The sequence below is a fragment of the Procambarus clarkii genome, chromosome 44 (assembly GCF_040958095.1).
Source record: "Procambarus clarkii isolate CNS0578487 chromosome 44, FALCON_Pclarkii_2.0, whole genome shotgun sequence".
In the NCBI taxonomy this organism is placed as follows: domain Eukaryota; kingdom Metazoa; phylum Arthropoda; class Malacostraca; order Decapoda; family Cambaridae; genus Procambarus; species Procambarus clarkii.
Genome location: NC_091193.1, coordinates 35,645,409 through 35,717,497, shown reverse-complemented (window position 1 = coordinate 35,717,497; position 72,089 = coordinate 35,645,409).

Below are 72,089 nucleotides of genomic sequence, written 5' to 3'. Positions count from 1 at the left end.
GCCACCCACAGGGAAGCAGCCAAATCCCGTAAGTATAGAGAACTGGATCACCACTACAATTTTGTCCCCATTGCTTCTGAGACACTCGGCGCCTGGGGTAAAAGTGCTACCAGTTTTTTTAAGGAACTGGGTTCTAGGCTCATTGAAACAACAAGGGACCCTAGAGCTGCCAGCTTTCTTTCTCAGCGTGGCGATACAGAGGGGAAATGCGCACTGCATCCAGGGTTCCTGCCCGCCATCTGAGGAGCTGGAGGAACTCGACAACCTATGATAACCATCTTTGTAACCTATATGTAACTCCTTTTTTGTAACAATAAGATGAACACTAATATTATAATAAGATAATATTAGTGTTCAGTGAGAAACCACAAGGTCTCTTCTGAATACTTTTTATTTTCTTCTCCGAGGCTATGGGTCCCCACATTGGCACCAGAGGTGGCACCCTCATAAATTTATATATATATATATATATATATATATATATATATATATATATATAGATAGATAGATAGATAGATAGATAAGAGTATGTAGGATATGTAGAGGAGGGAGGGGGACCCCCCCCCCTTCTCCTGAGAGGGTAGGAAACCAGGCTCTTAAGATGGGTATGGGCTGAGAAGGAGGGGAAAGGGGGGAGGAGAGCAGGCGGTAGCTTTTCTCTGATAGTGGAGGGAGCCATTATTTTTCTTAAAGAATGTCTGTTTTGTGTAGGAAAAAAAACGTTTAACTTTCTCACCCAATTCTGTTTGTGTCGCTGGTGTTCAATGACGGTGATTAGGTAGACGTCAGACAGGCTTGTGTTCGGGGTAGAGCATCTCAGCAGCAAATGGCGTGTGTCAATGACCTATATCTGGTTTTCCGTAAACAGTGTGGGTTTCTCTCCCCCCCTCACTCCCACACGTAGCTTGCTTTCAGAGTGGAGCATACTCAACAGCATATAATGTCCATATAGACCTAAGGTTCTCACCAGCGCATAGTGGCAGCAGCAGGTTGCATAGGAGCGGTGTGAGGTCTTTGACAGCTCGCGCACCCCCCTCACTTCCTCCCTCCCTCACCTCGCTTCGCGTGTGTAGTCTTTGACGTCCCAAGATCGAGTGACCCGTGTTAGCATTAAGGTTGGTGGGGTCGTATGTGGCACTTCCCCCCTTCCCATGCAGGTGACAGTCAACAATTACTTGACAGTTCCACACACTTCACATTTCCTCAGGCCGCGGGTCTGGAGGAAGGCTTTGGGGTGTCGGGTAGCCTCTTGAGAGTTTGACATAACTGTACTGAACTGAATGAGGTGTTACCACACACCATACCCAGAAGGTGGTGCACCAGCCTCGACACCTGGCACTCAGGTCTGTTTACATCTTACATGCATGTCTCTACGTAAACTCTTACTGAATTTTCTTCTATCTACCAAACTACTGCCTGCCTTTTTGCTGAATGTGGGAACCATAACTTCTAGAGTCAGCAGCAGCAACACTGGGAGATTTGCAGGTGTTTTTCCTACTACTGAATAAATACATGTAATTTTAGATCTAACCCTGGGAGCTTCACCATTACACACACACACACATCTGGTCTAGAGGTTTGAGGTGTACTGAGATGTGGGGGAGGTATTGGGGAGGATCTTACCCTCACCCACCCCCATCCCCTCCACAACCCTTACCAGCTTGAATTGAAGGAAGGTTATGGGTCTGACCTCTGCTCTACCTCAAACGCTTCACTCATTCATTCTCTCTCTCTCTCTCTCTCCCCCTTAGATGCACCATGTTCCCCACATACAAATTCCAAGCATGCGTTGTTGGCAGAGTAAACATATATATAATACTAATATGGAAAATCTTAGTCTTGATATTATTATTATTATTATTATTGTTACGGCCCTCTCGGGACGCAACGGGGTTCATACTCTGATGTTGTTAGAGGAAGTTATATCCGACCCCAAGCCAGCAGTGGCTTTCAAGGAATGAGATCCGTGACGCAATTAACTTAAAGGGGGAAGGGAAAGAAAGTTAAGAACTTAATATAATATAATGTCCGCCACCAATAAATAATATATAAAAAGGTTACACAGGGGGAGGGGTATTAACACTATACAAGGGGATTATCCACAATCGTTGTCTTCTGCTGAAGACTCTGGTGCCAAAACTCTCGGTGCTGAGTCCTCGGTGCTTCTTCGTGGCCTCACAACGAATCCTTCTGAGAAGCTGAGTCTACCCTGGCCACAGGTCAGCCAAAACACAGGTCCACTGGGGGCACCGCCGTGGAGGCCGTCAACCACACGTCCAGCTGGTCTGCTGGCAGGTTCCGGAACAGCAAGGCTGGTCAGGCCACTCCACGAACGATATAAGGGGAACGCCCTGGACAGGAGCCTCGTGTGACACCACAAATCACTCTCCCGTCCTCAATACCCCAGTGGACGATCGTCTCCAACAGTCAGTCCCGGGTAAACCTTTTACTACCACTCCACTGGCAGGCTAACACACCACAGTGTTCTTCCGGGGGGACGACTTCGCAACTGCTGCAGCAAAACTCAAGGTTTGGAGACGGCTGCCTCGGGTAGACTGACTCCACTTCCATCACAGCAGTCCCAGGTCGGCTCTGTAAGCAGACACGTCATCAATAACTGGGACACTAAAACACCTCACTTACGGGCTCGGGCACAAACACCTGACGTATCCAGTCCATAGATGGCGCTGTCGTCGGAGCACCACCTCACCAGAGGTCAGGAGCGGCTGTGTTGTGAGTTGCACAGGACTGGAAACTGGCCCTTGTGGCTGGAACACCTTGTTCTCACCAGGTGTCGTCGTCCGTTTGGCGGGGGTTTCGGGAGCTGACCCACAGATGGCGTGGTCGTTACTGCTCCGTGTTCTGACGCTGGATCCGGGTTCGTAACAATTATTATTATTATTATTATTATTATTATTATTATTATTATTATTATATTTTTAAAATCATCACTCAGTAAGTCAAACAGCAACAGTGGACTAAAGACTCTAATATGCTATGGGGATAGACAGCTTCTCTCTCGGGCTGAGCCATTAGTGAAATACCCGGCTTCAATTGCTAGGACATAGGATCTACAGTTTCGTCAGGTTGACGTTAGGCCATTAGCACTATATGGCGCTGACCCCCCCTTAGCGAGATGACTGTGCGCAACAGTAGCTCAGCGAAAACATACTTTTTTAATATCATAGCAAGACTATGACACAAAATGTTCAGCACTCTTATACTAAATGAGGGAAACATTTCACATCTTAAAAGGTCTCTCAAGTAAATGAGGGAGCGAGTCACTACCACACAGTTGGGGAGACCGAGCATTCGAGCGGTACACCTCTTGAAGTGTGACAAGTGGCTGGGAAGCTGTGGTCGATGCACGCCTGCTCGCATCTCAGCTAACATACCCTCTCGTCCATCATACATCATTTCCTTTTCCCTATAGTCTGTCTACATTCTCCTAGCTTCTACCATCACTCAGTAAGTCAAACAGCAACAGTGTACTGAAGACACTAATATGCTATGGGGATAGAAAGCTTCTCTCTCGGGCTGAGCTATTAGTGAAATACCCAGCTTCAATTTGCTGGGTATTCTACTGTTTCTACTGTTTTATTCTACTGGGATCTACTGTTTCGACAGGTTGCCCTTATGCCATTAGCACTGTATGGCACTGACCCACCTTAGCGAGATTACTGCGTACAACAGTAGCCCGGCGAAAACATAGACTTTTTTAATATCATAGCAAGACAATGACACAGAATGTTCAGCACTCTAAATATTTTTTTATTCAAGCACTGATAACATAGCATCATGTAAGATTTTTTCACATTTCATATCGCGTGTGTAGATTTAGTTTAAAACAAAAGTGAAACACGAGAACGTGAACTAATAAGGTTGAGATAGGAGGAAAGGCTTTGCGGAGACATGTTCGCTACCTACACATGACTGCGGGAGCGAGCATTCAAGCGGTGTACCTCTTGATGTCTGTCTATCTTGTGACTGGGTTAATGACCACAATATCTCTCACCATACCTGCTCCTGCATACCCCCTACACTTTGTAATGTAACGTGGAAATCAACTTTCTGTCTGATGTCCAAATAACATTATTGAAAATGTGAACCATGTTTAGCCATAGCTCCATTATAGCCATAGCTCCATTACATTACATCCAAACACAAATAAAATATTACCGCATGCCTGTTTAGTTCTTGTAAATATCATTTTTGAAAATGTGAAGCATGTTTTATGGAGCGTTAGCACTGCCCGTCATTCTGTCTTGTTAGAGGTCAGTCGTGTCTCTCCTTATCGCTGAGTTATCACTCAGCACCAGCATTCTCTCTTCCCCCTATTAGTGCTCGATCCAGCAGGTGTCTAATCCGGGGAAACGTGATCACTACCTACAAATTCTAATATTTTTTTTTAACTGTGTGATCACATCATATACCTCATGGTCATGCCTCTCATGGAGTTCTCTTCTGGAGTTCATGGTCATGGAGTTCTGCCTCTCACAAGTCAATAAACACAATCAGCAAAAAAAAAAAAAAAACAGAGACTGGTGCTATCATAGAGGGATGAAAATAGAATATCCAACTCTCTCTTAATACTTTTATTCAATAACTGCTAGACAATAACATAACATAATGTAGGCACATATTTTATTCACCATCCAAACGTATCATATCTACTTCATGCTCTTCATTTGTTTTTCTTTTTTTCAACTATTACGAGTTGTTTTCTATGTTTTTTTTAACACCTGGGCTAAGTGAGCCAGAGCTGGGTAATAGTTGATCTCCCATACAAGCTTTTCATCTTGATTCAAGCCATTACTACAGGTCATTCCAAGCCCCATAAGGAATTTTGATGCGCTTGGTTGAATTATGACGCTTAGTCAAGCTTAAAATTTGATTAATACATGATTAAAAGCTCAATCGTCTTTTGATCTTAGTATCATTGCAGAGTCCCTCCATTACACAATCTGCATCATCCTCTCTACACTGTTCTAATAGATTTTGTTTTGTTATCAGCATTATTTTCTATTGGTGGACCTGCGCTATACTGTCACAATAGCTATAACATGTGGTTCTCTTTCTGGTGCGGGAGAATGAGAAAGGACAGCTCGTACTTCTTTGATGCGATCACCAACCATCACGTAGTTACCTAATGGTTGAATCGCTCACTGTAAGCGTGTATAAGGATACCTTTGCCAGATCTCTCACGATATTCCTCCTAAATGAGCTTGAATTGAAGGAATGTCATACACTATACAAACTCCAGGACGGAACTCCGCCGGTGTCAGATAATCACCTTCTACTTTACAGTCTTTAAGACAGGATAGCTTATGAAGCATATACCTAGAACACATCTTATCAGTTATTAAACGTGAGTTTGTTGATGTAGAGAATATATACAGTTTAGAGATAGAGTTACCATTTACCCTTTTCCAGCCTCTATTACCTCTGTAAATAGTAAATGCAGTCATCCTTAGTTTTTTTTTTAAAGTGAAAAGATAAACACAGAGTATATATATATATATATATATATATATATATATATATATATATATATATATATATATATATATATATATATATATATATATATATATATATATATATTAATATTTTATATTTATTAATTGCAAGCGAGGGAAAAATGATGCAAAATAATAATAATAATAATAATAAAATTATTAATGTAAATCGTATATATATATATTCATCCACATTTCTACTCTGCTGTTAAATCAATGAGTTCGATATCCCCTATGAGATCTATTGTGGGTATGGGTCTGCAAGGGGGGTGTTGCAATTTCTCCTTCTGCTTCGACCACATCCGCATTCATGTTTTTCTTCTTCATCCGACGACAGGCGGAGGCTACTCCGTCACTTAACTTATGTGTCAGCACACCGTATATAGGCAACGTCGCAGGGATCACATTGCGGAGTCAACCATCACAAATTTTACCCCGCGTCGGTGGTAATGTTGCTCCAACTTCATCATTATGGATAGATATTTCAGTCTGAACACTTCACGAACATAACTCTTCCAATATTGACCACACCCCATCCCAAGTCCAAAAAAGGAATATTATGCGATTAATTTTATATTCTTCTTCTCTTGTTAAGATGACTGCAAAGGCCTTACGCAGAGATTTTGTAAACCAGTAGCGTCGCATTTCCTCTGTACCCAACTGTAGTCCGCTGTAGTAGTGTGGGTCGGCAGCATATAATGTCTTGATTTTCTTCATCGACTTGTTTAGTGGTTTAGAAGATTTCCCTCAAGCATGATGCGTTATTAATCCGATGAGATGAGGGTCATCACCAATTCGATTGTTGAATTGAGGGGGTTCTCCATAGACAATCTCTCCAGGCACGCCAAGATCTCTTCTCTCTGCACGATTTTTGTAGGGTAGCTTGCTCCAATGAATACGAGCATAGGGATATCGAGTCCATAATTCTTCAACCACCCCACTCATCATCATGCTAGTGGCGTCCATATCGTAGACGATGCAGTCGGATAAGGAGTACTCCGAAAAAGATGAAAGGCTGCCGGCTACAGTCAACATCATCTTAACTGATGAGTAGAGTGGAGGAATGAGTCAGAAAGTGGAGAGCGGTCGACCCTTTATACGATCGTGCGAAGGTTAGTGGGTTTTCTGTTTTGTTTTGCCCCTGTTTCCCTGGGGCAGACTAAAATCACTTTGACGTTATAAGGTTCTAAACTCCCCTGCATATTTTGAATAATGGGGAGGTGAGTACTTTCCCACTCTGCATCTTCACACCGACCCGACATATCTACACCCCAAGGGAGAATAACTTTCTTGATCTCCTCAGTATCTTCAATATACAATATGAGTTCTTCAAAAGATTTCGCAAAGTATAACAAGCGGTTTTCTGTCGTTTCCGCACGCAAACCTTTAACCATAGAGTAGTCTTTAGATTTACTAGTAATGGCTTGAGCAATATCATTCTTCTCAATAGGCTTCCCTAATCCATACTGAGTTGCCAAGGCTACTATGCTTGGTCCTTGACTGTCTCTGCTGATGTGAATGGTTCCCGGTGTTGGTCGGTCTTCTCTGATGCATCTCTTTAGATTATACAATTGTGTTCTGGCGTAAGCTGTGGCGTGAGGATACATATCTGCAATGTCCTGTGACATCTCGTAGGGGGAGCATGATATACAATTTACAGAGTAGACAATGCATCACTCTCGATTGTTAAACTCCGCATCTGTCATGTACCCATGATGAATTTCTACAGAGTTCATTTTGGCTGCAGAGTTCATTTTTTTTCTCAACGTGATATAGATGAAACGCCCAGGTGACGTTAGCAGTCAGTAATAAATTAAGCGGATCGGCTCCTTTCTTATCCCTCCCTCAGTGCATGTGCGGCGCGCGTGCTCACGGGATAGTTTCCAGTTATTGATTAACCACACTCTGAAGCTATGTTTTTATATTATTATTTATTTATTTAATAAAAATGTATATTATTTAATAAACGCAGATTATAGACCTTTCTAGCAGTAAGATAGCGTGTAATGCTATAATGTCAGCAATGCAGATTATGTCATCAATTCATCTACTGTTTATATCGACTTTGCACCATGCATCAATTTTCTAAAGTTGAGCAGAGGAGATTGGTATATTCCTTTCCATCTCGTTCACCATAGAAATTAGTCTAAGGTAGAGCTGTATATAACGTATTTATCTCCGATAAACTACACTTCCCGGCAGTGTTTAGAGTATGTAAATTTAATCCGTACTGGACAGAACTGATCAGATTTTTTTTCACAACCGTGCGAAGCTAACTAATTCATCTTTCCTACCTTTATTTCATCTCAGCTTAAAACTAGCTACAATTTACCTTTAAGCTAATACAAAGATCTCTCAATAAATATGTAGCGAAATGTGTCACCTCTTTCTCGCGGATAAATACCCGAGTAGATCTCTGATCTTTACCACAATTTCAAGTGTTCGACCATCATGGACGCCTTTCGCACCAAAACATTTTGCAGCATGGAACGATTGCGATGTAAGCAGATGAGACTAGACACATTTGGGGGTTGGTCTCTTGAATGGCTCTTGCCTAGTGAATTAGCAAGTGACGGGTTTTACTTCACTAAATCTGTAGATTTTTGCATATGTGGTTTCTGTTATGCTTTAATAGGGGGTTGGGTACATAGGGAGGACACTCCACGCAGCCGACATGTAGCTGCCGCACCACACTGTCCTTTCATCGGTGGTAAACGCACTGAAAATGTTTGCATTGCGGTAAGCAACACAGCCTACGCCTATGGAATGAATTTCACCTATTCCGTCCTACAACTCGATAGAGGGAGAAGTGCAGCTAACTGTTGTAAGTACCCAGCACAATTAAGTGTTATCTCTCAGTCGCTGTGAATAACGTTGGACGGAATGTGTATAGTCATTGTGAATAGCATGATAATATGATTTACCATATATGTGTGTGTTTTGAACACTTTAGTTATCTTTCATGTTATGTTTACAGGAATGGAGAGCATATAATATTATTATTATTATTATTATTATTATTATTATTATTATTATTATTATATTATTATTATTATTATTATTATTATTATTATTATTATTATTATATTATTATTATTATTATTATTATTATTATTATTATTATTATTATTATTATTATTATTATTATATTATTATTATTATTATTATTATTATTATTATTATATTATTATTATTATTATTATTATTATTATTATTATTATTATTATTATTATTATTATTATTATTATTATATTATTATTATTATTATTATTATTATTATTATTATTATTATTATATTATTATTATTATTATTATTATTATTATTATTATTATTATTATTATTATTATATTATTATTATTATTATTATTATTATTATTATATTATTATTATTATTATTATTATTATTATTATTATTATTATTATTATTATTATTATTATTATTATTATTATTATTATTATTATTATTATTATTATTATTATTATTATTATTATTATTATTATTATTATTATTATTATTATTATTATTATTATTATTATTATTATTATTATTATTATTATTATTATTATTATTATTATTATTATTATTATTATTATTATTATTATTATTATTATTATTATTATTATTATTATTATTATTATTATTATTATTATTATTATTATTATTATTATTATTATTATTATTATTATTATTATTATTATTATTATTATTATTATTATTATTATTATTATTATTATTATTATTATTATTATTATTATTATTATTATTATTATTATTATTATTATTATTATTATTATTATTATTATTATTATTATTATTATTATTATTATTATTATTATTATTATTATTATTATTATTATTATTATTATTATTATTATTATTATTATTATTATTATTATTATTATTATTATTATTATTATTATTATTATTATTATTATTATTATTATTATTATTATTATTATTATTATTATTATTATTATTATTATTATTATTATTATTATTATTATTATTATTATTATTATTATTATTATTATTATTATTATTATTATTATTATTATTATTATTATTATTATTATTATTATTATTATTATTATTATTATTATTATTATTATTATTATTATTATTATTATTATTATTATTATTATTAGCTGTACCTGCCACGCATTGCTGTGGCTCAGTCTGGTAAATTGGAAAATTATCAGTCTCCGTGGTGTAGTGGTAAGACACTCGCCTGGCGTTCCGCGAGCGCTTTGTCATGTGTTCGTGTCCTGGCCGGGGAGGATTTACTGGGCGCAAATCCTTAACTGTAGCCTCCTTTTAACTCAACAGTAAAATGAGTACTTGGTTGTAAAAACGATTCTTCGCGGTGAGGATCGTATTCCAAGGACCTGCCCGAAACGCTACGCGTACTAGTGGCTGTACAAGAATGTAACAACTCTTGTATATATCTAAAAAAAAAAAAGAGAAAGCGCATGTTTCTAATAGTTTAATTTCACAATACTTGTGGGTATACAATATTTTTTGTTTGCTCTGTCCATGTGAGAAGCAATCTGTGTCTAGATCTAAATACTAAATTCTAAAGATTTGCCCCAAGCTTTATTTTTGGTGATTGCAAACGCCATTCGAATTGGGAATTGCAATCTCTTAAATTGAAATATCATATCCGTCGAATCATAGGAATGTGAGGAATGAGGACATCTTCACCTTTGAAGGATCCCGTCAAGATTGTTGCTTCTACAATGTTGCTGATTAATTTTTTTACTGCAAGCCGCGTTCCGTTGCAAAACTTTGGCTGGTTAATATTTCGCAACATGATAATTGGCACGCCGATTTTCAAATGCATTATGTACGGTGATATCCCTGGCTGATCGAGTGAATTAAAAAATTCTGTTTCATAATTAACCGCTTCATCTGCTTCCACAACAGTGTCGACGGACTTGTATGTGACTGCTTCGCTTTGAATGTTAGACTGAATAATATTATTAAGGTCGTAAACGTCTTTGTTTTTGGCCGCAAGAATAGCTCGTTCTCTCAGCCAATCGTGATTCGTCTAATTGGTGTGAATATTGGGAAATAATTGTTGAATTAATTCTACTTTTGATGTCACTAATTTGTAGAAGTTATGAGGCAATGAAATTCGTCCTGAAGTCAGATCAACCGGCAGGTTTCCGTTCCCAATTTCCAGCAACTGATGTGAGAATATCTGAGCTGATGGGTCGTTTTGCAGCGGGACACGCATATTTGTAATTAATTTTAACGTCTTTGCATGGCACCAAAAAGTAGAGTATATCAGGCAGGCATTTATTTCGTCTACCGGTGTCCATCGAGGAATTACAGGCAATGTTAGACTGAAATCTCCTGCAGGCAATATTAATGCGTTCCCAGATGGTTTGATGTTTCCATGCAAATCTTGCAATGATCGATCAAGCGTCTCGAGCGATTTTTTGTGGGCCATAGTGCATTCATCCCAAACAATAAGTTTGCATTTTTGGAATACTTTTTTCCCATGCTGGATGCTTTGGAAATGTTGCACGGGGGAACTTCAATGAATTGCATGTTCAATTGCAATTTCAAAGCAGAATGATCAGTTCTTCCACCTGGTAGCAATGTTGCAGCTCTTCTGGACGACGCAAGAACTTAGGGTATGCCATTTTGGGATCGAATTGCTGCCAGAACCCATCTAATTAAGAAAGTTTTACCAGTTCCTCCTGGCGCATCTAAGAAGAAGATTTCTGCAAGCCCGTTATTGACATTTATTTGATCTTAAATTCATCAAATTCATGAATTTGATCATTTATTTGATCTTAATTTACCTTTACAGACGTGACATCTATATAATATGTATATAAAAACCTGCTCAGATGCGAATGAAACGTTGTGTGAAAATTTCAAAGAAATCGGTGAAGTACTTTCGGAGATTAGCGATTTTGAACAAAGGAACATTTCCATTTTTATTTATATAGATTATTTATATATATACAAGAAGGTACGATGGGTTTATGAGAGTATATAGCATTGCACTTTTCATATTCTTGTAAAACCACTAACACACAGAGTTTTGGGCAGGTCCTTAATCTAACAAATAATTTGAAGTAAATAAATTGTATCAATTTTTAGGAAATTGGTTATATCTGATACAAGAATGAGAAAAAGAAGAGGTGAATGGACTATACACTGCAGTACAGAGTTTTTACTGTGCTTAGACAAGTTTTATTTGATTGACTATGACTCTCAGCATTCTGTTTGACAGGAAATTAAATATTCATTGCTGTACTTTACCTGATATTCCAATTGATCTCATAATATACGGTATCACTCCATAGTTATACTAGCTAGATGCCACTGCCAAATCAGTGTATACCAGAACTGAATTTACTTTTTCTTTTAATGCTTCTATGAATTTGTCAAAGTGGTCGAGTAACTGTGAAAGGCATGATCTTCCTGGTTTAAATCCATGTTGACCTGGGTTGTGAGGATCGTTGTTCTCCGTGAAACTGGGGAACTGGGTAATCAGCCCCTGATTACCCTTTCAAAAACTTTTACTATGTGTAACGTTAGTGAGACTAGTTTGTAGTTTTGCTAGTGCTTTGCTCTTGTGTAGGGATACTATATCTGTTTATTTAAGTACTTCTGGTATCCTCCCTGTATCCAAGCATTTTCTCAACACTATACAAAGCGTTTTTGCTACTTAACCTTCACATTTCCTTATAAATACGGAAATGCATGTTTCTGGACCTATGGCTTAATTCATGGGTATGTTGTCAATTTCTCTTTCAAAGCTTCCAATGTTCATGTTCATATCAGTTATAGTATCAGGATTTATGGTGTCATTCATAAAGAAGCTCTCCAGATTAACTTTCATTTTGTTTATTCGGGTGCTAAACATTCTGATCGTTTAAGATCTCCCTAATTTCAATGTCATCCTTTGTGTATAAACCTTCTTTGTATGTATAGGTCCAATGCTGGTGGATGTTTTTGAGTATTGATTTAACATTAGTGAAGAAATATTTAAGATTTTCCTTTTATCTGTAATTTTATCTTTTATCTGTTCCAACTTTGATTCTTCAGTTTGGTAAGATTGCTTCAGTTTCTGTTCTATTATTTCTTTAATATCTGTTTAAGTGATTCTTTGTTGGGATAGTCGAGTCTGTTCAAATTCTAGAGTCTAAATCCTTATTCTGTGCTTAGTCTATAGTATCGTCTGTCCTTTCTTTCCAATATGGTCCTCTTTCTGACCTATTGATTGACTCTTTGGGGTCTTGATACCCTAAGCCAACCCAATTAACACAAGTAGCAAATATAAAAGGCTAGAGCATAAAATTGGGGCAGTACTCAGAAAAAGAAATGACGTAAAGACACATGTAATAAAAAAAATATTCAACAAAACTTACTAATACATTATGACATATGCTACATTACAACAATTAATGGAAAGACGTGTGTTATTAGGACTCCGCTTATACCAACTTACCTACGTGTTACTAAGACTCCATAAGGTAAAAAGCTTACCTACGTGTCACAAAGATATCTGTAAGGACCACAAATAACCGACGTGTACGTAAGACACCCACAGGGTAAACTTACCTACGTGTCACTAAGACACCCGTTAGGAACAAAACTTACTTACGTGTCACTAAGACATCTATAAGATACACAATATACCTAAGTGTCACCAAGACATCCGCAAGGTACACAATTACCTACGTGTCACTAAGACATCCAGAAGGTACACAACTTACCTACGTGTCACTAAGACATCCATAAGGTACGCAACTTACCTACGTGTCACTAAGACACCCATAAGGTACGCAACTTACCTACGTGTCACTAAGACATCCATAAGATGTACAACTTACCTACGTGTCACTAAGATATCCGTAGAGTACACAACTTCAGCATATCACAAAGACTCCACAAAGTTCTTATGTAAATATAATTCCCCTGTGTCACTAACACACTGTTACTGGACTAGATGGTCACAACCTAACAGAAATGTGTTACTATTAAACACACACCCAACAGTCACTGTCAATGACGTGACACTCCATGAAGTGTCAAATACTATCCTTCCTACCCGAGTTGACACCTTAACTCTTCCACAGTCACAAGTGATCCAGACACAGAGACAGCTCGTTGCCAAGTACACTCTGGTTGATCCAAAATTGGGTTCTTATTACTATTCACCTAAATATATAGTTCCAGTTTACATTATATAACAGGATCCTCTACTCACAATATATATTCTTTCATCTGCTCTCAGACATACATACACCCCGACGATGGTGGTGGCCCCAGGCAGTGTCGCCTGTGACAGACCCCAGGCAGTGCCGCCTGTGGTGACCCCAGGCAGTGCCGCCTGTGGTGACCCCAGGCAGTGCCGCCTGTGGTGACCCCAGGCAGTGTCGCCTGTGGCTGACCCCAGGCAGTGCCGCCTGTGGTGACCCCAGGCAGTGCCGCCTGTGGTGACCCCAGGCAGTGCTGCCTGTGGTGACCCCAGGCAGTGCCGCCTGTGGTGACCCCAGGCAGTGCCGCCTGTGGTGACCCCAGGCAGTGTCGCCTGTGGCTGACCCCAGGAAGTGTCGCCTGTGGCTGACCCCAGGCAGTGCCGCCTGTGGTGACCCCAGGCAGTGCCGCCTGTGGTGACCCCAGGCAGTGCCGCCTGTGGTGACCCCAGGCAGTGTCGCCTGTGGCTGACCCCAGGCAGTGCCGCCTGTGGTGACCCCAGGCAGTGCCGCCTGTGGTGACCCCAGGTAGTGTCGCCTGCGGTGACCCCAAGCAGTGCCGCCTGTGGATTACCCCAGGCAGTGTCACCTGTGGTGGCCCCAGGCAGTGTCGCCTGTGGTGACCCCAGGCAGTGCCGCCTGTGGTGACCCCAGACAGTGCCGCCTGTGGTGACCCCAGACAATGCCGCCAGTGGCTGACCCCCACGCAGTGCCGCCTGTGGCTGACCCCAGGCAGTGCCACCTGTGGTGACCCCAGGCAGTGCCGCCTGTGGCTGACCCCAGGCAGTGCGGCCTTTGGTGACTAACGGCAGTGCCGCCTGTGGTGACCCAAGGCAATGCCACCTGTGGTGACCTCAGGCATGCAACCTGTGGTTGACCCTAGGCAGTGCCGCCTGTGGTGATCCCAGGCAGTGCCGCCTGTTGTGACCCCAGGAAGTTCCGCCGCCTGTAGTGACCCCAGGCAGTGCCACCAGTTGTGACCCCAGGTAGTGCCGCCTGTGGTGACCCCAGGCAGTGCCGCCTGTTGTGACCCCAGGCAGTGCCGCCTGTGGTGACCCCAGGCAGTGCCGCCTGTTGTGACCCCAGGCAGTGCCGCCTGTGGTGACCCCAGGCAGTGCCGCTTGTGGACGACCCCAGGCAGTGCCACCTGTGGCTGACCCCAGGCAGTGCCGCCTGTGGTGACCCCAGGCAGTGCCACCAGTTGTGACCCCTGGTAGTGCCGCCAGTGGCTGACCCCCGGCAGTGCCACCAGTTGTGACCCCAGGTAGTGCCGCCTGTGGTGACCCCAGGCAGTGCCGCCTGTTGTGACCCCAGGCAGTGCCGCCTGTGGTGACCCCAGGCAGTGCCGCCTGTTGTGACCCCAGGCAGTGCCGCCTGTGGTGACCCCAGGCAGTGCCGCCTGTGGTGACCCCAGGCAGTTCCGCCTGTGGTGACCCCATGCAGTGCCACCTGTAGCTGACCCCAGGCAGAACCGCCTGTGGTGACCCTAGGCAGTGCCACCTGTGGCTAACCCCAGGCAGTGCCACCTGTGGTGACCCCAGGCAGTGTCGCCTGTGACTGACCACATGCAGTGCCGCCTCTGGTGACCCCAGGCAGTGCCGCCTGTGGTGACCCCAGGCAGTGCCGCCTGTGGTGACCCCAGACAGTTCCACCTGTGGTGACACCAGGCAGTGCCGCCGATGGTGATGACAGGCAGTGCCACCTGTGATGACTCCAGGCAGTGTCGCCTGTGGCTGACCCCAGGCAGTGCCGCCTGTGGTGACCCCAGGCAGTGCCACCTGTGGCGGACCCCATGCAGTGCCACCTGTAGCTGACTCCAAGCAGTGCCGCCTGTGGTGACCTCAGGCAGTGCCACCTGTGATGAACCCAGGCAGTGCCACCTGTAGCTGACTCCTGGCAGTGCCGCCTGTGGTGGCCCCAGGCAGTGCCACCTGTGGCGGACCCCAGGCAGTGCCACCTGTAGCTGACTCCAAGCAGTGCCGCCTGTGGTGACCTCAGGCAGTGCCACCTGTTGCTGACCCCAGATAGTGCCACCTGTGGTGACCCCTGGCAGTGTTATCTGTGGTGACCCCAGGAAGTGCCACCTGTGGTGACCCCAGGCAGTACCGCCTGTGGCTGACCCCAGGCAGAGTCACCTTTGGCTGACCCCAGGCAGTGCCACCTGTGGCAAATCCTTGGCAGTATCGCCTGTGGTGACCTCAGGCAGTGCCACCTGTGGTGACCTTTGGCAGTGTCATCTGTGGTGACCCCAGGCAGTATCGCCTGTTGTGACCCCAAGCAGTGCCACCTGTGGCTGACCCCAGGCAGGGCCGCCTGTTTTGACCCCAGGCAGTACCGCCTGTGGTGACCCCAGGCAGTGCCACCTGTGGTAACCCCAGGCAGTACCGCCTGTGGCTGACCCCAGGTCGTATCGCCTGATGTGACCCCATGCAGTACCGCCTGTGGCTGACCCCATGCAGTACCGCCTGTGGCTGACCCCAGGCAGTGTCACGTGTGGAAGACCCCAAGAATTGCCACCTGTGTTTACCCCAGGCAGTGCCGCCTGTGGTGACCCCAGGCAGTGCCGCCTGTGGCTGATCCCAGGCAGTGTCGCCTGTTGCTGTCCCCAGGCAGTGCCTCCTGTGGTGACCCCAGGCAGTGTCGCCTGTGGTGACCCCAGGCAGTGTCGCCTGTGGTGACCCCAGGCAGTGCCGCCTGTGGATGACCCCAGGCAGTGCCTCCTGTAGTGACCCCAGGCAGTGCCGCCTGTGGTGACCCCAGGCAGTGCCGCCTGTGGTGACCCCAGGCAGTGTCGCCTGTGGCTGACCCAAGGCAGTGCCGCCTGTGGTGACCCCAGACAGTGCCGCCTGTGGTGACCCCAGACAATGCCGCCAGTGGCTGACCCCCACGCAGTGCCGCCTGTGGCTGACCCCAGGCAGTGCCACCTGTGGTGACCCCAGGCAGTGCCGCCTGTGGCTGACCCCAGGCAGTGCGGCCTTTGGTGACTCCAGGCAGTGCCGCCTTTGGTGACCCAAGGCAATGCCACCTGTGGTGACCCCAGGCAATGCAACCTGTGGTTGACCCTAGACAGTGCCGCCTCTGGTGATCCCAGGCAGTGCCGCCTGTTGTGACCCCAGGAAGTTCCGCCGCCTGTAGTGACCCCAGGCAGTGCCACCTGTGGTGGCCTCAGGCAGTGCCGCCTGTGGTGACCCCAGGCAGTGCCACCAGTTGTGACCCCTGGTAGTGCCGCCTGTGGCTGACCCCAGGCAGTGCCACCAGTTGAGACCCCAGGTAGTGCCGCCTGTGGTGACCCCAGGCAGTGCCGCCTGTTGTGACACCAGGCAGTGCCGCCTGTGGTGACCCCAGGCAGTGCCGCCTGTTGTGACCCCAGGCAGTGCCGCCTGTGGTGACCCCAGGCAGTGCCGCTTGTGGACGACTCCAGGCAATGCCACCTGTGGCTGACCCCAGGCAGTGCCACCTGTGGTGACCCTAGGCATTGCCACCAGTTGTGACCCCAGGTAGTGCCGCCTGTGGTGACCCCAGGCAGTGCCGCCTGTTGTGACCCCAGGCAGTGCCGCCTGTGGTGACCCCAGGCAGTGCCGCCAGTTGTGACCCCAGGCAGTGCCGCCTGTGTGACCCCAGGCAGTGCCGCTTCTGGACGACCCCAGGCAGTGCCACCTGTGGCTGACCCCAGGCAGTGCCGCCTGTGGTGACCCCAGGCAGTGCCACCAGTTGTGACCCCTGGTAGTGCCGCCAGTGGCTGACCCCAGGCAGTGCCACCAGTTGTGACCCCAGGTAGTGCCGCCTGTGGTAACCCCATGCAGTGCCGCCTGTTGTGACCCCAGGCAGTGCCGCCTGTGGTGACCCCAGGCAGTGCCGCCTGTTGTGACCCCAGGCAGTGCCGCCTGTGGTGACCCCAGGCAGTGCCGCCTGTGGTGACCCCAGGCAGTTCCGCCTGTGGTGACCCCATGCAGTGCCACCTGTGGCTGATCCCAGGCAGAACCGCCTGTGGTGACCCCAGGCAGTGCCACCTGTAGCTAACCCCAGGCAGTGCCACCTGTGGTGACCCCAGGCAGTGTCGCCTGTGACTGACCACAGGCAGTGCCGCCTCTGGTGACCCCAGGCAGTGCCGCCTGTGGTGACCCCAGGCAGTGCCGCCTGTGGTGACCCCAGACAGTGCCACCTGTAATGACACCAGGCAGTGCCGCCGATGGTGATGACAGGCAGTGCCACCTGTGATGACTCCAGGCAGTGTCGCCTGTGGCTGACCCCAGGCAGTGCCGCCTGTGGTGACCCCAGGCAGTGCCACCTGTGGAGGACCCCAGGCAGTGCCACCTGTAGCTGACTCCAAGCAGTGCCGCCTGTGGTGACCTCAGGCAGTGCCACCTGTGATGAACCCAGGCAGTGCCACCTGTAGCTGACTCCAGGCAGTGCCGCCTGTGGTGGCCCCAGGCTGTGCCACCTGTGGCGGACCCCAGGCAGTGCCACCTGTAGCTGACTCCAAGCAGTGCCGATTGTGGTGACCTCAGGCAGTGCCACCTGTTGCTGACCCCAGATAGTGCCACCTGTGGTGACCCCTGGCAGTGTTATCTGTGGTGACCCCAGGCAGTGCCGCCTGTGGTGACCCCAGGCAGTACCGCCTGTGGTGACCCCATGCAGAGTCACCTTTGGCTGACCCCAGGCAGTGCCACCTGTGGTGACCCCAGGCAGTACCGCCTGTGGCTGACCCCAGGCAGAGTCACCTTTGGCTGACCCCAGGCAGTGCCCCCTGTGGCAGATCCTTGGCAGTATCGCCTGTGGTGACCTCAGGCAGTGCCACCTGTGGTGACCTTTGGCAGTGTCATCTGTGGTGACCCCAGGCAGTATCGCCTGTTGTGACCCCAAGCAGTGCCACCTGTGGCTGACCCCAGGCAGGGCCGCCTGTTTTGACCCCAGGCAGTACCGCCTGTGGTGACCCCAGGCAGTGCCACCTGTGGTAACCCCAGGCAGTACCGCCTGTGGCTGACCCCAGGTCGTACCGCCTGATGTGACCCCATGCAGTACCGCCTGTGGCTGACCCCATGCAGTACCGCCTGTGGCTGACCCCATGCAGTACCGCCTGTGGCTGACCCCAGGCAGTGTCACGTGTGGAAGACCCCAAGAATTGCCACCTGTGTTGACCCCAGGCAGTGTCGCCTGTGGCTGATCCCTTGGCAGTGCATCCTGTGGTGACCCCATGCAGTACAGCCTTTGGTGAACCCAGGCAGTGCCACCTGTAGCTGACCACTGGCAGTGCCGTCTGTGGTTGAGCCCAGGCAGTGCCGTCTGTGGATGACCCCAGGCAGAGCCGTCTGTGGATGACCCCAGGCAGAGCCGTCTGTGGCTGACCCCAGGCAGTGCCGCCTGGGGCTGACCCCAGGTGCCGCCTGTGGCTGACCTCCGGCAGTGTTGCCTGTGGTGACCCCAGGCAGTACAGCCTGTGGTGACCCCAGGCATTAGCGCCTGAGGCTGACCCCAGGCAGTGTCGCCTGTGGCTGATCCCAGGCAGTGCCACCTTTGGCTAACCCCAGGCAGTATCGCCTGTGGTGACCTCAGGCAGTGCCACCTGTTGCTGACCCCAGACAGTGCCACCTGTGGTGACCCCTGGCAGTGTCATCTGTGGTGACCCCAGGCAGTGATGCCTGTTTGGACCCCAGGCAGTGCCACGTGTGGCAGCGCAAACAGGTTTGAAACACTTTGAGAGATGAAGGAAGTGTGTTACTGGTTTAGTTGGTGAGGGAATGTTCGGGAATTGGTAGACGTCGGGTTCGATCCCCGACTTCCGTTCACGACGTTCACAAGCAAGCAACCGCCATGCTATGCGTTAGACTTCAAAAGTGTTGTCTTTAGGCGAGCAACCAAGGCATTTGACTTGGTGAAACTACATTTAAGAAAGTGGACAGAGGTAGCAGAGGCATATTATAACGCGCGGAACAAGGTCCAAGCAAAGGTGATCAATGAAGGTGATAGGGTATTCGTGAAGCAGATGCACGCTCAGGCGCTCAGAAGGTAAGTTGGCACCGAAGTTTGTGGGGCCATGTCGGGTAATAAGCGAAAAGAATGCAGAAGTGAAGGTTAAGGTGCTAAACACAGGGCATGTGTTCTCCTGTCACCCAGACCGCGTCTATACACTGACCGGTCAGGCATGTGAGGAGCCATACCCTACGGAGAGTGTGCCAGGGGAGAGCACACCAGCGGCTGAGAACATAGGTAGGGGTACGAGGAGTTAGCAATCAAGGGTAGATAACACAGAACAGCCTTCGCAGGACCGGGGACAAGGTCCACAGGCGACGGTGACACATCGCTATCCGACCCGCTCTCGTGGGGTCATGAACACAGAAGGAGCATAGTATGTACTGTAGAGTAGTTCATGGCCATGGTAGTTTTTGTAGAGTGTGGGGTAGTGTGTAGAGTGTGGTGTTGAGTGGTGCATGGGCATGGTAGTTTTGTAGAGTGTGGGGTAGTGTGTAGAGTGCGGTGTTGAGTGGTGCATGGGCATGGTAGTTTTGTAGAGTGTGGGGTAGTGTGTAGAGTGTGGTGTAGAGTAGCATGTGTAGTGTTGTGGCGTTTGGACGCCTGGTATGGAGTGTGGTGTTGTGGAGTGCATAGCGGCACAGGAGGCCAGGTGGTGGTGGGTACGGTGAGTATCGGTGTAATGAGGTCAGGTGCGTCAGGACGCAGAGCCTGGCTGTTGAGAGACGTGGTGTTATAATGAGGTCATCAGTGGTTGGGTTGACCAGAGGTGATAGTGTGTCGGAGTGGGTAAGTGTTATGGATAAGATTATAATGTAGAATTTCAAAATTTCAGGTGTTGGTGGTTGCAGTGGACGAGCGAAGTAGATATACTAATTTCTTATTAAGTTGTTACAGGAATCTCGCTAGAGGCGAGCCAGTGGCAGTATGATGTTTTAGTGACATAAGTGTGAAATTATTTTAAGGAGGTATTTATTGTGATAATGTATGTGTATGTATATACTGTATATTACCTCATCGGCACCATTACTGAGTGTTAGGCTTGAGAAGGTCCCCGGGATCATGTCACAGAGCTTCAGGTAGAGTAGAAGGGAAGCTATGAGGCTACACTCAGTTATTCTAGAAAAAAAAAAAAGGGGGAGGAAGTGAAGCCAACGTGACGTTATAGGTGAAATTCGCCCCCTTACATCAAAGCAGGGATAAGGGCCAGCTGCAATGGTTTTGCAGCTGCGCTCAGGCTATATACGGGGAGAGAGTAAGGAGCCGAGGGGGTTATGTAATAATGGGATCGAGCCAGGGGGCTCCGAGGGAATATTTTGCAGGTACCGCGGTCGGGAAGGTGTGAATACAGGTGGACACACTCTGGGCGGATGGGCCTAGACCAGAGAGCTGTGAGGGATCTACAGCGTTCTGGGATTGGTGCCCTGGAACGAGACGACGGCACAGACCAAAGCGAACATGACCCTGGGGTAGGAATCTCCGTTGCTCTGGAGGCCAGGATCACGTTAGCTCAGAGCAACGATGGGACATTGACAACATTCACCAGGCTGGACAGCCTGGGTTTTGTCTGGGTCATGGAGGATCTATGACCTAGCAACCATGGGACACGAAGACAAGAGAGGTGATGCTGCCAATTGTGGAGGAGGCCAGTGAAACATTGTGTGATCATTGTAAGCCTTATGTCAACAGTACAGGGCAAGATGTTAAAGTATAATTAACTTATTACTAAGGATGAAGAACCTTAGATATATATGTGTTGTGTATATATTAATGACTAGTGTCATTTCTGTTTAAGTGCCAGCATTCTGGTCAATGTAATTTTATGTTTATGTTTGTATGTAATTATATGTCAGCAGTTTAGGTATATGTGCATTGTTGGAGATGGAAAAAATTATTACAGACTATTTAACCTGTGATATGATGTGAATAAAATGTATATGTTGGAGAAGTGTTGTGAGTCATGTCGGGGAAAATTTTAATTTATTTCATCGTGTGTATGATGAACTTTTTGGATGATTTTTTAGTTGTACACATATGGTGGGTGCATCCTCCAGGTCCTTGCACTAATGGAACCATTGCAATGATGCATATGGGGACATATGCGTGTTTAAGGAGGGGAGTGGTGTTGTAATACACAAGTTAGTAGGAATTATTAGCTAGAGGATCATTTCTACAACACTTAACGAATGATGATTGGAAGTACATGTAAGTAGACAGACTATGGATCACATATCTAAGAAAGGTCAATGGATTAAGACCGAAGCTGTTTAGCCAAATTAATAATTCCTGGAAAGAGGAATTATTCTTCGTCAGGCTTCTAGGATCAAGGTTACCGCTCTAGGGATAAGGTTAATCGGATTATACCTTCCTTGAGAGGAGTGGTGAAATGTTTGAGGCCATGGTTGGCTAGAGTCAGTCTGATTGTGGGAGTTGAACTAGCAAGTCCTTTGGATCCCCGTTTGCGGCAGCAGCAAAGTGTAGCAGACAGCTATGCGAGAACCTGATGTGATCTTAGTGACGAAGTTAAGTCTGCAGTATGTGAGTATTGAATGAAAGACTAACCGGGTGTGGAGCGTTGTAGTAATCATTCCGTATTAGGGACTTAGGCGGAAGTTACGAGTGTGGGTGGTGATCGCGGAGGTCAAGTGGTCTTTGGGTATTGGAAGTGTATTGACCTAATAGAGTATGTTAATATGTGTTTATTTGTCAGAGTCTATTCTTTGTAATTAAATGACAAAACCCGACGGCCTTTAAATACCTTCCATATGTTCATTCATTGTGTTCCAGTACAAACCTAGTGGTACGCCTCAAGGGTCTGGTGTGTGTAGGAGTACACGGTGGTGGGAACGGTTGCTGAGGCAAGGTGTTATGTGTTGTGTAATCGCTGTGTTCGGAATGAACCGGGGTTCAGCGTCACGACAACCCCAGGCAGTGCCGCCTGTGGTGACCCCAGGCAGTGTCACCTTTGGCTGACCCAAGGCAGTGCCACCTGTGGCAGATCCCAGGCAGTATCGCCTGTGGCTGACCCCAGGCAGTGTCACGTGTGGAAGACCCCAAGAATTGCCACCTGTGTTGACCCCAGGCAGTGTCGCCTGTGGCTGATCCCTTGGCAGTGCATCGTGTGGTGATCCCATGCAGTACAGCCTTTGGTGACCCCAGGCAGGGCCACCTGTAGCTGACCCCAGGCAGTGTTGATGACCACTGGCAGTGCCGTCTGTGGTTGAGCCCAGGCAGAGCCGTCTGTGGATGACCCCAGGCAGAGCCGTCTGTGGATGACCCCAGGCAGAGCCGTCTGTGGATGACCCCAGGCAGTGCCGCCTGGGGCTGACCCCAGGTGCCACCTGTGGCTGACCCCCGGCAGTGTTGCCTGTTGTGACCCCAGGTAGTACTGCCTGTGGTGACACCAGGCAGTACTGCCTGTGGTGACCCCAGGAATTAGCGCCTGAGGCTGACCCCAGGCAGTGTCGCATGTGGCTGACCCAATGCAGGGCCACCTGTGGTGACCCCAGGCAGTGCCGCCTGTGGTGACCCCAGGCAGTGCCACCTGTAATGACCCCAGGCAGTGCCACCTGTGGTGACCCCAGGCAGTGGCGCCTTTGGTGACCCAAGGCAGAGCCGCTTGTTGTGACCCCAGGCAGTGCCACCTGTAGTGACCCCAGGCAGTGTCGCCTGTGGTGACCCCAGGCAGTACCGCCTGTTGTGACCCCAGGCAGTGCCACCTGTGGCTGACCCCAAGCAGTGCCTCCTGTTTTGACCCCAGGCAGTGCCGCCTGTGGCTGAGCCCAGGCAGTGCTGTCTGTGGCTGACCCCAGGTTGTGCCACCTACGACTGACCCAAGGCAGTGCTGCCTGTTGTGACCCAAGGAAGTGCCGCCTGTGGCTGACCCCAGGCAGTGCCGACTGTTGTGACCCCAGGCAGTGACGCTTGTTGTGACCCCAAGCAGTGCCTCTTGTTGTGACCCAAGGCTGTACCGCATGTGGTGACCCCAGGCAGTACCGCCTGGTGTGACCCCAGGCAGCACCGCCTGTGGCTGACCCCAGGCAGTGCCACCTGTAGTTGACCCCAGGCAGTGCCACCTGTAGTTGACCCCAGGCAGTGCCGCCTGTGGTGACCGCAGGCAGTGCCAGCTGTTGCTGACCGCAGGCAGTGCCACCTGTAGTTGACCCCAGGCAGTGCCGCCCCTGGCTGACCGCCAGGCAGTGCCGCCTCTGGCTGACCCCAGGCAGTGCCGGCTGTGGTGACCCCAGGCAGTGCCACCTGTGGTGATCTCAGGCAGTGCCGCCTGTGGCTGACCCCAGGCAGTGCCTCCAGTGGTGACCCCAGGCAGTGCCGCCTGTGGTGACCCCAGGCAGTGCCACCTGTGGTGATCTCAGGCAGTGCCGCCTGTGGCTGACCCCAGGCAGTGCTGCCTGTGGCTGACCCCAGGCAGTGCTGCCTGTGATGACCCCAGGCAGTGCTGCCTGTGGCTGACCCCAGGCAGTGCTGCCTGTGGCTGACCCCAGGCAGTGCTGCCTGTGGCTGACCCCAGGCAGTGCTGCCTGTGGCTGACCCCAGGCAGTGTTGATGACCACTGGCAGTGCCGTCTGTGGTTGAGCCCAGGCAGAGCCGTCTGTGGATGACCCCAGGCAGAGCCGTCTGTGGATGACCCCAGGCAGAGCCGTCTGTGGATGACCCCAGGCAGTGCCGCCTGGGGCTGACCCCAGGTGCCGCCTGTGGCTGACCCCAGGCAGTGTTGCCTGTTGTGACCCCAGGTAGTACTGCCTGTGGTGACACCAGGCAGTACAGCCTGTGGTGACCCCAGGAATTAGCGCCTGAGGCTGACCCCAGGCAGTGTCGCCTGTGGCTGACCCAATGCAGTGCCACCTGTAGTGACCCCAGGCAGTGCCGCCTGTGGTGACCCCAGGCAGTGCCACCTGTAATGACCCCAGGCAGTGCCACGTGTGGTGACCCCAGGCAGTGGCGCCTTTGGTGACCCAAGGCAGAGCCGCTTGTTGTGACCCCAGGCAGTGCAACCTGTAGTGACCCCAGGCAGTGTCGCCTGTGGTGACCCCAGGCAGTACCGCCTGCTGTGACCCCAGGCAGTGCCACCTGTGGCTGACCCCAGGCAGTGCCGCCTGTTTTGACCCCAGGCAGTGCCGCCTGTGGCTGAGCCCAGGCAGTGCCGTCTGTGGCTCACCCCAGGCTGTGCCACCTACGACTGACCCAAGGCAGTGCTGCCTGTTGTGACCCAAGGAAGTGCCGCCTGTGGCTGACCCCAGGCAGTGCCGCCTGTTGTGACCCTAGGCAGTGCCGCTTTTTGTGACCCCAGGCAGTGACGCTTGTTGTGACCCCAGGCAGTGCCGCTTGTTGTGACCCCAGGCAGTGCCTCTTGTTGTGACCCCAGGCAGTACCGCTTGTGGTGACCCCAGGCAGTGCCGGGTGTGGCTGACCCAAGGCTGTACCGCATGTGGTAACCCCAGGCAGTACCGCCTGTGGTGACCCCAGGCAGCACCGCCTGTGGCTGACCCCAGGCAGTGCCACCTGTAGTTGACCCCAGGCAGTGCCGCCTGTGGTGACCCCAGGCAGTACCTCTTGTGGTGACCCCGGGCAGTGCCAGCTGTTGCTGACCCCAGGCAGTGCCACATGTAGTTGACCCCAAGCAGTGCCGCCTGTGGCTGCCTCCATTCAGTGCCGCCTCTGGCTGACCCCAGGCAGTGCCGGCTGTGGTGACCCCAGGCAGTGCCACCTGTGGTGATCTCAGGCAGTGCCGCCTGTGGCTGACCCCAGGCAGTGCCTCCAGTGGTGACTCCAGGCAGTGTCGCCTGTGGTGACCCCAGGCAGTGCCACCTGTGGTGATCTCAGGCAGTGCTGCCTGTGGCTGACCCCAGGCAGTGCTGCCTGTGATGACCCCAGGCAGTGCTGCCTGTGGCTGACCCCAGGCAGTACTGCCTGTGGCTGACCCCAGGCAGTGCTGCCTGTGCTGACCCCAGGCAGTGCCCTCTGTGATGACCCCAGGCAGTGTCGCCTGTTGCTGACCCCAGGCAATGCCACTTGTGGTGATCCCAAGTAGTGCCACCTGTGATGATCCCAGGCAGTGCCACCTGTGGCTGAACCTAGGCAGTGCCGCCTGTGGCTGACCCAAGGCAGTGCCACCTGTGGCTTATTCCATGCAGTGTCGCCTGTGGTGACCCCAGGCAGTGCCGCCTGTGGCTGACCCCAGGCAGTGCCGCCTGTGGCTGACCCCAGGCAGTGCCGCCTGTGGCTCATCCCAAGCAGTGCCACCTGTGGCTGACCCCAGGCAGTGCCGCCTGTAGATGACCCCAGACAGTGTCGCCTGTGGTGACCCAGGCAGTGCCGCCTGTAGATGACCCCAGAAAGTGTTGCCTGTGGTATAACCCTATAGGCAGTGCCGCCTGTGTTGACCCTAGGCAGTGCAAACTGTGGTGACCCCAGGCAGTGCCGCCTGTTGTAAACCCATCCAGTACTGTCTGTTGTGACCCCAGGCAGTGACACCTGTGGCTGACCCCAGGAAGTGCCACCTTTGGTGACCCCAGGCAGTGTCGCCTGTGGCTTACCACAGTAAGTGCCACCTGTGGTAATCCCAGGCAGTACAGCCTTTGGGTCCCCAGGCAGTGCCTCCTCTGGCTGACCCCAGGCAGTGCCGCCTGTGGTGACCCTAGGCAGTGCATCCAGTGGTGACCCCAGGCCGTGCCGCCTGTGGTGACCCCACGCAGTGCCACCTGTGGTGATCCCAGGCAATGCCGCCTGTGGCTGACCCCAGGCAGTGCTGCCTGTGGCTGACCCCTGGCAGTGCTGCCAGTGATGACCCCAGGCAGTGCTGCCTGTGGCTGACCCCAGGCAGTGCTGCCTGAGGCTGACCCCAGGCAGTGCTGCCTGTGGCTGACCCCAGGCAGTGCCCTCTGTGATGACCCCAGGCAGTGTCACCTGTGGCTGAACCTAGGCAGTGCCGCCTGGGGCTGACCCCAAGCAGTGCCACCTGTGGCTGACCCCTGGCAGTGCCACCTGTGGCTTACCTGTTATGATCTCAGCCTGCAGGAGAAACGAGTCTCCCTCCTTGAGAGTTATTCATCAAGCCTGACCTGATTAGAAGGTCTAGCAAATATTGAGGTGATAACACATATGTAAAATAGTTGCTTGGATATATATAACAATTTGAGATTATGGGCAATGAAGAAGAAAACAGATAAATGACTGGCTAGGAGATGTGGACATTTACTGGAGGCGTGAGGCTCGCTTCTAGAGGGGCTTTGACCTCACTTGAGTGCCAGACATCGCAGAGGAAAGCCGCGCTCCGTTGAGCTCCCGTCAGAAGGGAACCCCTAGTGATATATCTCGAAGAGAAGTGTGCAGAGGTACCAGCTGTGGAATCGAGCTGGGGACGTGTGGTCTCAAGTCCCGGGCGATGAGAAGTGTTTATTAAACCGCCCAGAGGCATTATCGTGGGCCGTGGAAGCGCCCTGACCAAGCTTCGTCAGAGGGAGGAGCGCCCTCGACCAGATAATCTGTGGTAAGCACGATATACACCAGTTCATAGTGATTGCTTGTAGTTGGTCGTGTGCCCAGCGACAGCAGCAATGTATATTGATAAGTTAGACATGTTTTGGTGAGGCAGAAAGCCTGAAATAAGAGAGTGGAGAGGAAGGAACACGGAGCGACGTCCGTCCCCTCTGAACACTGGCAGGCAACTGAGGGAGCCAGCTCCTGAAGGTGAAGGACCCTCCCTGAGTGAGGAGGCCCGCCAGGCGAGGTAGAGTATGGACCCGCCCAAAACAGGGAAGTCCACTCTCACTGTATGTAGAGGACAGATAGAGGTTTGAGGCAAACATATTGTGTGATTATTTTTGTTTATGTGTTAAAGGGGAAACATTTTTATTGGAGTGTCGATGGGTTGCAGGTTTGTCTTTGGGGAAGAAGTTGCTGAGAACTTCGAAGTCAGCACAGAGGGAGAAGTTGACGAGACTCCAAGGTAGTGGAGGAGAGGACCTCGAGCTGTGAGGAGAAGCAGTGAAGAGGAGTGTCACGTGCTTCTGTAGAGGTGGTGAAGCACCATAGTTGCTCGAGGGAACTTCATGGTGTAGCAGCCAAGAGAGCTGTGGAGGACCCTAGCAGAATGGTGAAGCACCATAGTTGCTCAAGGAAACTTCATGATAGCAGCCTAGAGGAGCTGCAGAGGATCCTGGTAGTGAAGCCCGGAAGAACCTGAAGATATCATTGTAGTAATGTCATGGGCTTGTCTCATGTGATTCCTAATTTGTGATTCCAGGAATCACATGAGACAAGACCATGACATTACTCTAACAAGAGAAATGTTGAACAAGAATACTTGCATAATAGACAAAACCCAAGATTCAAGAAGATTACAATTCTTGAGGCAATTCACATAAGAATAGAGCGACCTACCATGAACACCCAAATCACGGAACTATTTACTCTACCCACCATGAGAGTAAGGACAAGACAAGAACATATCGATGCCAACACAGAAGACAATGTCCAACATAACAGGCCAATTACACTGGATTAATCTTTGTGTTTAGATAGGAGATGCCTCGTATGGGCCAATAAGCCTTCTGCAGCCCCTATGTTTATCCCTTATGTATCCCCCCATGTTTTCACCTTCATTGTATTATCACCTGACCTAATGCGGGTATAAAATCAACTAGTATTGTAAGATCTGTTCACTTGAGAATGAACCATGGAGGTTCGAAACGTCGTGCAAATTATACAAATAAGTGTAATACACTCTATAGTAAATCACTTCTTTTCTTCACCTTAAAAGTACGAAAATGAGTTTTGGAGAACTCCTATTTCAATTAAGCCCTGATGCTAAGAAAATAGTTAGAGGGATAGAAGCCCTAAACCAGAAAATAATAAATACAGAATATGCGGTCATATTCAATGAAACATATATATATATATATATATATATATATATATATATATATATATATATATATATATATATATATATATATATATATATATATATATATATATATATATATATATATATATATATATATATATATATATATATATATATATATACATATATATTATTAAATATGACCGAAAAAGTAAGATTAATAATTCTAACACGAATTTTCTCAATCTTTCGTACATTACGCTTCACTGTTGGAGGTAAATCAAAAATCACTTCTCCAAAATTCATTTTTATTTCTAGTCTGACGCGACACGGGCACGTTTCGTAAAACTTATTACATTTTCAAAGACTTCACAAATACACAACTGATTAGAACTTACGTCTCTCTGATATTATATCTACATTTGAGTGAGGTGGGAAGGGTGATGTGGCATTAACACAAGACAGAACAGGAGGGGATATTAATAGGGTATTAAAAGTATCAACACAAGACAGAACAGAAACAATGGGTATTGAATAGAAGTGTTTGTAGAAAGCCTATTGGTCCATATTTCTTGATGCTTCTATATTGGAGCGGAGTCTTGAGGTGGGTAGAATATAGTTGTGCAATAATTGCGTTTGTGCAATAAAGTGCTGCGTTTCACTTACGAGACGGAAAAGGATGGGAAGCTGCCTTTTCTAGATGTAACAATCATGGAAAAGGGCGGAGGTTTCCACACTGCAGTCTACACTAAGGAAACAAACATAGGAATGTGCCTAAATGCCAACAGCGACTGCCCCGACAGGTACAAGAGGAGTGTTGTTAACGCATACGTCGACCGTGCTCTCAGCCACAGCTCAGAATGGAAGCAAGTCGACGAAGAACTCTGTAGGGTAAGGCAGGTCCTAGTCAATAACGGCTTCTCCAATGGTTTCATCGAAGACATCATAAGAAGGAAAGTGAAAAGCCATGCAACCTCTGAAGAGACAACTAACACAACACCTATACCCCCTATTAGACTATTTTACAGGAACTTCTTTTCCACAGCTCATAAAACGGAGGAAAGGGTCCTGAAAGATATTGTTAATAGAAACGTTATCCCTACAGACAAAAATCAGAGGATACAACTGACGATTTACTATAAAACCAGAAAAACGGCCAGCCTACTCATGAGAAACTCTCCAGACACAAAACAGAACGCTTTAAAAGAGACTAACGTCGTCTATGCCTTCAAATGCCCACTTGGGGACTGTAAGCTCCAAAAAACCCAGTATATAGGCAAGACAACAACATCTCTTTCTAGGCGTTTAACGATGCATAAGCAACAGGGCTCCATTAAGGAACATATAATCTCTTCCCATAACCAAACCATCGCCAGAGAAATCCTAGTAAACAACACAGAAATCATCGATAGATCCAGCGATAGCAGGCGGCTTGACGTTTGCGAGGCACTACACATCAAGAAGTCAACACCAGCAATCAACAGCCAATTATTGCACAACTATATTCTACCCACCTCAAGACTCCGCTCCAATATAGAAGCATGAAGAAATATGGACCAATAGGCTTTCTACAAACACTTCTATTCAATACCCATTGTTTCTGTTCTGTCTTGTGTTGATACTTTTAATATCCTATTAATATCCCCTCCTGTTCTGTCTTGTGTTAATGCCACATCACCCTTCCCACCTCACTCAAATGTAGATATAATATCAGAGAGACGTAAGTTCTAATCAGTTGTGTATTTGTGAAGTCTTTGAAAATGTAATAAGTTTTACGAAACGCGCCCGTGTCGCGTCAGACTAGAAATAAAAATGAATTTTGGAGAAGTGATTTTTGATTTACCTCCAACACTGAAGCGTAATGTACGAAAAATTGAGAAAATTCGTGTTAGAATTATTAATCTTACTTTTTCGGTCATATTTAATAATATATGTCTACAGGAAAGACTGCTACCAAAATATACTAATATACATATATATATATATATATATATATATATATATATATATATATATATATATATATATATATATATATATTTATATATATATATATATATATATATATATATATATATATATATATATATATATATATATATATATATATATATATCTTACCTAGTCGCCAGAACGCACTTCTCAGCCTACTATGCAAGGCCCGATTTGCCTAATAACCAAGTTTTCATGAATTAATTGTTTTTCGACTACCAAACCTACCTAACCTAACCTAACCTAACTTTTTCAGCAACCTCACCTAACCTAACCTAACCTAACCTATAAAGATAGGTTAGGTTAGGTTAGGTAGGGTTGGTTAGGTTCGGTCATATATCTACATTAATTTAAATTCCAATAAAAAAAAATTGACCTCGTACATAATAAAATGGGTATCTTTATCATTTCATAAGAAAAAAATTAGAGAAAAAATATTAATTCAGGAAAACTTGGCTTATTAGGCAAAACGGGCCTTGCATAGTAGGCTGAAAAGGGCGTTCTGGCTACTAGGTACGACATATATATATATATATATATATATATATATATATATATATATATATATATATATATATATATATATATATATATATATATATATATATATATATATATATATATATATATATATATATATATATATATATATATATATATATATATTATATATATATATATATATATATATATATATATATATATATATATATATATATATATATATATATATATATGTCGTACCTAATAGCCAGAACGCTTTTATATATATATATATATATATATATATATATATATATATATATATATATATATATATATATATTATATATATATATATATATATATATATATATATATATATATATATATATATATATATATATATATATGTCGTACCTAATAGCCAGAACGCTTTTCTCAGCCTACTATTCAAGGCCCGATTTGCCTAATAAGCCAAGTTTTCATGAATTAATGTTTTTTCGTCTACCTAACCTAACCTAGCTTTTTTTGGTTACCTAACCTAACCTTACCTATAAATATAGGTTAGGTTAGGTTAGGTAGGGTTGGTTAGGTTCGGTCATATATCTACGTTAATTTTAACTGCAATAAAAAAAAAATTGACCTCATACATAGAGAAAAGGGCTGCTTTATCATTTCATAAGAAAAAAATTATAGTAAATATATTAATTCAGGAAAACTTGGCTTATTAGGCAAATCGGGCCTTGAATAGTAGGCTGAGAAGTGAGTTCTGGCTACTAGGTACGACATATATATATATATATATATATATATATATATATATATATATATATATATATATATATATATATATATAGGGTCCTGAAAGATATTGTTAATAGAAACGTTATCCCTACAGACAAAAATCAGAGGATACAACTGACGATTTACTATAAAACCAGAAAAACGGCCAGCCTACTCATGAGAAACTCTCCAGACACAAAACAGAACGCTTTAAAAGAGACTAACGTCGTCTATGCCTTCAAATGCCCTCTTGGGGACTGTAAGCTCCAAAAAACCCAGTATATAGGCAAGACAACAACATCTCTTTCTAGGCGTTTAACGATGCATAAGCAACAGGGCTCCATTAAGGAACATATAATCTCTTCCCACAACCAAACCATCGCCAGAGAAATCCTAGTAAACAACACAGAAATCATCGATAGATACAGCGATAGCAGGCGGCTTGACGTTTGCGAGGCACTACACATCAAGAAGTCAACACCAGCAATCAACAGCCAATTAATGCACAACTATATTCTACCCACCTCACGACTCCGATCCAATATAGAAGCATCAAGAAATATGGACCAATAGGCTTTCTACAAACACTTCTATTCAATACCCATTGTTTCGTGTTCTGTCTTGTGTTGATGAAATTAATACCCTATTAATACCACCTCTTGTTCTGTCTTGTGTTGATGAAATTAATACCCTATTAATGCCACCTCACCCCATCCACCTCACTAAAATGTAGATATAAAATCGGAGATGCGTAAGTTCTATTCAGTTGTGTATTTGTAAACTAAAGTCTTTGAAAATGTAATAATTTTTACGAAACGCGCTCGTGTCGCGTCAGACAAGAAATAAAAATGAATTTTGGAGAATTGATTTTTGATTTACCTCCAACAGTGAAAAGAAATGTACGAAAGATTGAGAAAATTCGTGTTAGAATTATTAATCTTACTTTTTCGGTCATATTTAATATATATATATATATATATATATATATATATATATATATATATATATATATATATATATATATATATATATATATATATATATATATATGTCGTACCTAGTAGCCAGAACGCACTTCTCAGCCTACTATGCAAGGCCCGATTTGCCTAATAAGCCAAGTTTTCATGAATTAATTGTTTTTCGACTACCTAACTTACCTAACCTAACCTAACTTTTTCGGCTACCTAACCAAACCTAACCTATAAAGATAGGTTAGGTTAGGTTAGGTAGGGTTGGTTATGTTCGGTCATATATATACGTTAATTTTAACTCCAATAAAAAAAAATTGACCTCATACATAATGAAATGGGTAGCTTTATCATTTCATAAGAAAAAAATTAGAAAAAATATATTAATTCAGGAAAACTTGGCTTATTAGGCAAATCGGACCTTGAATAGTAGACCAAAAAGTGAGTTCTGGCTACTAGGTACGACATATATATATATATATATATATATATATATATATATATATATATAAATATATATATATATATATATATATATATATATATATATATATATATATATATATATATATATATATATATGTCGTACCTAGTAGCCAGAACGCACTATATATATATCTACATTTTATATAATGTATATATATATAATCATATATCTACATTAATTTTAACTCCAATAAAATATATATATATATATATATATATATATATATATATATATATATATATATATATATATATATATATATATATATATATATATATATATATATATATATATATATATATATATATATAACTGAAAACTCACACCCCAGAAGTGACTCGAACCCATACTCCCAGAAGCAACGCAACTGGTATGTACAAGACGCCTTAATCCACTTGACCATCACGACCGGACGTAATGAGGTGATAGCCTAAGCTATTTGAACCACCCCACCGCCGGCACTCGGATAGTAATCTTGGGCATAGCATTTTACCAAATCACCTCATTCTTTGGGGCACACGTGAGGAACACAAATGCGAACAAGCCTGAATGGTCCCCAGGACAATATGCAACTGAAAACTCACACCCCAGAAGTGACTCGAACCCATACTCCCAGAAGCAACGCAACTGGTATGTACAAGACGCCTTAATCCACTTGACCATCACGACCGGACATAATGAGGTGATAGCCTAAGCTATTTGAACCACCCCACCGCCGGCACTCGGATAGTAATCTTGGGCATAGCATTTTACCAAATCACCTCATTCTTTGGGGCACACGTGAGGAACACAAATGCGAACAAGCCTGAATGGTCCCCAGGACAATATGCAACTGAAAACTCACACCCCAGAAGTGACTCGAACCCATACTCCCAGAAGCAACGCAACTGGTATGTACAAGACGCCTTAATCCACTTGACCATCACGACCGGACATAATGAGGTGATAGCCTAAGCTATTTGAACCACCCCACCGCCGGCACTCGGATAGTAATCTTGGGCATAGCATTTTACCAAATCACCTCATTCTTTGGGGCACACGTGAGGAACACAAATGCGAACAAGCCTGAATGGTCCCCAGGACAATATGCAACTGAAAACTCACACCCCAGAAGTGACTCGAACCCATGTGCCGTGCCGGCGGTGGGGTGGTTCAAATAGCTTAGGCTATCACCTCATTATGTCCGGTCGTGATGGTCAAGTGGATTAAGGCGTCTTGTACATACCAGTTGCGTTGCTTCTGGGAGTATGGGTTCGAGTCACTTCTGGGGTGTGAGTTTTCAGTTGCATATTGTCCTGGGGACCATTCAGGCTTGTTCGCATTTGTGTTCCTCACGTGTGCCCCAAAGAATGAGGTGATTTGGTAAAATGCTATGCCCAAGATTACTATCCGAGTGCCGGCGGTGGGGTGGTTCAAATAGCTTAGGCTATCACCTCATTATGTCCGGTCGTGATGGTCAAGTGGATTAAGGCGTCTTGTACATACCAGTTGCGTTGCTTCTGGGAGTATGGGTTCGAGTCAATTCTGGGGTGTGAGTTTTCAGTTGCATATTGTCCTGGGGACCATTCAGGCTTGTTCGCATATATATATATATATATATATATATATATATATATATATATATATATATATATATATATATATATATATATATATATATATATATATATATATATATATGTCGTACCTAGTAGCCAGAACGCACTTTTTGGCCTACTATGCAAGGCCCGATTTGCCTACTAAGCCAAGTTTTCCTGAATTAATATATTTTCTCTAATTTTTTTCTTATCAAATGATAAAGCTACCCATTTCATTATGTATGAGGTCAATTTTTTTTTATTAGCGTTAAAATTAACGTACATATATGACAGAACCTACCCAACCCTACCTAACCTAACCTAACCTATCTTTATAGGTTAGGTTAGGTAGCCGAAAAAGTTAGGTTAGGTTAGGTTAGGTAGGTTAGGTAGTCGAAAAACAATTAATTCATGGAATCTTGGCTTATTAGGCAAATCGGGCCTTGCATAGTAGGCTGAGAAGTGCATTCTGGCTACTGGCGACATATATATATATATGTCGTACCTAGTAGCCAGAACGCACTTCTCGGCCTACTATGCAAGGCTCGATTTGCCTAATAATCAAAGTTTTCCTGTATTAACATATTTTCTCTAATTTTTTTCTTATGAAATGATAACGCTACCCATTTCATTATGTATGAGGTCAATTTTTTTTTTATTGGAGTTAAAATTAACGTAGATATATGACCGAACCTAACCAACCCTACCTAACCTAACCTAATCGATCTTTATAGGTTAGGTTAGGTTAGGTAGCAGAAAAAGTTAGGTTAGGTAGTCGAAAAACAATTAATTCATGAAAACTTTGCTTATTAGGCAAATTGGGCCTTGCATAGTAGGCTGAGAAGTACGTTCTGGCTACTAGGTACGACATATATATGTTCATGGGTGGTGTTCTCCTGGAGTGTTCATAGTTCATATTTGGTGTTCACGTTAACTGTTCATCTTCGGTAATTATATTTGGCATTTAAATTGAGAGTTCATTCTGTGTTCACCGATGTTCATTATTAGTGGCTACAGCCAGTGTTCACCATCAGTGTTAAGAGGGATAAACACAAGAGGGATATATATATATATATATATAAATATATATATATATATATATATATATATATATATATACATATATATATATATATATATATATATATATATATATATATATATATATATATATATATATATATGTATATATATATATATATATATATATATATATATATATATATATATATATATATATATATATATATATATAAAGGTCTGATCAGCAATCTTATCTTCATTCTACCTTGCTCTGATGAAGGCGAATTAGCCGAAAACGCGTTAAGCATTTTCTATTTTCACATGTGGTTATTCTGCATACTTGGATCAGTGTTTTTGTGATCATTGTTGCAAATATATATATATATATATATATATATATATATATATATATATATATATATATATTTATATATATATATATATATATATATATATATATATATATATATATATATATATATATATATATATATATATATATATATATATATATATATTTATATATGTCGTACCTAGTAGCCAGAACTCACTTCTCAGCCTACTATGCAAGGCCCGATTTGCCTAATAAGCCAAGTTTTCATGAATTAATTGTTTTCGACTACCTAACCTACCTAACCTAACCTAACCTAACTTTTTTGGCTACCTAACCTAACCTATAAAGATAGGTTAGGTTAGGTTAGGTAGGGTTGGTTAGGTTCTGTCATATATCTACGTAAATTTTAACTCCAATAAAAAAAAATTTACCTCATACATAATGAAATGGGTAGCTTTATCATTTCATAAGAAAAATTTTAAAGAAAATATATTAATTCAGGAAAACTTGGCTTATTAGGCAAATCGGGCCTTGCATAGTAGGCTGAGAAGTGAGTTCTGGCTACTAGGTACGACATATATATATATATATATATATATATATATATATATATATATATATATATATATATATATATATATATATATATATATATATATATACATATATATATATAGGGGGGTACCACCACTGGTGCAATTATAGGGACTCACAGCCTCAGAGAAGGGAACACAGAGCATTCAGGGAAAAACTTGCCATTTAACTCTGAATACGAGAGAGTGTTCACTTCTCCTACCACCCCCCTTTTTTTTATTATGGTGTACACTTTATTATGCAAGGTTATACAGTTACATATCTGATTTTATACAAAAAATGAACATTAAGAGGACACAAGAAAAAGTTCTCTTCCTAGAGGCTATAGATTTCCTCGAACTCCTCCGACGCTGGGCTGGAACCAAGGATGCAGCAGGCATTCCCCCTCTGGATCACGACACTGAGGCGCTGAAAGAGAAAACTTGCTGCTCAAGGGTCTCTTGTGGTGTCAATGAGCTTGGAACCAAGATCCTTAAGAAACCTTCTTGCACTCTCACCCCATGGGCCTAGGGTCTCAGACCCTATTGGAACGAAGTTGTACCGTTTATCTAATTGCCTGTACTTGACTGACTTGTTTTTCTCTGTGTGTCGCTGCGGCTCCTGCTGTGCCGGCAGAGAGTGTGATGTATATCGTTGCCAGGGTGGATACGCAAGTATAGTCCCATGCTAACTGCCTGCCACCCTTCCATGGACGCAGTGTGATTCTGTCTGGTCGGCCGGTAAAGCTAACAGAGTCACGGTTCAGTAGGTTGCGGAGCTCTCTCTCCGCTGGACACTGAGCAGAGGCAAGGCTTCTTTTAATGATGTCGTTGACTTCGTCGTGTCTAGTGTGCCAACCACCCGATTTTCCACAGTGCAGGCCATGCAATCCATATTCGTCAGCATCTGCCCCGCCGCAAATACACCTGTGAACATGTGGATAGGGGCAGCAAGGCGGAGAGCGACTGCAATACGGAGCTCCTGCGGATCAAGACGTGTGCCTGTTGCAGACATGGGGACTGCCAGAAGGAAGTCACCTGCATGGGGAGCCTGCACAGCTGTGAGGCGTGCACGATCACTGGGGGTTGTTGCTGCCTCCAGCAAAGCTGTGGCTTCTTTGTCTACAATGGGGCTGTCCCAACTGGATTGTTTCTTGGCTTTCGGCATGGCTGGTCTGTGTTCTGGGTCTGTCATGGCACCCCATTTCGTGTCGCATTCCGTGTAGTGGGGGTCCTGTATCCCCGCTACATCACTCAGGTTGTCAGGTAGAATTTCCTTAACCAGGTCATCTGATGCTGAGGAGGAAGACAGGAAGGCTGGGACAGCAATTTGGGTAGCAGTGCGGACACCCAAGCCACCGAGCCTGACAGGAAGAGTGGCTTGTTTCCACTGACATTCGTTGAGGGAGAGGTTATCAACTTTTTCCAGCATGGTCTTCAGTAAGAGGTCATACTCTTCAAGCTTTGGGTTGTCGTAAGATGGGGCGCACCTCAGAAAGTAGGTTAGCCTCGGAAGGGATAGGCATTTGGTGAGGAGATAAAAAGCATCGTGGGCATCGATGTCACCTATTCTGTCTTCCATCCTTATAAGGTCTGCGATTTTCTTGTCGAGGATCTCCTCAATGGCGTTAGACCCGAGGGGAGCTCCAAGGAGGGTGCTGTTCTCGGCCCTAATGACATGGGCTCCAGGCAAGGCAGACCTTATTCTAGCTACGATGTCTGGGTTGGAGGAGACTACTTCACACTTGGAAGGGTTCAGGACGAGACCCAGGCTTACTTCTTGCTCCCTTATTTTCCTGATATCCGACAAGAGTTGGTCTATGGTGCCATCATCCAAACGCCAGATGTTGAACTCGCTGGACAAGCTTTCGGTGATTTCTTTTAAGAATAAGCAGAAAAGAAGGAGAGCAAGAGGATCACCTTGCTGAACACCTTCACATGATCTGATTTCATGTTAACCAAAGAGCAGTTTTGACTCGCCACTGTAGCACGATAGTATGAACGGGTAGAGGGGCCGGAAATGGCGATGCACGGCACAAAGTACTGCATCTCTTCTTACCATGTTGAAGGCATTCCTAAAGTCCAGTTTGAGCAGGGCCTTTTCATCAGAAATGTTGGTGATGTATGCTCGTGCTGCATGGGCAGCCGCTTCACAGCCTTGGGGGATTCCAAATCCTAGCTGGATTAGTTTCAGCAATTCAACCGCTTGCTGGCTGACAACCCTCCTAGCAGCCTTGGCAACCAGGCGTCGGAGGGTGTTGCCAACAGCGATTGGCCTGATTCCTTCGTCCTTCTTTTTGAGAGCACAGAGGGAGGCACCAAAAAAGAGAGGCCTGATGACCTCAGGTATCTCACCAGCCAGGCACATGTTGACGAACCTTGTGAGTTCCATAAGAAGATCTTGTGCAGCATCACCAACCCCAGGATTTAACATTTGCTTGATATGTTGAGGTTTTAACCCTGTATAGCCCCCTGCTGACCCAGGTGGAAAAGAAACGGCTGCTTTGTAGACCTCAGATTCACCAACGGTTAATGGGTCTGAAATGGTGTCGGCTGATGGCGGAACGATGTTGTCGCCTTGAGGGGCTCTGGGTGGGTGCTTGCTTTGCAGGGCCCGTGCTGTGGCTGAGTTTCGAGGAACAATTTTCTCGTCACTGGTGAGGACTCTAATAGCACTTGCGGTATTTCCCTCTTCAATTTTCTTGGTGATTTGTGCTCTGATTTTGTACGTTTCCGGTATGTTGTTGTTACCATTTCTGCATTGGATGTGTTTTGCTTGGAGAGGCAGGCGGACTAGGTTGTCCCCCCTTGGGTATTCATTTATCGCCCTCGGGACCGAGGAAGCAAGTGATTTGTCCCTCCTTGGAGGGACGGTGAGGCATACATTGCCAAATAGAAGGACATTATGCCACGCTTGAATGTTTTCCGGGGCATCATTGACCCTTTTCAGAAGATTACAAAGTTTGGCTGCTGCATTTGGGCGGGCTGCTTTTGGGATGTGTGGTAATGTTCTAGCAGACGTCGCTATGATCGCTTGGGTGAGGTTCTCAGATGAGATTAGGTTAATGGGAGTCTCTTCCCTAACTGTTAATGGCACCTGGCCAGTGCCTCCCTTCGGAGGCTGGTGGGAACCACTGCATCTTTCCTCGTTGAAGGTGTGAAAGCGGATGACACCACCGTAGGAGTTTAACGCGGTGTTTTTGTTGCATACGCAGCATATATATATATATATATATATATATATATATATATATATATATATATATATATATATATATATATATATATGTCGTACCTAGTAGCCAGAACGCACTTCTCAACCTACTATCCAAGGCCAGATTTGCCTAATAAGCCAAGTTTTCATGAATTAATATTTTTTCTCAATTTTTTTTCTTATGAAATGATAAAGCTACCCATTTCATTATGTATGAGGTCAATTTTTTTTTATACGAGCTAAAATTAACGTAGATATATGACCGAACCTAACCAACCCTACCTAACCTAACCTAACCTATCTTAATAGGTTTGGTTAGGTTAGGTGGCAGAAAAAGTTAGGTTAGGTTAGGTTAGGTAGGTTAGGTAGTCGAAAAACAATTAATTCATGAAAACTTGGCTTATTAGGCAAATCGGGCCTTGCATAGTAGGCTGAGAAGTGCGTTCTGGCTACTAGGTACGACATATATATATATATATATATATATATATATATATATATATATATATATATATATATATATATATATATATATATGTCGTACCTAGTAGCCAGAACGCACTTCTCAGCCTACTATGCAAGGCCCGATTTGCCTAATAAGCCATGTTTTCATGAATTTATTGTTTTTCGACTACCTAACCTACCTAACCTAACCTAACCTAACTTTTTCGGCTACCTAACCTAACATAACCGATAAAGATAGGTTAGGTTAGGTTAGGTAGGGTTTGTTAGGTTTGGTCATATATCTACGTTAATTTTAACTCCAATAAAAAAAATTGACCTCATACATAATAAAATGGGTAGCTTTATCATTTCATAAAAAAAAATAGAGAAAATATATTTATTCAGGAAAACTTGGCTTATTAGGCAAATCAGGCCTTGCATAATAGGCTGAGAAGTGCGTTCTGGCAACTAGGTACGACATTTATATATATATATATATATATATATATATATATATATATATATATATATATATATATATATATATATATATATACATATATATATATATATATATATATATATATATATGTATATATATATATATATATATATACATATATATATATATATATATATATATATATATATATATATATATATATATACATATATATATATATATCTATATATATATATACATATATATATATATATATATATATATATATATATACATATATATATATATATATATATATATATATATATATATATATATATATATATATATATATATATATATATATATATATATATATATATATATATATATATATATATATATATATCGTACCTAGTAGCCAGAACGCACTTCTCAGCCTACTATGCAAGGCCTGATTTGCCTAATAAGCCAAGTTTCCATGAATTAATTGTTTTTCGACTACCTAACCTAACCTAACCTAACTTTTTTGGCTACCTAACCTAACCTAACCTATAAAGATAGGTTAGGTTAGGTTAGGTAGGGTTGGTTAGGTTCAGTCATATATCTACTTTACTCTTAACTCCAATAAAAAAAATTGACCTCATACATAATGAAATGGGTAGCTTTATCATTTCATAAGCAAAAAATTCGAGAAAATATATTAATTCATGAAAACTAGGCTTATTAATCAAATCGGGCCTTGCATAGTAGGCTGAGAAGTGCGTTCTGGCTATTAGGTACGACATATATATATATATATATATATATATATATATATATATATATATATATATATATATATATATATATATATATATATATATATATATGTCGTACCTAGCAGCCAGAATGCACTTCTTAGCTTACTATGCAAGGCCCGATTGGCATAATAAGCCAAGTTTTCAGGTATTAATTGTTTTTCGACTACCTAACCTGCCTAACCTAACCTAACCTAACTTTTTCGGCTTCCTAACCTAACCTAACCTATAGAGATAGGTTAGGTTAGGTTAGGTAGGGTTGGTTAGATTCGGTCATGTATCTTCGTTAATTTTAACTCGAATAAAAAAAAATTGACCTATACACAATGAAATGGGTAGCTTTATCATTTCATCAGAAAAAAATTAAGAAAATATATTAATTCAGGAAAACTTGGCTTATTAGGCAAATCGGGCCTTGCATAGTAAGCTGAGAAGGGCGTTCTGGCTACTAGGTACGACATATATATATATATATGTCGTACCTAGTAGCCAGAACCCATGTAGAAGTTTGCAAACAGGACACCTAGGGGAGAACCCATGGCGACCCCATCTACTTGCTTATACATGTGCCCATCCGGGCTCAAGAAGGGTGCCTCTTTAGTACAAGCTTGGAGTAGTATCCAATTAATATCCCCCTCTTGTTCTGTGTTGTGTTAATGCCACATCACCCCTCACACCTCACTCAAATGTAGATATAAAATCGGAGATGCGTAAGTTCTATTCAGTTGTGTATTTGTGAACTAAAGTCTTTGAAAATGTAATAAGTTTTACGAAACGCGCTCGTGTCGCGTCAGACTAGAAATAAAAATGAATTTTGGAGAATTGATTTTTTATTTACCTCCAACAGTGAAAAGAAATGTGCGAAAGATTGAGAAAATTCGTGTTAGAATTATTAATCTTACTTTTTCGGTCATATTTAATAATATATATATATATATATATATATATATATATATATATATATATATATATATATATATATATATATATATAAAAATATATATATATATATATATATATATATATATATATATATATATATATATATATATATATATATATATTGGTGTATACTGGCAGCAGGTTTTCTTTCAAACATGTTTCATTGAATATGACCGCATATTCTGTATTTATTATTTTCTGGTTTAGGGCTTCTATCCCTCTAACTATTTTCTTAGCATCAGGGCTTAATTGAAATAGGAGTTCTCCAAAACTCATTTTCGTACTTTTAAGGTGGAGAAAAGAAGTGATTTACTATAGAGTGTTTTACACTTATTTGTATAATTTGCACGACGTTTCGAACCTCCATGGTTCATTCTCAAGTGAACAGATCTTACAATACTAGTTGATTTTATACCCGCATTAGGTCAGGTGATAATACAATGAAGGTGAAAACATGGGGGGATACATAAGGGATAAACATAGGGGCGGCAGAAGGCTTATTGGCCCATACGAGGCATCTCCTATCTAAACACAAAGATTAATCCAGTGTAATTGGCCTGTTATGTTGGACATTGTCTTCTGTGTTGGCATCGATATGTTCTTGTCTTGTCCTTACTCTCATGGTGGGTAGAGTAAATAGTTCCGTGATTTGGGTGTTCATGGTAGGTCGCTCTATTCTTATGTGAATTGCCTCAAGAATTTGTAATCTTCTTCAATCTTGGGTTTTGTCTATTATGCAAGTATTCTTGTTCTACATTTCTCTTGTTAGAGTAATGTCATGGGCTTGTCTCATGTGATTCCTAGGGGCACCAGATTGAAGATGGCATGTCAAACGCCTCGTCAGCTTGGTCGACGTCATACCTATGTACTTACATTGAAGGTTACATCCTTCGTGGGGGCAAGTGTACATGTATACAACGCTTGACTGCTGTAGAGGGTTCTCCGTCGGCTTCGGGCTGTTTTTGATAAGGAGTTCGGAAGTCTTCTTGGTATTGTAGAATATTATCAGGTTTATGTTTTGGTTAGGAGTAGTGCTTTTTACTCCTTTACGGATTATTTCTTTCATTATTCTTTCCTCTTTTATATGTTCACTGTGCATGGTTGATTTGTAATATAATTTTATTGGGGGTGTTGTGGTTTCTGTTCTAGGTTCTGAATTATACCAACGGTCCAAGTGTCTTCTTATAGCAGCGTTTATTTCCGCGTTGCTATATCCGTTGTTTACCAATACCTGAGTTACTCTTTCAAACTCTCTACTCACGTTGCTCCATTCAGAGCAGTGGGTAAGCGCTCGACGAATATAAGCATTGAGAACACTGGCTTTGTATCTTTGGGGGCACTCACTTCTACCGTTCAGGCATAATCCTATGTTGGTGGGCTTGGTATATACGTTGGTGCTTAAAGAGGTTCCTGTTTTTGTTATTAGTACATCCAAGAATGGCAGACTGTTATTTTCACTATTTTCATGTGTAAATCGGAGTACTGACTCTCTCTCTAGGTGTCTTTTTAGGTCAATTAGTTCATCTGAGTCTTTTACTATTACGAATATGTCATCTACATAACGGCAGTATACAGTTGGTTTTTGTCTGCTACTGAAGACCCTATCTTCGATGGTTCCCATATAAAAATTAGCAAATAAAACTCCTAAGGGGGAGCCCATTGCTACTCCGTCTATTTGTAAATACATGTCTCCTTGTGGACTCATGAAAGGGGCTTCCTTTGTACATGCTTCGAGAAGACTTTTCAAGAAAATAGTTAGAGGGATAGAAGCCCTAAACCAGAAAATAATAAATACAGAATTTGCGGTCATATTCAATGAAACATATATATATATATATATATATATATATATATATATATATATATATATATATATATATATATATATATATATATATATATATATATATATATATGTCGTACCTAGTAGCCAGAACGCACTTCTCAGCCTACTATGCAAGGCCCAATTTGCATAATAAGCCAAGTTTTCCTGAATTAATATATTTTCTCTAATTTTTTTCTTATGATATGGTAAAGCTACCCATTTCATTATGTATGAGGTCAGTTTTTTTTTATTGGACTTAAAATTAATGCAGGTATATGACCGAACCTAACCAACCCTACCTAACCTAACCTAACCTATCTTTATATGTTAGGTTAGGTAGCCGAAAATGTTAGGTTAGGTTAGGTTAGGTAGGTTAGGTAGTCGAAAAACAATTAATTCATGAAAACTTGGCTTATTAGGCAAATCGGGCCTTGCATAGTAGGCTGAGAAGTGCGTTCTGGCTACTAGGTACGACATATATATATATATATATATATATATACATGTCGTACCTAGTAGCCAGAACGCACTTCTCAGCCTACTATGCAAGGCCTGATTTGCCTAATAAGCCAAGTTTTCCTGAATTATTAATATATTTTCGAAATTTTTTTTCTTATGAAATGATAAAGCTACCCATTTCATAATGTATGAGGTAAATGTTTTTTAATTTAAGTTAAAATTAACGTAGATATATGACCGAACCTAACCAACCCTACCTAACCTAACCTAACCTATCTTTATAGGTTAGGTTAGGTTAGGTAGCCGAAAAAGTTAGGTTAGGTTAGGTAGGTTAGGTAGTCGAAAAATAAATATTTAATGAAAACTTGGCTTATTAGGCAAATCGGGCCTTGCATACTAGGCTGAGAAGTACATTCTGGCTATTAGGTACGACATATATATATTTATATATATATATATATATATATATATATATATATATATATATATATATATATATATATATATATATATATATATATATATATATATATATATATATATATATGTCGTACCTAATAGCCAGAACGCACTTCTCAGCCTACTATGCAAGGCCCGATTTGCCTAATAAGCCAAGTTTTCATGAATTAATTGTTTTTCGACTACCTAACCTAACTTTTTCGGCTACCTAACCAAACCTAACCTGTAAAGATAGGTTAGGTTAGGTTAGGTAGGGTTGCTTAGGTTCGGTCATATATCTACGTTAATTTTAACTCCAATAAAAAAAATTTTACCTCGTGCATAATGAAATGGGTAGCTTTATCATTTCATAAGAAAAAAATTAGAGAAAATATATTATTTCAGGAAAACTTGGCTTATTAGGCAAATCGGGCCTCGCATAGTAGGCGGAGAAGTGCGTTCTGGCTACTAGGTACGACATATATATATATATATATATATATATATATATATATATATATATATGCGAACAAGCCTGAATGGTCCCCAGGACTATATACAACTGAAAACTCACACCCCAGAAGTGACTCGAACCCATACTCCCACAACTGGTATGTACAGGGACGCCTTAATCCGCTTGACCATCACGACCGGACATAAGGAAGTGATAGCCGAGGCTATATGAACCACTTCCCCGCCGGCACTCGGATGGTAATCTTGGGCATAGCATTTTATCAAATCACCTCATTCTTTGGGGCACACGTGAGGAACACAAATGCAAACAAGCCTGAATGGTCCCCAGGACTATATACAACTGAAAACTCACACCCCAGAAGTGACTCGAACCCATACTCCCACAACTGGTATGTACAGGGACGCCTTAATCCGCTTGACCATCACGACCGGACATAAGGAAGTGATAGCCGAGGCTATATGAACCACTTCCCCGCCGGCACTCGGATGGTAATCTTGGGCATAGCATTTTATCAAATCACCTCATTCTTTGGGGCACACGTGAGGAACACAAATGCAAACAAGCCTGAATGGTCCCCAGGACTATATATACCCTGTACATACCAGTTGTGGGAGTATGGGTTCGAGTCACTTCTGGGGTGTGAGTTTTCAGTTGTATATAGTCCTGGGGATCATTCAGGCTTGTTTGCATTTGTGTTCCTCACGTGTGCCCCAAAGATTGAGGTGATTTGATAAAATGCTATGCCCAAGATTACCATCTGAGTGCCGGCGGGGAAGTGGTTCATATAGCCTCGGCTATCACTTCCTTATGTCCGGTCGTGATGGTCAAGCGGATTAAGGCGTCCCTGTACATACCAGTTGTGGGAGTATGGGTTCGAGTCACTTCTGGGGTGTGAGTTTTCAGTTGTATATAGTCCTGGGGACCATTCAGGCTTGTTTGCATTTGTGTTCCTCACGTGTGCCCCAAAGAATGAGGTGATTTGATAAAATGCTATGCCCAAGATTACCATCCGAGTGCCGGCGGGGAAGTGGTTCATATAGCCTCGGCTATCACTTCCTTATGTCCGGTCGTGATGGTCAAGCGGATTAAGGCGTCCCTGTACATACCAGTTGTGGGAGTATGGGTTCGAGTCACTTCTGGGGTGTGAGTTTTCAGTTATATATATATATATATATATATATATATATATATATATATATATATATATATATATATATATATATATATATATATATATATATATATATATATATATATATATGTCGTACCTAATAGCCAGAACACACTTCTCGGCCTACTATGCAAGGCCAGATTTGCCTAATAGGCCGAGTGATTTTCTATATTTTCATTAAATTGTTTCCAATTAGTATATTGTTATTATTATTATTATTATTATTATTATTATTATTATATTAGGAACATAATTTATTGACTTAGTTGTGTTAGTTTAGGTTAGGTTAGGTTAGGTAGGGTTGGTTAGGTTCGCTCATATATCAACGTTAGTTTTAACTCAAATCTAAACACACTAACTCATACATAATGAAATGGACATATTTTTCATTTCATAAGACAAAAATTAGAAAAATATATAAATTCAGGAAAACTTGGCCTATTAGGCAAATCATGCCTTGCATAGTAGGCCTAGTTCGACGTTTTAGCTACTAGGTACAACATATATATATAAGCCAAATTTCCATGAAATAATTATTTTTCGACTACCTAACCTACCTAACCTAACCTAACCTAATTTTTTCAGCTACCTAACTTAACCTAACCTATAAAGATAGGTTAGGTTAGGTTAGGTAGGGTTGGTTAGGTTCGGTCATATATCTACGTTAATTTTAACTCTAATAAAAAAAATTGACCTCATACATAATGAAATGGGTAGCTTTATCATTTCATAAGAAAAAAATTAGAGAAAATATATTAATTCAGGAAAACTTGGCTTATTAGGCAAATAGGGCCTTGCATAGTAGGCCGAAAAGTGCATTCTGGCTACTTGGTACGACATATACATATATATATATATGTGTGTGTATATCACTGTTACGAACCCGGATCCAGCGTCCGAGCACGGAGCAGTGATGACCGCGCCATCTGTGGGTCAGCTCCCGAAACCCCCTCCAAAAGGACGACGACACCTGGTGAGGACGACGTGTACTAGCTACGAGGGCCAGTTTCCAGTCCCGTTTAGCACTCAACACCGCCGCCGCTGACCTCTGGTGAGGTGGTGCTCAGACTACAACGCCATCTATGGAGTGGATATGCCGGGCGTTTGTGTCTGAGCCTGTAAGTGAGGTGTTTTAGTGTTCCTGTTATTGATGACGTGTCTGCTTACAGAGTCGACCTGGGACTGCTGTGATGGAAGTTGAGTCAGTCTACCCAAGGCAGCCATCTCCATACCTTGTGCTTTGCTGCAGCAGCTGTGAAGTCGTCCCCCGGAAGAACACTGTGGTGTTACCCTGCCAGTGGAGTGGCAGTAGAAGGATTACCCGGGACCGACTGCTGGAGACGTTTATCCACTGGGGTATTGAGGACAGGAGAGTGATTTGTGGTATCACACGAGGCTCCTGTCTAGGGCGTTACCCTAATATCGCCCGTGGAGTGGCCTGACCAGCCTTGCTGATCCGGAACCTGCCAGCAGACCTTCTGGACTTGTGGTTGACGGCCTCCACGGCGGTGCCCCCAGTGGACCTGTGTTTTGGCTGACCTGTGGCCAGGGTAGGCTCAACTTCTCAGAAGAATTCGTCAAGAGACCACGAAAGCACCGAGGACTCAGCACCGAGAGTTTTGCACCAGAGTCTTCAGCAGAAGACAATTCTGTGAATAATTCCCCTGTATAGTGTTTAAACCCCTCCCCCTGTGCACTCTTTTATATATTATTTATTTGGTGATGGTGAAAATTATAGTCTTAAGTTCTTAACTTTCTTTCCCTTCCCCCTTTAAGTTTCTTGCGTCACGGACCACATCCCTTGAAAGCCATTACTGGCTTGGGGTCGGATACAACTTCCTCTATCAACATCAGAGTAAGAACCCCATTGCGTCCCGTGAGGGCCGTAACAATCACGAAAATAAACACGTGATTAAGAATGTGACAATGTCAGACCACGAAGGAAAAATGAAACAGGAAATTTCCTTAAGTACTTTCGTATATTAAATACATCTTCAGAAGGTCTTCAGAAGGGAAATTTCCTGTTTCATTTTTCCTCCGTGGTCTGACATTGTCATTATATATATATATATATATATATATATATATATATATATATATATATATATATATATATATATATATATATATATATATATATATATATATTGTGACGATAATCTCCTTCAAGAGATTGAGCCTGCTCTTCCCTCCACAAATACGTCGCAACAAATAAATAAAACTACTATGGAAGAAAGGTCCAACAACGACAACAACATCTCCAAGGTTTGCCAGAGCGCAAAACGTATGCAGCCAGGAACACCTGCTCAGACTCAAACCGCCAAACTACCCGTCTTGCTGCCGGCTCCTCTGATTGGTCGCCGGTCGGGCTGCAACTGCACTCCACCCCCCCATACTACTTGATGTCTGGGGCCGCCACGACCTCAGACCTCAGAATATTCCGTGCTTTCTCACAGTTAACATTTCTCCCTGCTAGACGTAAGCTTTGGCGTACGTGTACTGAGAGAGGTGATAGCTTAAAGCCAATATTCCAGCACCTTTCATTTACTTTTATATTGCACTTCTTGTTATTTTGCTCACTTGTCTTAACGTAACTTTTCATTGTGTCATTTAATTATTCTTATTATTTTGATTGATTGATTTTATTATACAAATTTGTTCGTCCATTTTATTCATGTTTTGTTTATTTAACGTAATTAAAATTTCATTGTTAAAATTTACTTGTGTTTTGTGTGTCTTCTCCTTACCTTACCACAGACGAAGTTCCAGATTTTCTATTTTTTTTTAATACTATGTGACGAGGCCATACCCCTAGCTTTGAACAGCCGAACACCAACGCGTTACCGTCACATATTCTATGGGGGCCTGTCCGGGAGCTTCACTCAGGTACTGGTGCCAAGTGGTAATTTATGGTAAGCGTATTTAACTTTGTTAACGTAGCTTTACTATTTTTCATATTCAATTTCATTTTTTATAAGGTGCGGTGTATTGTGCATTACGAGAGTAACATATAGTGAAGGTGAGACAACTTTGGATTACGTGGTGACTGTAGGCCGCAGTCATACTCTTAATTGGTCATCTCTCCCTCCGTGTTATTACTCGTGTTTACCATCTTTGTCCCTTGGATATTTCTCATTTTTGACAGATCATCATATTGGTACCCTGGTACTGTGGTCTGCCCCGGGTCAAGAGTACCCAATCTTCTGCAATCTGACTGTAGGAGGACAAAGAGGGCCATAGTTCCTCTAGCTCGATCTTTAGTTGCTGAATTGGGACCTCAGCAGCAGTTCTCGTCACCAGTTGACACCTCGCACCCCTACACGTCAGTCAGAGATGATGATACATACAACGGTAGGGAATTAGCTTACTTTTTCAGAGCACAAAAGTTCGCTAATTCTGTAAGTATCATATTAAATTCAGTAGGAAAAACTTGCTTTATGTCCTATAGAGACTTGGCAAGGTATGCCAACATCCTTGGACTACCAATTTTACTTTTGAGGCAATTTACTGTTTCATTTGTTTTCGAAACTCTGTTTCATTTGTTAGTAGGATTTTCTTGCCCTTATCCTCTTACATGAGTACCGGGTACAAGATTTCCTGCGCCCTTGATTTAATTTAATCATTTAACATCTTTTACTTAACTTTAATTGTTAAAGATCTCACAGGATAGGTACCAGTTGCCACGTTGTCCTGTTTCTGACATTCACTATTGAATATTCGTGTACCTTTATTTGCTAATTTCACCATGTTTCGTCTCCAAGCTTTCCGTGCAGATCCAGCAGGTGCAATAGGGACTTTAAGTCATGCCAAGAAGACTGAATTACAAACTCTTGCACATGAGTATCAACTAACAGTTCCCTACCAAGCCAACAAGAGTGAAATACACAACCTGTTGCTGGATCATTTCCTAGAGCAAGGTAAGATAGACTCTGAAACTCATGAAACTTACTATATTGCAGATAAAACTGATTTGGCAACGATGAAACTCAAACTAGAGCTGGCCAAGATTGAACGTGAGCAGCAAAGGGAAGCCCGCGAACAACAAAGGGAAGCCCTCGAACAACAAGAACGAACAGCTGCCATACGAAGGGAAGAACAAGAACGAGAAATCACCCTCAGAGAACGTGAAACTACTTTGAGGAGAGAAGAACAAAAACGAGAAATCGCCCACAAGGAACGTGAACTCGCCCTCCAGGAACGTGAGGTTGCAATGCTCCAGGAGCGGGAACGCGTACAGCTTGAAACCAAACAACGCGAGTTGGAGATGCAACGCGAGCATGACAAGCAACAAGCGACTCTGGCTCTAGAGTGTCGTCAACGAGAAATCGCCTTGGAAACTTCACACTTCACTCAACGCCAACAAGCTACTGCCAATCTTCCCGTCAGTTTTAATATATCACATGCAAGTAAGTTAATGCCATCCTTTGTAGAAGCAGAAGTTGATGTGTTCTTTACCACCTTTGAAACCCTTGCTAATCAACTCAGTTGGCCTGTCGACCAATGGGCCACACTTCTCAGAGTCCATCTTACAGGTAGAGCGGCAGTCACACTCAGTACTCTGGCGTCTGAGAATGACTACCAGACTCTGAAACAAGCAGTGTTGGACGCCTACCTACTTTCTACTGAAAGTTATAGAAGGAAATTCCGTGACCACCTGAAGGCAAGTACCACTACCTTCCTCGAGTTTGCTAACACGAAACGGAGGTATTTCATGAAATGGCTGGAAGCAGCACATGTCTCTACTTTTGCAGAACTCGTCAACCTGATGCTTGTTGAAGAATTCTTGAGACGTGTGCCGCCTCCTGTCCGCCTCTACTTAGCAGATAAAGAAGAAACCGACTACCTGAAGTGTGCTAAGTCGGCTGACACTTACAGCCTCATCCACCGGCTGACACCCGAACCATCCTCCAGTAAGAAGTCGTGGTACAGTTACGAGAAAGTGAGCCCCGATCTAGCTGGTTCACAACTGTACTGCAAGTATTGTAGACTCTATGGACATACCATAGACAAGTGTGGTAAGTCTCAATACAAGGGAACCACTGACCAACAAAAACCCAAACCAACTCCTCCTAAGTCCGGTAAGCCTGTGATGAATGTTGGTGTTAATGTTAATGATCTTTCTCTTTTCAGTAACCACCTGTATACTGGAACTGTCTCTGCCAACGGTTCAAATCCGGAGGGACGTTTCAAATTGAAGATCTTGAGGGACACAGCGGCTCTACAATCGATCATCTTGAAGTCGGCTGTGCCCAATATCACCTACACCGGAGAAACTGTCTTCATCACTGACCTCACTGCTACCACTCCATACCCTCTCGCCAGAGTCCACCTGGATTGTCCCTACGTGAACGGGGAAGTCCAAGTCGCCGTCAGGGAAAAGCCTTTTCCAATGCCTGGAGTGCATCTTCTCCTAGGCAACGACTTGGCAGAAGACCTGCAACCGACCAACCTGATCGTCATGGACAAACCCCAGGTGTGTAACTCTGTGCCAAGTAACCCTATTCTAGAGTATGTTCCAGCAGAGGTTCAAGAGAGTGATGAAGTTTCTCCTCCGGTTCTCGTGACCACCCGTGCACAAGCCGCACGTCCACAGCCAGCTGACTCTACTGCTACCGCTGTCCCTCAAGACCCTCAGAAACTCCCCCCGCATCTGACCAAGTTGGAGTTCCGTAAGTTGCAGAGGGAAGATCTTACTTTAACACCATTGTTTTTCCAGGCTGAGACTCAACCCGACAGTATTCCTGGGTTCTTCCTAGAGAACGACTTGCTCTACCGCAGATATAGACCCAGTAAACTGAAGGAGGAGGACGATTGGGCCAACATCGACCAACTTGTGATTCCTACCAGCCTGCGGCCCACTATTCTACACCTGGCCCACGGAGCACTCTCCCACTACGGCTTCAACAAGACTTACCATGGAATTCGTCAAGACTACTACTGGCCAGGTATGGTAAATAACGTCAAACAGTAAGTAAAACAGTGTCATACATGTCAGATGGCAGGCAAACCGAACATCTCCATTCCCAGAGCGCCACTGATTCCCATACAGGTGCCTGCGGAACCTTTCCACAGACTCATAATAGACTGTGTTGGTCCTTTACCTCGGACCAGTTCCGGTAACGCCTACATCCTAACCATCCTGTGTCCTACCACCAGATTTCCCATAGCAGTTCCAGTGAAGAACATCACGGCTGCTACGGTTATAAAACATCTATTGAAGATCTTCACTCAATACGGATTTCCCAGGGAGATTCAGAGCGACTGTGGTACCAACTTCACCAGTGATCTCTTCAAAAGGACACTGGAGGAGTTCAACATCAAACAGGTATTGTCCAGCCCCTATCATCCTGCTTCACAGGGTTCTCTTGAACGTAGTCATCAGACTATCCAAGCACTCTTGAAAAAGTTTTGTAGTGAAACCTCTAAGGATTGGGATAAGCAGATTGACCTTATAATGTGTATTTTCAGAAGTCTCCCCAATGAGTCCCTAGGAGTATCTCCTTATGAGATGCTCTACGGCCGTAAGTGCCGTACTCCCCTTAAGGCTTTCAAAGACTCTCTCCGAGATGCCACCTTCAGTGAGCATCAGAATGTGCCCCAGTTTCTTCAAAACCTTCAACACATTCTAGAGAGAGTCCACCGTTTTGCCCATGATAATCTATTGAAAGCCCAGGAGAGAATGAAGACTCATTACAACCAGACCAGCAAAGAACGAAAATTTAAGCCGGGAGACTTCGTGCTTGCATATTTCCCTATCCCAGGTTCACCTTTACAAAACAGATTTTCAGGACCCTACCGCGTCAAAGAGTGCAGGAATAACAACAACTACGTAATAGAGACTCCAGATTGGCGGCGGAAGACCCAGCTGTGCCACGTCAACCTCCTGAAGCAATATAATGGTACTCCTCCCACTGTCCTGATTAACTGTTCTACCTTCACAGAACCCTACATCCACAGTGAGACCATCCCAGCTTCTCCTCCCGAAAGCACTGACAAGGAGTCAGCGCTTTCTAATTCCGAAATCCTTAATGATCTTCCCAAATGCTTTCAGGATAATAATCGTGCTCCTTTGCCCTATTCTAATTCCACTCTCACCTCGTCAGATAAGCCCTTCATCCTCCATGTCGACGCCAGTGGTACCGACGTTGGTGGTGTTGCGATGCAGCAACGAGGCGAGGAGAATACACCTGTCAGCGACTACTGCTACAAGGAACTACGGAACAATTGGCAAGGAGCTACTCTTCCTCATCCTGAAGCTTCAGCACTTCACTCCACACCTGAAAAGTGCTCGGTCCACCATCAACACGGACCACACCACCCTACACCTCCTGCAGCACGCCCACTTCTCATCTCAACGTCTTCTACTATGGGCTTGCTAACTGCAGAAATTCAACCTGGAGACACGCTATACCAAGAGTCTGACAACATCTTAGCCCATGATCTCTCCAGAGTTTATGAAGTAGAAGCGACTCCATCTAATACTCCACCACATAACGACGTACTTCTTCCAGAACCGCAGGCTTCGGGGGAGAGTTGTGACGATAATCTCCTTCAAGAGATTGAGCCTGCTCTTCCCTCCACAAATACGTCGCAACAAATATATAAAACTACTATGGAAGAAAGGTCCAACAACGACAACAACATCTCCAAGGTTTGTCAGAGCGCAAAACGTATGCAGCCAGGAACACCTGCTCAGACTCAAACCGCCAAACTACCCGTCTTGCTGCCGGCTCCTCTGATTGGTCGCCGGTCGGGCTGCAACTGCACTCCACCCCCCCATACTACTTGATGTCTGGGGCCGCCACGACCTCAGACCTCAGAATATTCCGTGCTTTCTCACAGTTAACATTTCTCCCTGCTAGACGTAAGCTTTGGCGTACGTGTACTGAGAGAGGTGATAGCTTAAAGCCAATATTCCAGCACCTTTCATTTACTTTTATATTGCACTTCTTGTTATTTTGCTCACTTGTCTTAACGTAACTTTTCATTGTGTCATTTAATTATTCTTATTATTTTGATTGATTGATTTTATTATACAAATTTGTTCGTCCATTTTATTCATGTTTTGTTTATTTAACGTAATTAAAATTTCATTGTTAAAATTTACTTGTGTTTTGTGTGTCTTCTCCTTACCTTACCACAGACGAAGTTCCAGATTTTCTATTTTTTTTTAATACTATGTGACGAGGCCATACCCCTAGCTTTGAACAGCCGAACACCAACGCGTTACCGTCACATATTCTATGGGGGCCTGTCCGGGAGCTTCACTCAGGTACTGGTGCCAAGTGGTAATTTATGGTAAGCGTATTTAACTTTGTTAACGTAGCTTTACTATTTTTCATATTCAATTTCATTTTTTATAAGGTGCGGTGTATTGTGCATTACGAGAGTAACCTATAGTGAAGGTGAGACAACTTTGGATTACGTGGTGACTGTAGGCCGCAGTCATACTCTTAATTGGTCATCTCTCCCTCCGTGTTATTACTCGTGTTTACCATCTTTGTCCCTTGGATATTTCTCATTTTTGACAGATCATCATATTGGTACCCTGGTACTGTGGTCTGCCCCGGGTCAAGAGTACCCAATCTTCTGCAATCTGACTGTAGGAGGACAAAGAGGGCCATAGTTCCTCTAGCTCGATCTTTAGTTGCTGAATTGGGACCTCAGCAGCAGTTCTCGTCACCAGTTGACACCTCGCACCCCTACACGTCAGTCAGAGATGATGATACATACAACGGTAGGGAATTAGCTTACTTTTTCAGAGCACAAAAGTTCGCTAATTCTGTAAGTATCATATTAAATTCAGTAGGAAAAACTTGCTTTATGTCCTATAGAGACTTGGCAAGGTATGCCTACATCCTTGGACTACCAATTTTACTTTTGAGGCAATTTACTGTTTCATTTGTTTTCGAAACTCTGTTTCATTTGTTAGTAGGATTTTCTTGCCCTTATCCTCTTACATGAGTACCGGGTACAAGATTTCCTGCGCCCTTGATTTAATTTAATCATTTAACATCTTTTACTTAACTTTAATTGTTAAAGATCTCACAGGATAGGTACCAGTTGCCACGTTGTCCTGTTTCTGACATTCACTATTGAATATTCGTGTACCTTTATTTGCTAATTTCACCATGTTTCGTCTCCAAGCTTTCCGTGCAGATCCAGCAGGTGCAATAGGGACTTTAAGTCATGCCAAGAAGACTGAATTACAAACTCTTGCACATGAGTATCAACTAACAGTTCCCTACCAAGCCAACAAGAGTGAAATACACAACCTGTTGCTGGATCATTTCCTAGAGCAAGGTAAGATAGACTCTGAAACTCATGAAACTTACTATATTGCAGATAAAACTGATTTGGCAACGATGAAACTCAAACTAGAGCTGGCCAAGATTGAACGTGAGCAGCAAAGGGAAGCCCGCGAACAACAAAGGGAAGCCCTCGAACAACAAGAACGAACAGCTGCCATACGAAGGGAAGAACAAGAACGAGAAATCACCCTCAGAGAACGTGAAACTACTTTGAGGAGAGAAGAACAAAAACGAGAAATCGCCCACAAGGAACGTGAACTCGCCCTCCAGGAACGTGAGGTTGCAATGCTCCAGGAGCGGGAACGCGTACAGCTTGAAACCAAACAACGCGAGTTGGAGATGCAACGCGAGCATGACAAGCAACAAGCGACTCTGGCTCTAGAGTGTCGTCAACGAGAAATCGCCTTGGAAACTTCACACTTCACTCAACGCCAACAAGCTACTGCCAATCTTCCCGTCAGTTTTAATATATCACATGCAAGTAAGTTAATGCCATCCTTTGTAGAAGCAGAAGTTGATGTGTTCTTTACCACCTTTGAAACCCTTGCTAATCAACTCAGTTGGCCTGTCGACCAATGGGCCACACTTCTCAGAGTCCATCTTACAGGTAGAGCGGCAGTCACACTCAGTACTCTGGCGTCTGAGAATGACTACCAGACTCTGAAACAAGCAGTGTTGGACGCCTACCTACTTTCTACTGAAAGTTATAGAAGGAAATTCCGTGACCACCTGAAGGCAAGTACCACTACCTTCCTCGAGTTTGCTAACACGAAACGGAGGTATTTCATGAAATGGCTGGAAGCAGCACATGTCTCTACTTTTGCAGAACTCGTCAACCTGATGCTTGTTGAAGAATTCTTGAGACGTGTGCCGCCTCCTGTCCGCCTCTACTTAGCAGATAAAGAAGAAACCGACTACCTGAAGTGTGCTAAGTCGGCTGACACTTACAGCCTCATCCACCGGCTGACACTTACAGCCTCATCCACCGGCTGACACCCGAACCATCCTCCAGTAAGAAGTCGTGCTACAGTTACGAGAAAGTGAGCCCCGATCTAGCTGGTTCACAACTGTACTGCAAGTATTGTAGACTCTATGGACATACCATAGACAAGTGTGGTAAGTCTCAATACAAGGGAACCACTGACCAACAAAAACCCAAACCAACTCCTCCTAAGTCCGGTAAGCCTGTGATGAATGTTGGTGTTAATGTTAATGATCTTTCTCTTTTCAGTAACCACCTGTATACTGGAACTGTCTCTGCCAACGGTTCAAATCCGGAGGGACGTTTCAAATTGAAGATCTTGAGGGACACAGCGGCTCTACAATCGATCATCTTGAAGTCGGCTGTGCCCAATATCACCTACACCGGAGAAACTGTCTTCATCACTGACCTCACTGCTACCACTCCATACCCTCTCGCCAGAGTCCACCTGGATTGTCCCTACGTGAACGGGGAAGTCCAAGTCGCCGTCAGGGAAAAGCCTTTTCCAATGCCTGGAGTGCATCTTCTCCTAGGCAACGACTTGGCAGAAGACCTGCAACCGACCAACCTGATCGTCATGGACAAACCCCAGGTGTGTAACTCTGTGCCAAGTAACCCTATTCTAGAGTATGTTCCAGCAGAGGTTCAAGAGAGTGATGAAGTTTCTCCTCCGGTTCTCGTGACCACCCGTGCACAAGCCGCACGTCCACAGCCAGCTGACTCTACTGCTACCGCTGTCCCTCAAGACCCTCAGAAACTCCCCCCGCATCTGACCAAGTTGGAGTTCCGTAAGTTGCAGAGGGAAGATCTTACTTTAACACCATTGTTTTTCCAGGCTGAGACTCAACCCGACAGTATTCCTGGGTTCTTCCTAGAGAACGACTTGCTCTACCGCAGATATAGACCCAGTAAACTGAAGGAGGAGGACGATTGGGCCAACATCGACCAACTTGTGATTCCTACCAGCCTGCGGCCCACTATTCTACACCTGGCCCACGGAGCACTCTCCCACTACGGCTTCAACAAGACTTACCATGGAATTCGTCAAGACTACTACTGGCCAGGTATGGTAAATAACGTCAAACAGTAAGTAAAACAGTGTCATACATGTCAGATGGCAGGCAAACCGAACATCTCCATTCCCAGAGCGCCACTGATTCCCATACAGGTGCCTGCGGAACCTTTCCACAGACTCATAATAGACTGTGTTGGTCCTTTACCTCGGACCAGTTCCGGTAACGCCTACATCCTAACCATCCTGTGTCCTACCACCAGATTTCCCATAGCAGTTCCAGTGAAGAACATCACGGCTGCTACGGTTATAAAACATCTATTGAAGATCTTCACTCAATACGGATTTCCCAGGGAGATTCAGAGCGACTGTGGTACCAACTTCACCAGTGATCTCTTCAAAAGGACACTGGAGGAGTTCAACATCAAACAGGTATTGTCCAGCCCCTATCATCCTGCTTCACAGGGTTCTCTTGAACGTAGTCATCAGACTATCCAAGCACTCTTGAAAAAGTTTTGTAGTGAAACCTCTAAGGATTGGGATAAGCAGATTGACCTTATAATGTGTATTTTCAGAAGTCTCCCCAATGAGTCCCTAGGAGTATCTCCTTATGAGATGCTCTACGGCCGTAAGTGCCGTACTCCCCTTAAGGCTTTCAAAGACTCTCTCCGAGATGCCACCTTCAGTGAGCATCAGAATGTGCCCCAGTTTCTTCAAAACCTTCAACACATTCTAGAGAGAGTCCACCGTTTTGCCCATGATAATCTATTGAAAGCCCAGGAGAGAATGAAGACTCATTACAACCAGACCAGCAAAGAACGAAAATTTAAGCCGGGAGACTTCGTGCTTGCATATTTCCCTATCCCAGGTTCACCTTTACAAAACAGATTTTCAGGACCCTACCGCGTCAAAGAGTGCAGGAATAACAACAACTACGTAATAGAGACTCCAGATTGGCGGCGGAAGACCCAGCTGTGCCACGTCAACCTCCTGAAGCAATATAATGGTACTCCTCCCACTGTCCTGATTAACTGTTCTACCTTCACAGAACCCTACATCCACAGTGAGACCATCCCAGCTTCTCCTCCCGAAAGCACTGACAAGGAGTCAGCGCTTTCTAATTCCGAAATCCTTAATGATCTTCCCAAATGCTTTCAGGATAATAATCGTGCTCCTTTGCCCTATTCTAATTCCACTCTCACCTCGTCAGATAAGCCCTTCATCCTCCATGTCGACGCCAGTGGTACCGACGTTGGTGGTGTTGCGATGCAGCAACGAGGCGAGGAGAATACACCTGTCAGCGACTACTGCTACAAGGAACTACGGAACAATTGGCAAGGAGCTACTCTTCCTCATCCTGAAGCTTCAGCACTTCACTCCACACCTGAAAAGTGCTCGGTCCACCATCAACACGGACCACACCACCCTACACCTCCTGCAGCACGCCCACTTCTCATCTCAACGTCTTCTACTATGGGCTTGCTAACTGCAGAAATTCAACCTGGAGACACGCTATACCAAGAGTCTGACAACATCTTAGCCCATGATCTCTCCAGAGTTTATGAAGTAGAAGCGACTCCATCTAATACTCCACCACATAACGACGTACTTCTTCCAGAACCGCAGGCTTCGGGGGAGAGTTGTGACGATAATCTCCTTCAAGAGATTGAGCCTGCTCTTCCCTCCACAAATACGTCGCAACAAATATATAAAACTACTATGGAAGAAAGGTCCAACAACGACAACAACATCTCCAAGGTTTGCCAGAGCGCAAAACGTATGCAGCCAGGAACACCTGCTCAGACTCAAACCGCCAAACTACCCGTCTTGCTGCCGGCTCCTCTGATTGGTCGCCGGTCGGGCTGCAACTGCACTCCACCCCCCCATACTACTTGATGTCTGGGGCCGCCACGACCTCAGACCTCAGAATATTCCGTGCTTTCTCACAGTTAACATTTCTCCCTGCTAGACGTAAGCTTTGGCGTACGTGTACTGAGAGAGGTGATAGCTTAAAGCCAATATTCCAGCACCTTTCATTTACTTTTATATTGCACTTCTTGTTATTTTGCTCACTTGTCTTAACGTAACTTTTCATTGTGTCATTTAATTATTCTTATTATTTTGATTGATTGATTTTATTATACAAATTTGTTCGTCCATTTTATTCATGTTTTGTTTATTTAACGTAATTAAAATTTCATTGTTAAAATTTACTTGTGTTTTGTGTGTCTTCTCCTTACCTTACCACAGACGAAGTTCCAGATTTTCTATTTTTTTTTAATACTATGTGACGAGGCCATACCCCTAGCTTTGAACAGCCGAACACCAACGCGTTACCGTCACATATTCTATGGGGGCCTGTCCGGGAGCTTCACTCAGGTACTGGTGCCAAGTGGTAATTTATGGTAAGCGTATTTAACTTTGTTAACGTAGCTTTACTATTTTTCATATTCAATTTCATTTTTTATAAGGTGCGGTGTATTGTGCATTACGAGAGTAACATATAGTGAAGGTGAGACAACTTTGGATTACGTGGTGACTGTAGGCCGCAGTCATACTCTTAATTGGTCATCTCTCCCTCCGTGTTATTACTCGTGTTTACCATCTTTGTCCCTTGGATATTTCTCATTTTTGACAGATCATCATATTGGTACCCTGGTACTGTGGTCTGCCCCGGGTCAAGAGTACCCAATCTTCTGCAATCTGACTGTAGGAGGACAAAGAGGGCCATAGTTCCTCTAGCTCGATCTTTAGTTGCTGAATTGGGACCTCAGCAGCAGTTCTCGTCACCAGTTGACACCTCGCACCCCTACACGTCAGTCAGAGATGATGATACATACAACGGTAGGGAATTAGCTTACTTTTTCAGAGCACAAAAGTTCGCTAATTCTGTAAGTATCATATTAAATTCAGTAGGAAAAACTTGCTTTATGTCCTATAGAGACTTGGCAAGGTATGCCTACATCCTTGGACTACCAATTTTACTTTTGAGGCAATTTACTGTTTCATTTGTTTTCGAAACTCTGTTTCATTTGTTAGTAGGATTTTCTTGCCCTTATCCTCTTACATGAGTACCGGGTACAAGATTTCCTGCGCCCTTGATTTAATTTAATCATTTAACATCTTTTACTTAACTTTAATTGTTAAAGATCTCACAGGATAGGTACCAGTTGCCACGTTGTCCTGTTTCTGACATTCACTATTGAATATTCGTGTACCTTTATTTGCTAATTTCACCATGTTTCGTCTCCAAGCTTTCCGTGCAGATCCAGCAGGTGCAATAGGGACTTTAAGTCATGCCAAGAAGACTGAATTACAAACTCTTGCACATGAGTATCAACTAACAGTTCCCTACCAAGCCAACAAGAGTGAAATACACAACCTGTTGCTGGATCATTTCCTAGAGCAAGGTAAGATAGACTCTGAAACTCATGAAACTTACTATATTGCAGATAAAACTGATTTGGCAACGATGAAACTCAAACTAGAGCTGGCCAAGATTGAACGTGAGCAGCAAAGGGAAGCCCGCGAACAACAAAGGGAAGCCCTCGAACAACAAGAACGAACAGCTGCCATACGAAGGGAAGAACAAGAACGAGAAATCACCCTCAGAGAACGTGAAACTACTTTGAGGAGAGAAGAACAAAAACGAGAAATCGCCCACAAGGAACGTGAACTCGCCCTCCAGGAACGTGAGGTTGCAATGCTCCAGGAGCGGGAACGCGTACAGCTTGAAACCAAACAACGCGAGTTGGAGATGCAACGCGAGCATGACAAGCAACAAGCGACTCTGGCTCTAGAGTGTCGTCAACGAGAAATCGCCTTGGAAACTTCACACTTCACTCAACGCCAACAAGCTACTGCCAATCTTCCCGTCAGTTTTAATATATCACATGCAAGTAAGTTAATGCCATCCTTTGTAGAAGCAGAAGTTGATGTGTTCTTTACCACCTTTGAAACCCTTGCTAATCAACTCAGTTGGCCTGTCGACCAATGGGCCACACTTCTCAGAGTCCATCTTACAGGTAGAGCGGCAGTCACACTCAGTACTCTGGCGTCTGAGAATGACTACCAGACTCTGAAACAAGCAGTGTTGGACGCCTACCTACTTTCTACTGAAAGTTATAGAAGGAAATTCCGTGACCACCTGAAGGCAAGTACCACTACCTTCCTCGAGTTTGCTAACACGAAACGGAGGTATTTCATGAAATGGCTGGAAGCAGCACATGTCTCTACTTTTGCAGAACTCGTCAACCTGATGCTTGTTGAAGAATTCTTGAGACGTGTGCCGCCTCCTGTCCGCCTCTACTTAGCAGATAAAGAAGAAACCGACTACCTGAAGTGTGCTAAGTCGGCTGACACTTACAGCCTCATCCACCGGCTGACACCCGAACCATCCTCCAGTAAGAACTCGTGGTACAGTTACGAGAAAGTGAGCCCCGATCTAGCTGGTTCACAACTGTACTGCAAGTATTGTAGACTCTATGGACATACCATAGACAAGTGTGGTAAGTCTCAATACAAGGGAACCACTGACCAACAAAAACCCAAACCAACTCCTCCTAAGTCCGGTAAGCCTGTGATGAATGTTGGTGTTAATGTTAATGATCTTTCTCTTTTCAGTAACCACCTGTATACTGGAACTGTCTCTGCCAACGGTTCAAATCCGGAGGGACGTTTCAAATTGAAGATCTTGAGGGACACAGCGGCTCTACAATCGATCATCTTGAAGTCGGCTGTGCCCAATATCACCTACACCGGAGAAACTGTCTTCATCACTGACCTCACTGCTACCACTCCATACCCTCTCGCCAGAGTCCACCTGGATTGTCCCTACGTGAACGGGGAAGTCCAAGTCGCCGTCAGGGAAAAGCCTTTTCCAATGCCTGGAGTGCATCTTCTCCTAGGCAACGACTTGGCAGAAGACCTGCAACCGACCAACCTGATCGTCATGGACAAACCCCAGGTGTGTAACTCTGTGCCAAGTAACCCTATTCTAGAGTATGTTCCAGCAGAGGTTCAAGAGAGTGATGAAGTTTCTCCTCCGGTTCTCGTGACCACCCGTGCACAAGCCGCACGTCCACAGCCAGCTGACTCTACTGCTACCGCTGTCCCTCAAGACCCTCAGAAACTCCCCCCGCATCTGACCAAGTTGGAGTTCCGTAAGTTGCAGAGGGAAGATCTTACTTTAACACCATTGTTTTTCCAGGCTGAGACTCAACCCGACAGTATTCCTGGGTTCTTCCTAGAGAACGACTTGCTCTACCGCAGATATAGACCCAGTAAACTGAAGGAGGAGGACGATTGGGCCAACATCGACCAACTTGTGATTCCTACCAGCCTGCGGCCCACTATTCTACACCTGGCCCATGGAGCACTCTCCCACTACGGCTTCAACAAGACTTACCATGGAATTCGTCAAGACTACTACTGGCCAGGTATGGTAAATAACGTCAAACAGTAAGTAAAACAGTGTCATACATGTCAGATGGCAGGCAAACCGAACATCTCCATTCCCAGAGCGCCACTGATTCCCATACAGGTGCCTGCGGAACCTTTCCACAGACTCATAATAGACTGTGTTGGTCCTTTACCTCGGACCAGTTCCGGTAACGCCTACATCCTAACCATCCTGTGTCCTACCACCAGATTTCCCATAGCAGTTCCAGTGAAGAACATCACGGCTGCTACGGTTATAAAACATCTATTGAAGATCTTCACTCAATACGGATTTCCCAGGGAGATTCAGAGCGACTGTGGTACCAACTTCACCAGTGATCTCTTCAAAAGGACACTGGAGGAGTTCAACATCAAACAGGTATTGTCCAGCCCCTATCATCCTGCTTCACAGGGTTCTCTTGAACGTAGTCATCAGACTATCCAAGCACTCTTGAAAAAGTTTTGTAGTGAAACCTCTAAGGATTGGGATAAGCAGATTGACCTTATAATGTGTATTTTCAGAAGTCTCCCCAATGAGTCCCTAGGAGTATCTCCTTATGAGATGCTCTACGGCCGTAAGTGCCGTACTCCCCTTAAGGCTTTCAAAGACTCTCTCCGAGATGCCACCTTCAGTGAGCATCAGAATGTGCCCCAGTTTCTTCAAAACCTTCAACACATTCTAGAGAGAGTCCACCGTTTTGCCCATGATAATCTATTGAAAGCCCAGGAGAGAATGAAGACTCATTACAACCAGACCAGCAAAGAACGAAAATTTAAGCCGGGAGACTTCGTGCTTGCATATTTCCCTATCCCAGGTTCACCTTTACAAAACAGATTTTCAGGACCCTACCGCGTCAAAGAGTGCAGGAATAACAACAACTACGTAATAGAGACTCCAGATTGGCGGCGGAAGACCCAGCTGTGCCACGTCAACCTCCTGAAGCAATATAATGGTACTCCTCCCACTGTCCTGATTAACTGTTCTACCTTCACAGAACCCTACATCTACAGTGAGACCATCCCAGCTTCTCCTCCCGAAAGCACTGACAAGGAGTCAGCGCTTTCTAATTCCGAAATCCTTAATGATCTTCCCAAATGCTTTCAGGATAATAATCGTGCTCCTTTGCCCTATTCTAATTCCACTCTCACCTCGTCAGATAAGCCCTTCATCCTCCATGTCGACGCCAGTGGTACCGACGTTGGTGGTGTTGCGATGCAGCAACGAGGCGAGGAGAATACACCTGTCAGCGACTACTGCTACAAGGAACTACGGAACAATTGGCAAGGAGCTACTCTTCCTCATCCTGAAGCTTCAGCACTTCACTCCACACCTGAAAAGTGCTCGGTCCACCATCAACACGGACCACACCACCCTACACCTCCTGCAGCACGCCCACTTCTCATCTCAACGTCTTCTACTATGGGCTTGCTAACTGCAGAAATTCAACCTGGAGACACGCTATACCAAGAGTCTGACAACATCTTAGCCCATGATCTCTCCAGAGTTTATGAAGTAGAAGCGACTCCATCTAATACTCCACCACATAACGACGTACTTCTTCCAGAACCGCAGGCTTCGGGGGAGAGTTGTGACGATAATCTCCTTCAAGAGATTGAGCCTGCTCTTCCCTCCACAAATACGTCGCAACAAATATATAAAACTACTATGGAAGAAAGGTCCAACAACGACAACAACATCTCCAAGGTTTGCCAGAGCGCAAAACGTATGCAGCCAGGAACACCTGCTCAGACTCAAACCGCCAAACTACCCGTCTTGCTGCCGGCTCCTCTGATTGGTCGCCGGTCGGGCTGCAACTGCACTCCACCCCCCCATACTACTTGATGTCTGGGGCCGCCACGACCTCAGACCTCAGAATATTCCGTGCTTTCTCACAGTTAACATTTCTCCCTGCTAGACGTAAGCTTTGGCGTACGTGTACTGAGAGAGGTGATAGCTTAAAGCCAATATTCCAGCACCTTTCATTTACTTTTATATTGCACTTCTTGTTATTTTGCTCACTTGTCTTAACGTAACTTTTCATTGTGTCATTTAATTATTCTTATTATTTTGATTGATTGATTTTATTATACAAATTTGTTCGTCCATTTTATTCATGTTTTGTTTATTTAACGTAATTAAAATTTCATTGTTAAAATTTACTTGTGTTTTGTGTGTCTTCTCCTTACCTTACCACAGACGAAGTTCCAGATTTTCTATTTTTTTTTTAATACTATATGACGAGGCCATACCCCTAGCTTTGAACAGCCGAACACCAACGCGTTACCGTCACAATATATATATATATATATATATATATATATATATATATATATATATATATATATATATATATATATATATATATATATATATATATATATATATATATATATATATATATATATACACATATATATAATTACTAAGAGACACTACTGTAGATTACTGTAATTACTAAGAGACAGATAAGGATAGCCGGTAGCCAGGAAGACAGACCAGAATCAGACTTAGTTTGCAGACTTCGCTGCACTAGGATTGACAACCAGAGAGCAACTCCATAGTCTCCTGGGACTGAAGGATGCCTAATGTACAAATCCACAAGGGCCGTGACGAGGATTCGAACCCTGGTTTGTGTCTCGGAGGCGCTGCAGGATCCAGTAAGTTCATTAGAACTTCGGTTTCAACTCTTTTCACCATGTCGTAGCTTGTCGATTAAGGAAGCGTCTGGGATGCTCCCGGACGCAGGTTCAAATCCTCGTCACGGCCCTTGTGGATTTGTCCATTTGTGGGAACCGACCTGTGAGATTTATATTTATTTAATTTATATGAATTTATATTTATGTTAATTTATATACTTCGATAGCAATTTGTATAATGATAAGTGGACTGTATTTCTGCAATAATCTTATAATCTCACAAATCGATCCTCTACACATTAGGGGGGTTTATATTTATATGTATGCAGCCAATCAAACTACAGTAACTACATACATTGAAGAGGTTCCTTATCTTATAGTACAGCAGGTTAGTCCACCAGGTATAACTAGGGTGTAGACACCAAATTATCCTCTTTGAGGTAGCTTCCATATCACCCAGTAACTGGTGCACAAATCTTCCTTCCTCGTCTTGACCTGTCAAAAGTGCGCTAGCTGTGAAGCCAGAATCCTATATATGACAAGTATATCAGAGAAAACAGTACATGGAACATGAAGACCTGGCTTAATTACCTTTAGTTTGAGGCTTCCATGTGATCTAACCGGGTCACCCTATATCCTGACATTAATGGCCATAAATGAATGATAAACGGGTTTCGGATAGACTTAACTTGAATTGTAGACATCGTGTTGGAGATGGTACCTTTGGTTTCCATAACACTACGTCCAAGTAAAATTAACAGGAGCCGAATTTGCTCCCGTGTGAGCCTCTGGTCTCAATATACACAATGGCTGTTTAACACTCCATACTAATGACGTTACTGGCCGACATTGTCCAGATATGATAGGAGCTAAATTTGCTCCACACGTCTCGGAGGTGACACAACAATGGCTGCCCTTCCTCACTGACGCCTGGCCTACTTTGTCCAGATTTCAGAAAGTGATAGAAGGGTCACATTTACTCTACTTTAATATTGATAATTAAGTTAATTTATATAAGATGTTTTTATGATGGTAAAGTCCAAAGACTAATGTATTTAAGAATAATTCCCACCATAATAGGTGGTGAATTATAATAGTATGTGGTGATGATATCCCGTTTTCTTTAGATGGTAATTCCACTACAAGTTACGTTTTCTATGGGTAACTTGTTGGTAATACAGCAGCAAATATTATCTGTCTGTATGATTATTAAATGGTGTCGGATCACGCTATTGTGATTTCTGTGTGTAATGCCTAATGTAATTACTAAAAATTATACATTTAATTTAAAAAATAAATGATTGTACCTTTTTCCCACTTACGTATTTTTTCTTATAAAATTAAATGACCGCCTAATAGTCGTGGGTGGCCCCTTTGTCTCCTGACAGCAATTATTTTTAGACCCAGTTCGTCACTGTACAGGAATTTGGGCGAGTGCTCGAGTAGACGATTACTCACAAGTCAGCTTTATCTTATTTATATGTAACGAGCCCCATCCCCCACCTATTTGTTGCACTTAAGGGTTAAGAGTCACTTGCGCAAGATAACGCAAGATACATGGTAATTATATAAGTGCGAACAGTTAGCAACTGATCATAACATGAGTCTTGCGTTACTGGACAGTAATTCACGAGTAGCACAAACCATGTTCCAGGAAGTGAACCATGCAGCTGCAAACTATATGAAGAAAGTCCCAGTTGACAAGTCAGTAACTGATCTGTTCGATCATATTCTATACAGCTTGGCTCAGTATGAGGATAATGTCTAAGCCAAGTTCCATAAATTAAATAATATTAAAGCACAACAGAATGTAAATCCTCCCCACATCTAATTTAACCACCGTCGAAAGGAAAATTGGCGAAACTGGAAGGAATTTGGGGAATTCCTCCACATGTATAATTCCCAAACTAACATAAGTAATATTACTAAGTTTACCTACTTGAAAGAGCCTCTGGAAGTGGACGTTATGTCTGTGATAGTAAATATAAACCACATCGATGATAGTCTGCATAAACTAGTCAAGTTACTAAGGTGGAAACATTATAATGCTTAACTGTTTATGACCATCTTACTTTCCACCTGCTGGACTTGCCTCCACCAACCAACAATGCAGAGTCCATACAGAGTTTTCATTTTAAGGTGGAGTCATTATTAATTTCCCTCTGTACATATCAACACCATTGAGGCTGAGAGGTTTTTAAAATTAATTATGCAGTGAAAAGTACCTACTGACATTCTAACAACTATTTGCTCACACCTTAATAAAGCGTTTCTTACCCAGAGAGAGAAGTAAAAGTGTCTAAAACCAGCTATCAATCTTGCGAACCTCTGACAATATTAACCCACATGACAAAGTCAGTCAGGTGACCCCTGACAAACCCACGCTAACTACAATCCGAAGGCTGCACATTTTAAAGGGAAGCAAGGTAGCATGGGAACTCTCTGGTGTTCCAATCTTTACTTGTTATTTTATCTGTACACTGGAAGCTTGAGTCTCCAGTTTGTGCAACAGTTGGATGGAACTACTTGTTTTACAAGTAGGATCATTCAATATACAGAGGCTTTACCTACCCAGATTATCAAACAATATCAGTCGTGTACAGCACTTGCAACGGGGCACTAGATGCTTGCCAACTTATGACACAGCAAGTGTGAATTTGCTGGTGCTACCTTACAGCAAATACTGTAAGGTAGACGATAATATTAATGCCTTGTTGTTCAAGGCTAATACAGTTGAACCCTTCCAACCAACATAATTAATTAGTCATAAAGGAGTCAAAATATATTAGAAAGTTGTTTGGTAAAGACTCCCATTAGACATTCATCACCAATAGGGGTGACAGTAGGCATTAAATTAATCCCCCATTACTCAGGTAACATTACACATTTCTTGGTTTCTTACTATTTCAGGACTCCAGGCTTATGGTGTGGGGGAAGCCATATGTCCGTCTTCGTAGGTACACACTACTGGTGTATGCCATTGTTGTTGACAAAATCCTGTCTGACCTACATGTCTTGCGGTCTTGAGCGACCGCAAGACATCTTCGAAAAAATGGGGTGAAATTGGATGAACTGTAAGTCCATTCTAACATCAAGGCCACTGGTGTTCTGGTGGATCTGACTATTACAACAATTACATTCTCTCGAAAAAGAGAATGCAAGGAATAAATCTCATACCTTCTGCATGAGGAAAATTAATGAGAGGTCTGGTATTGCGGTTTAACTCATCGCCTCCTGTAGATTCTGTTAAACCAACAACTATGATAATTCCTTAAATAAGAACAGATCAGTCCCAATTACAAGTCACCCAGACGAGGGAGGAGGGTAGTTGGAACCAATTAAAAAAATGTCTGATCTCGCAACTAGAGTGATCCTATCTAATCAACCCAGCCCAGATCATACAGATTCGTATCAACAGTACCCATACAAGGTACAAGACGATAATGAACAATGCTGGGTATGGCAGTCATGTAAACTAAACCAATAACAATTACCAATCAGTTATAATATAGCCAACAGTCAGTGAAAATCACAGATTAAGGTGGTGTATTGTTTGATATAATATGTGAAGTTTGTTTTGGGGCAACATATGATTTTTGTAATGCGTGACACCATAGGTTCAGTTTTATATATTCAATATAGGATATCGTGTGATATGTTATAATCGTAGAGTATTGTGTTATGCTATAAGTATGTTATGTTGCATGCTGTGGAAAAATTTCCCCACCTAGTTTAGTTTAATTTATATATCAATTAATTAATTAAATATACATTAGATAAAGATACTTTTCGTTGGTGTGTACAATTTACCAATATAAAATTAAGTTAGATTTATCCGAAACAGAAAGAATCGTATTTAATTCCTCCATTCACTATGGAGAAAACGTGATGGCTGCGTCACGAACTTACAGAATACCAAATGTATTTATGTCTGTACTTACGTATTTATGTCTGTACTTACAACTTAATACATACAGTCTGACCACTGTTTACAAAATAAAGGTCAATACCTCTTTGTTTCCATAGCGTCTGAGACGCATGGCCCCTGGGGCAAGAGTGCCTTGGGATTTCTCAAGGAATTGGGTTCCAAGCTCATTGACGTCACCAGAGACCCAAGGGCTTCCAGTTTTTTGTTTCAGCGCCTCAGTGTGGCGATCCAGAGGCGAAATGATTGCTGCGTCCTCGGTTCCTGTCCGGAAGCGGAGGAGCTTCAAGAGATCCATAACCTTTAGGCATTTGTCATGTATATTTTGTAACCTTTAAATACACAATAAAGCAAAAAAAAAAAAAAAGGAAGGGGTGGTAGGAGAAAAACACACAAGAAACTGTATAGGAGGGACCCTACATTCCCTCCAATGCGTTATGTGTGTTTTCCTACCAAGCCTATGGGTCCCCCTTCTTCCAGCCAGAGGTGGTACTCTTTATTATTTTTTATTTAAAAAAAATTATGAGAATAAAATAAAACTAAAAAGAATTTAAATATAGCCAATTTATATACCTCTTCTTCCGGGAATAGAAGAAAATTTTATGGGACATGAATGCTCCCTGCTGAAGGAGATGCGACGCTCCACCATTGGACTCCCAAGCAGGACACACGAGTGTTGCAGTGCTGGAGTTTCTTTTGTGTTAACGTAACTCCTATGATGCCACTGCTCACTGATCTCACCCATAACAAGGAAAGTGCCTCAGTCCCGTACTCACTCCTTAAAAAACAGTGTTGTCACATAGTTACAGAGAGTATGGTTAGAGGGTAGGAAACACCAGTCCCAGGGGTAAGCACTCTAGACGAAAATATCGCAATAATTTGTAATTGAATAAAGTGAACAATATTCGTGATTTATATTATAATGAAACTTGTCGATAGTCTGATGTTCAATCTCAAAGAAGCTGAATTTGTATTATCCAGAATAAGGATCGTCCCCAGAGAGAGACGCAATAGCCACATGTGGACAGGAGGGATGTCGGGCTCACGTGACTGACATGCGTCCCAGCTCAATCAAAAGTTCCTGTACAGCTAAACTGACATTTATTTTCCTTATTTGAAATACCAAAATCTAGTTAATTTAAATAATCTGAAGTCCCAATAATAAGAAGCAGCTGATTTATTTAAATTTAGTTATTTATATATTTAAATACCCCCATATATGTGAGGAATTATTTATATGGAGTTTTTTAAATATACAGCGCACTATTTTCCAAATAATAAAATATAATTTAATTGAACAAATATTTAACTGAAATTGATGTTATTGAGATCTAATATATTTTAAATAAATATTCCCTTCACAAGTAAATATTCCGCACACGTGTTACTTAACATGTTCTGTAACGTGTGACACCTTAACAATTATGTAATCTGCTTCCTGATACATATATACTGCACTCTGGGGATACCTGGCATTGTCAAGCTCTGCCTGTCTTCCATCTGTCCATCTGTCTACCAATCTATCTATCTATTTCTTTATCTTTCCAACCAATTCTCTAGCTACCCATCAATTTATCCATCCATATATTCACCTATTTCTCCATCTTTGCATCCATCCATTAAAATGTCCATATATCTCTCTATCTATCTCTCCATTTATCTTTTCTACTAGCTATCCATCTATCTATACATGTATTTATCCATCTATCCATCCATCTTTCTATTCATCTATGTATCCATCTATCTATACATCTATTTGACAAAGTGGGATTATATGG